The sequence below is a fragment of the Hoplias malabaricus genome, chromosome 7 (assembly GCF_029633855.1).
Source record: "Hoplias malabaricus isolate fHopMal1 chromosome 7, fHopMal1.hap1, whole genome shotgun sequence".
NCBI classification, from domain to species: domain Eukaryota; kingdom Metazoa; phylum Chordata; class Actinopteri; order Characiformes; family Erythrinidae; genus Hoplias; species Hoplias malabaricus.
Window position 1 is genome coordinate 24,407,917 of NC_089806.1, and position 72,089 is coordinate 24,480,005.

Genomic DNA, 72,089 nt, shown 5'->3' on the forward strand with positions numbered 1-72,089 from the left:
ATTACAATCCCCTCAGAACATGGCGGCTGTTTTCCGTTGAATTTTTTGAGTGTGGAATCAGAAATCCGTTCCAATTAACTCTACAACACTGATGTTTGAGGTTTGTAGCTTACTCGTGCAACATTTCCTCAGATATATTACTGATTAAAATTTCTTTAGACGATATTGGAACATAGCTGCTGAGGACGGCATTCAGCCAAGACTGCATTAGTGATAGTGAGATCAAGTACGCCTGTTCGGTTATGAGTTCTGGACCACAAACACCATCCCACCTGACCTCAACTCGAGAACACCGTTCCACTGCTCCGCCTCCCTGTCCTTTGAGCTTTATACAGAGGTACACACAAACGTAAATAAATGTTTACTGTCTGGATTAAAACACCTGTTAAGTTTGTATTCCTTATGTGTTCACTACAATATTCTACAGTTCCAGTGTTCGGGAGAAATATAGCTAAGACAATATACCAAGGGTAGATTATCGGTACTTGATTCTAAGAGTTTGAACTAAGTACAAAGCAGTGTGCCGAGATGTACAGCACTCAGCCATAACATTGAAAATAAATATACATTATTCAAAATATCCAAATCTGATTTCTACAAAAGCACTGGATAATATAGAGGAGTAAAGATGCCCCATTTTCTGTTTATTTTCTATTGAAATTACTTTTTTATCTTTTAGAATTAGGCAGTCACGTTTGAGGTGTGCTTCTAAGAAATAAAATGTATAATTATTTATACCTTTTTTTTTAAATTATACATTCACTTTTATCACTTTCTGTATTACTTTATTGTTACTACTTTATATTCTGTGTTTTGTTTATTTGATAAATTTATATATTTTTTTCACTCTAGTGCAAAGTATTGTATAAATCAAGTCTTTTTAAAAAACTGACACATGCATGAAAACAAAAAGCTTCCCCCCACAAAAGCAGTGCATAAAAAATAATGATTAAATAAAAGGCATAATCTGCAAGTCACATTATTAAATCTCATTTATTGAAATATAAATCATCTGAATGTACATAATGCATAATAAAAACAGGAGGATAACATCTGCTATTGGGAATAACTACCTATTATTACACATACGTACTGTACCATGGAGTATAATTCATACCTACTGTATTATTCAACGCTCCATCTTTCCATCTTTAAAGCATTTTTTTAGCTGACTTCAGAAACCGGACACATTTTAAGCCAAATATAAAACTCTTCAAACAAATTCCCTCAACACAACACAACAAGATAAAAGCGACATAAGAAAAGATGTAAAAAAAGTGCAATAGTTAGTTTATATATATTTTTTTCTCATGGTGCCCATAGAGTAGATCACAGTGGAGGGACAGAGACTCAGAGAGAGGCAGTGAAATCGCTGGATGATAAACAATACAATGATAATCCATTTACTAAGCACAGTGATGTATAACATCAAACTAGCTACACAGAATCTCTCTACCACGCTTCAGCACTACTGTACTGGGACAGAGGACACTAGGACAGATGTAGAAAGGTATACTCTGTTTTGCAATGACTTTCAACAGTTTTTTGTATGTTGTTCATATTTACGTCAACCCTCAAATGAATATGCTGTTGCTGTTCTGCAAATACCTTATGTATTTTCTTCTACATTTGTGCATAAGTTTGGAAACAGTTTTCATAATGAATCGACCATTAAATTACTCTGAAATGACATGTTTCAAATGAAGAAGATTTCCTATCTCCTGTAAAGTTACCATTTTGAAGATATGTTTTTCCTTACAGCATTGAATTGAATACATTGTTGCTCTCATGCAAAAATCTTCTCTCGTTTTATTTTGAAATCCCAAGTTACCCTATTCAAAAATAGCAGGTAATGTCCAAAACAATTTAGAAAGTCATCTTCCTGTGATGGTACCATTTTCTTCTGACAGCAACAATGATACATCAAATGAAACCACCATAAACTATGCAAATTGATGTAAAACTATGTTTTTGGAAGAAATTTCAAAGAAAGTCAAATCTTCACACAGTGGAAATTCTGGCCTGATTTCTACATCAGATTAGTCTCATTGAAAAAACCAAACAAACACGACAAAGACAAACAGGAGCAGATAAAGATGAAGACATTAAACACATGAATTACAAGAAATGTCTCAAATCTGCTACAGAATGGCTGCCTTTCTTGGTGCTCATGGTGAATATAAACAAGGAAGGGTATTTCTTAACCCTCTAGTTTTCTACAAAACATTCCCTCATCAAGACCTCAAGAAACACCAGGTAACTCACATGTATACTTGTTCTATTTCAACACACCTGAGCCAGGTATCCAGAGTTTTACCAGGATTAAACATGCTGTACAATTGGAACACAGCCAAAACATGTACTGGCTGTTGTTCCCTGAGGACTATTAAGAGGGCGTTTCTTTGCTTCTTCATGGGAATGTGATCATGGTCTCAAAAACTCAAACTAGAACAGAATAATAATAATAAAAAAAACCTCAAAATGAGAAACATTACTCATTGTTACATGAAAAACTGTTGTTATTTATGTAGCAGCAGATGTAGTTTACTGGGTAACAAACATCCCGTCCACACAGCAGACTGGGGTTTGATTCCCAGCTCAGGCAGGTACACCACGCTATATTATTTAGAGTCCTTGTTCTGGACTCTATGCTGCATTTGCCTGTAACATGATTAAAAAGTTAAAAGCTGCTTTGGAAAATAGCATCAATCCAATAGAATCAATGAATATAAATAATACAATTTTTCTTTACATGTATTCCATAGGTCCATTTGTCACAAATTCTCCCCCCAGAGTGAAGGGTAAATCATCATTAAATGGTGAAGCCTGAAAATACAGTTATGAGGTTTTCTTCAAACAGCAATGAAAGAATATCCGGCTTTACTTGTTCTGAGTTTGATTAAATATAATCTGTGGCTAAAAACCAGCTGATCTTTTGCATAAAGTTAATGCTGCCAGAACAATACAACACCTTCTCTAAGCAACAATATTGCTACTGTTACTGTGGTAGAAGATCAAAGCATCAGGAGAACACATTTGCATACATCTAAACCAGCCAATATCATATTTCAGTTGTTTTAGCATATTCATATACAAAGTGAATAGATAAACAAGCCTATGTCACATTATGTTACATACAGCATCAAAACATTCCAGCTTATTGTCAACATTGAACTGCAAAAGGTCAAATTTTGTCCTCGCTAGAGCGCCACAGGCTCTAATGCTGCGGTGTACAACAGTTTTCTAAAACACTGGCACAACTTTGGAACCTTCTGTGGAACCTCTGACACATTACTGAGAAGAACAAAACAACTGCATATCGTTCTTCCAGTTGTGGTCAAAACTTTGGTTTAACTTGGGCTCTGTTCACACTGCAGGTGAAACCAGATTTGTTTCTTAAATTCGATTTTTAGATCACATTGATTGTCAATGGTCAAATTACAAGTGGTCACATTGGTTACTATAGTAACAATGCAGACTTGACTGAACTAAGGGTGGGATAGCAAGAAATTCTGATCTGAATGGGGTTAATGAAATCCGATCTCAATGAGCAATGATCTGAATCAGATTCGAAACCACCTACAAATGGAGCTTGATTCAGATTGGAAAACGTCAGATATCATGTGGCTTGATTTCCCACTGAGACTTCAGAAAATCTGTCCTGCTCAGATGGGGCTTGAGCTGCCTGTCTGAATGTGGCCTTATTGATGTGTCAGAACTGGAATGGTATCAAAGTCTTTTGGTTAAGTCGCAAAGGTGCGTGCGACCTTTAAGTCAAAATATTATTGCTGTTTTCTTCATTTAGGACCATAAATCTTTTCCCTTCCCCCCAATATATTCACAAATAATACATATTTATACTCACTAAAAAGTAAAAAAATAAAATTCAAATTGCTGCACTTATCGAGTCATCAACAATATACGATCATTTACAGGAACTTTATATATGTATCCAAGGTTTGTGCTTTTCAATGGGTGAGCTGCAATGGAATCTTCTCAAATGGAAGTGAACTGTGACATGGCACCTGTTGCTCAATCTTGCACTATGTTTCTTGGTGAAAGGTTTTGTAGTGGTTCTCAGAAACCCTTATTTAAACTTTTTGGAAGGTAGTCAGCCGGTTGTGGAATTTTAATTGTCTTTCAGATGCTCAGATATTTGGTACGTTCCTGTATATTTCAGAATGCCCATCAAAATATAGTCCTGTACACGCAAAAATGATATTTTGTAAGGACACAAGGAAACGGAAACTTGCTTCTCAGTCTCAGTTGCCCAGAATCAAGGCTGAGAGTTGGCTCCACAGAAACCCCCATTGTTTTAATTGTGTGCACACTAAACAAACTTTTGCCAGCCAAGCCTCCAGCCCAGTGGAGGGCATTGTCTCAAATTCAAAACAACTGACAAGAACTTCACAGGACGCCCAGGCAGTGAAGTGGTTTTCGTTTGTTTTCTGGTGGGGTCTATAGGCAGGTGAACAGGGCGGGGTGAGGAAGAGTTCCTAGAAAGTTTGGGATGAAGAGTGAGCCCATTTGGAGAAGTTCTTGCATAGATGACTTGACTTTTTTCCTGCTCCTCTTCCTCCCTCACTCTCTATGTCTCTATGTCCTTTGCCCTCCTCTCATAGGAAACTGTCCTCCACCAGGTCCCCCGAATCCAGACACATTTCGTCCAGTAGCGTGACGTCCTCCAGAGTCTCTCCCTCTCTCTTTGGCAGAGTGGAGCTGCTGGAGCCTGTCTCTATAGCGCTCTCTTCAGACGTCTGAGAGCTACAAACACACACACAGTTAGATTTCTGACCATAACTCCCTTTTAATACCATAAAGTCAACAAATCACTTTCATACATTTAACTTTAAAATTCAGTACATTGATATATTATATTAACATATATTCTCTACCTGTGGCGGTTTCTCTTTGTGTACTCCTCATCTGATAGTGGGTCGAGGTCAGGAAGTGGGATGATGTATCCACTGTCTGAGCTCAACCTCTGCTCATCAAAGCCGCTCTCACGCTCTCTCAGCTTGCCCTGGTTCTTATAGATCACGCTTTGATAAGGGTCATCACACTCTACACACTGTACACGGGTCACTGCTGGGTGGTCACTTTTCAAGAAGTTGTTGTTCACCCGCTCATAGCTCTGCGTACACACAAATAGTTGCTGTTAGAAAACAAGCACTTTTAGACCAGTTCGGCACTTTGTGACTTTAGAAACCCAAAGAGGAGGATGGACAAATGGTTTAGATAGATTTAGACCACACGTAAACTGATTTATTCATAGACAAATTGCAATTTGCTTTTTGTTTTTAATCTAATGTAAGCCACACTAGAATAGAATATAACAAAGTAATCTAAGGGCTAAGTAATCTGGCCTGAAAGCCATATTTGCTTTTTTGAGGTGACAGACTAGTGGTTCACAATATCCACTTCTTAGGGGTAAAAATGAAATCTGTTATTATGATACTGTAATTTAAATATATGCTCTTGTCTCTCAAAATGCACTAAGGAAACAAGGAAATTTGATCACCTCTAGCGGTTACAAACAGCACTTATATTCCTTTTATATTCCCTTCAACGCTACTATAAACACGGCTGGCTCAAACGTTCTGCTCCATTTCTGCAGCCATCCTGTGGTTCCACGAGGGCTTGGAAAACCAATAAAGAACCGCATTTCCCACCACACCCCTGCCCAAGGTCCTATTAGATGGGCTATTACAGGAGCGTTAACCCCTGGGCCATGTGACTGGTTGGGAAGCTAAGTTTGAAGTGCCATATGTGATGTCTGTTTAATAATATCATTATCGCTAACAAGCGGATGCTAACTGTTAGCACTGGGTGATTAGTGCGGCTAACTTGGCTTCTGTTGGGCGTTATCCAGGGGGAGCTGTAGTGTAATAATATGTGTTAGTGGTCGGCTAATGTAGACATGAGTGACGCACATGTAGCCTGTGTGTTCAGCCTGATAGGCTGCATAATAACCTCAGGAAACAGGAAGCTAGCTTCTGAATGTTGGTAAAGGGCATTTTTGTTTACAGACCCTTTCAGCACAGAGAAACAGAGGGAAACAACAACAGTGGTAGAAGCGATAGCAGGGATACAGGAGTGCTGTGTAGAATACTGCAGTACTTTTACTTTATTTTAAAGATAGAGACTGCTGTAAAAGCTTAGGGCTTCCCTCTTACCCTCTTGTATCCAGAAGGCAGTAGAGTGGCCACACTTTCACTCAGACTGTGGAAGGAGGGTCTCTTCTCTGGCTCATTGTTCCAACACCTCACCATCAGGTCATATCTACAGAGATAAAACAACATTGCTACATCAGCCACTCAGAAAACACAAGATGTCCTGACTTACCAGTGGCAAAGAAGTTGTAATGTACCTTCATTTTAACTGGTTTATTAGTCACCCTGGTATATCCCTAAAATGTGAATATAGGAGATAATCTGTTATATGCGGTTAAGCTAGACCTACACTTTGTTGGAGGCATGCTCAGGTTTGGCCATCCTATAGCCACTCTTGATCTTGTTGTAGAAGCTGGAGTCCACAACCATGCCAGGATAAGGAGTACCTCCTGCGAGACAATTAAAGGACTATCATTATACTTTATATATGTCTATTATTATATGATCAAATATTATACACACAATATTTATCAGGTTGTTTACATTTATCTAGAACACACTCAGAAGCTCCTGGTTGACGTACCCAGAGAGAAGATCTCCCACAGTAAGATGCCGTAAGACCACACATCACTCAGAGTTGTGTACAGGTTATCAAAGATGCTCTCAGGGGCCATCCATTTCACTGGCAGGAAAGTCTGTATACACAAATTCAGGAGCGAGAAAATGTCATTCAAAGACTTCTTAATACTCAAACTACAAAAACTCAAAACACATTTGAGGGTTTTAAAAAAGTGACTATGTCTGCCTTTTACAGGAATGGTTCACTGAAAAATAAAACATTTTAATGATTTTACCCCAAACATTATACTAAATTTATAGAAGTCCTTGTTTCCCAAAAGATGTTCACATTAGCTACATTAGATTTATAGATTCACTGCAGATTTTGGACACCTAGCATGTCCAACATAGACTTGATAATATGTTTATATTATAAACTTAATTCCAAGGGTAAACACATTAAAAATAACCCTTATATATCCTGTTTTTGTTCTGAATGTGAGCTCAGATGCCTTTCAGTTTTAAACATAATTTGAAAACTAAAACTCCACAACACAGGGACAAGGGAATGAAATCTCTTAAATCTAGATGAACTAATGATGTTTTTTACTTCTATTGTAGCTATGAAGATACAGATTTATGAGGCTTTGTTCTGACAGTGATTCTGTCATTCTAATCACAGATATGAAAGAGTTGAAAGGGACAAAATCAGACACTCACGTTTCCTTTGGACACGTAGTTGTTGTCGTGCATGATGTCCCGGGCCAGTCCAAAATCACAGATCTTCACAATCTTCCCCTGAGAGAGCAGGACATTACGCGCTGCCAGATCTCTGTGGACACACTGTACAGACAGGGAGATGGGAGTGGAAAAAGACATCCATTAAGCTCAAGCTTTGTTTTATTTACCAGATTATAATCATTTTCTCAGTTCAGCATTTTTCACTTGGTATTTTCTGCTACTTAATCAGAAACCCCTGGTGTTCTTATATATATTTCCCCCCATCTACATCATCCCTTGGCTACTTCTCTTTCAGGGTGGTCTGAAAATGTCCAGTGTTGCTTAGTGACCTTAGACCCCCATCTGGAAGCAGCCATCTAAATTAATACCTGCTTCATGCCTCTGTAATAACATATTTTAATAACATGCAATATTACACAGTAATCTCCTCCCTGCTCTATTCCGAGTGATTTGGCTTTGCTTGGAGCAGTCTGAGCCTACGCAAACCAGCACTCAAGCCACTGCTACCCCTCAATTTAAACTGGATGGCCAGGAGACATGCTGACCATCCTCTTAAACATAGAGAAGACAGTAAATCTGGCTAGAGTCACACTATAAAAATGAACACATATAACACTTAAAGAATCTCAAGCAGGGCATATGTAGTAGCCTATTTAAATGAGCATTTCTGTTTTTCATTAAACAATAATGCACCCAGCTACCTTTTCCTAGCATTTAAATCTGTGGCAATTAAAAAAAACTTTTTTCAGTTTCATTTATATCTGTCTAGATAATATTTGTATGATTTTCAATGAGAGTGAAACATGTTCACTTCAAATGCCATTATTTGTTTTTATTATTATTATTATTATTATTTATGAAGTTTATTTTTAGATGCAAAGCAATTCATGGAACTGGCTTTTCACTTATTTACTCACTTACTCAATAACATTTATCAAAATTCTCCACAAGAGGCACTGTTCAGTGCTTTGCATCAGGGACCATGTGCATATTTGTTTCCACACACAGTAGCAATAAAAAAAGGCTATTTCTCCTTAGAGTAAAATCTTGATGAATGGGATTAATGTCAATTAATTTCTCAAAAGAATGTGGTTATTCAGTCCTTCATTCGTTCACCTACAAGGTCACGGTGAGTCTGCCCCAAACCATATCACACCCCAGATGAGGGCACCAGTCCATCACAAGGTATCACACACTCACCCAATCACATTTATGGACAATTTCAGTACCAGCATATGTTTTTGGATCGTATGCATTGAGCACCTGAAGGAAACCCATGCGTCACTGAGAGAACACAGGATGTGCTTAATTGCAATTAATTTTGTTGATCATTTCTGTTAATACTAATTGACTGTAGACTACAGATGTGTCAGATTAGGTTGAAAAACACTGGAACATTCCAATACTTCACCTAAAAAATGGCCACATTGCTCAGTGTGAATCAAAGGTTTAGAAAGCCAGGTCAGACTCACATTTTTGGACGCCAGAAACTCCATTCCTCTGGCTACTTGATAGGTAAAGCTAAGGAGATCCATTGTGGTCAGGCCCTCTGTCTCATCGGACAAAAGCTTCTCCACCTCACTTTCTGTTGGTCACACATACACACACACAGTCTAAATTAGCACTGCTGGCTTCCAAAATACACCTCTAAGTTTGTGTGTGTATAACATGTGCTGCTGTGTTTATGTATATAAGCTGTGGGTGTATTTTTAAAGGACTGCTTTTATATGTTTTAGGGATGGTGGGGAAGCATGCATTAAGCTGCATGGCCTACAATTACCTTCAGTAAATGCAGGGTGCAGAGAGTACAGTGTCCCACTTAGAGACCAGGGTGGACCCCTCCGCTATCACCAGCTTAAATTCAATGGGTATGTAAGTGTTTTTGGTATGTGTGTGTGTGTGTGTGAGTGAATGTGTGTAACCTTTTGCCAAACCAAACCATATACAGTCAAGCCAAACTGATTAGGGTTAGCACAGAGAGTGGAGCAGAGAGAAAACTTGAGAGAGAGAGAGAGAGAGAGAGATGAAGATGAAAAGGTGTATATCAATGTAAATCATTACATTTTTTAATGTAAAGACATATCTTTGTGTTTAGGTTTAGGGTTTGACAATTGAAGTCTCCACAAAATGAATGGAAACCTATGAATGTGTCCACAATTCACAGAAACAAGATTATTTGATTATTTGTTTGTTTGTGCATGCGCCATGGTAAGAGGGCTATGTGTGTATTTATGTGTGTGAGAGTGTGTTCCTCACCGTTGGTGTGTGTATGTGAGGGGGGGTGGTCATAGTCATCTCTCTGCAGGTGAGAGTATTTGGAGGCTTCGCTCATCTCCAGCATTGGGACATACTGCATAGTGTCTGCCTGCTTCATATCCATATAATCTCCCTTCTCTTCGAAAGACAGGATCACATAACTGCACAGAGGCATGCAGACAATAACATTAATTTCATGAACCTTTGTTTATGTGGTTCCTAAGTCATCAGCACTTACGTTAACAACATACTAAAAGCTGCTCACAACAATATTATAGAGGACACGTTGTAATTTTTAAATAAAGAAGTTTGATGTGCAACATAAACACTGATACTGGCGTCAATATTAACATACTGTTAACCAGCATTACTCAAAAAGTGGGCTATAGACCAAGAGGTGGACAAAAATCAAGAGAACCGTGGGCAGGCCATGGTGAGTCTGTGGTGACAATTTGAATGAATGAATTAATTCATTCATTCATTCATTATCTGTAACCACTTATCCAGCAGTGGGTCCAGAGGTTTACCTGGAATCATTGGACGCAAGGCATGAACACACCCTGGAGGGGGCGCCAGTCCTTCACAGGGCAACACAGACACATTCACTCACACACTCACACCTACGGACACTTTTGAGTCGCCAATCCACCTACCAACATGTGTTTTTGGACCATGGGAAGAAACTGGAGCACCCAGAGGAAACTTACGCAGACACTGGGAGAACACTTACGTTCATGTGGGTTTCCTCCGGGTGCCCCGGTTTCCTCCCACGGTCCAAAAACATGCTTCGGTAGGTGGATTGGTGACTCAAAAGTGTCCCTAGGTGTGAGTGAATGTGTGGGTGTATGTGTCGTGCTGTGAAGGACTGGCAACCCCTCCAGGGTGTGTTCCTGCCTTGTGCCCATTGATTCCGAGTAGGCTCTGGACCCACCGCGACCCTGAACTGGATAAACATGAAATGAATGAATGAATGAATGAAGAATTATATAATATCAACCTAATAACAAGAATGAAACCAACCCTGGTTTTCAATAGCAATATGAATACAAGCTCTTCAACACTGGTGCACAGACAGCTTCATATACTTATTGCCCCTTATCTCAAGCATCTCAAATATACTCCACTAGAAAATTATGAGTGACATTTGGGAGTAAAAATGGGCACCAAATCTCTTTTTAAATTGGCAAACATTCTGGTATAAATCAAGCTCAATTTTATCCTACTTCTACGTGACAAAGGGAGGAAAATTGTATGTAATAATTAATAATGATCCATTAACGCACATAGCATTATGAGTGAAGAAGTAGTGATAACAATGTGATAACAATGTGTGTGAGGTCATTGCTGTATTCCCGGTGGTATGCTTTTGCTCAGAAATGATGAAATCTATTTATAATTTACATCTACAGCAGGGGCCTTGGCTGCTGGAAATGACTGGCGGAGGTTACATCAGGATGAATTCACTGCTAAGTATGATTTCATGCTTTTTTTAGAGTTCTCTTTATTTTTTATCTCTCTCCTCTTTCCTCAAAACTGGCTCCTTCTCAATTTCTGTATCATTCTCCACTGTCACTCTACCTCCCTGGCTTCTAAAAAACAATACCATACTCCTACACTCATTTGATTACAATGAAATTCAACATCCACAGACCTCTCTCTCAGTGAAACAAGGAGAATTTGATTAAGAGAAGATGCCAGGCCACTCATGCAGATCTAATACAGGCCACAGCTCCTATACCACCTCAAATATGGTTTTCCGGTTTTGATCTCAGTACGGCTTCATTCAAATGAAGTAAGCTTCATTTACTGCAGTTATATCTATATTTGTATTTTTGTATTTGAACTGTAGTCAGAAGTACATTCTGATGTGAGAATTTTAATGACAATGTCTTGGATGTTTGGAAAATTTGAACAAAATGCTTAACTGAAAATATTTACAGTCACTGCATTCAGCAGATGCTCTTATTGAGTGCATGGACGCATACACATTTAATCATGTTGCAGAGATAGAAGTCTTGCTCATGGATTCTTAATGGTACTGTGTGGTTTGCAGTGTGGAGGTCAGTGGTGTCCCATTATGCTGCATTAAATACCAGTAAACAAACCAATAGAATGATAGCTATAGAATAAGTAATGAGGAACGCTATATTTAGGCCTGGACAGATCAGGGTACTGCTACTGTAGTTTGGGCAATAGTCTGCATCTATTTTCTGTGCACTATGCAAAAAAAATACATGTCTATTAAGTTACACCTCTTGTGTGTGAGTGTTTACTTATGTGATTCTGACCTCCGGCTGCTCTCGTCAGCTGGGTTGATGCCGAAGATGTCAAGGTCTTTCTTGGTCTTTTCAGGGTTTCGGCTCAAAAAGCCATCTCTGTTCTTATGGAGGTAGTTCACTAGGTCTCCGTAGAAGCAGTACTCAGTGATTATGTAGATAGGACCTGAAAGAGAGAGAGAGAGAGAGGGAGACAGAAAGAGGGACAGGATGAGGTGGGTGTCAGGCTACCGTCTAATCTTATCAGAGGCTCGTAAAGTGTGTATAAGCATAGAGAAGAGAGCAATAAACTCAGTCTGTTAAAATACCACAGCCACAGAGTGCAGAAGGGACACCGCCCTGAACTCACAACTAGCTCTGACTCAAACCACACATTCAGCAGCTTGGGTATTTACAGTCTGTGTACTGTGCAGTCCGGCACTGTATGTGTATAAAACAGGGGTGTAAAAATGCTTGGTGCTAGAACTTTAGGGTGTACCTGATTTGGTGCATGCTCCCAGCAGATTGACGATATTGAGGTGAGGGCCCAAGTGAGTCATGATCTTCAGCTCTGACATCAGTGCCTGCTTCTCACTGGAGCGTGCTGTCGCTGAGGGACCATTAAAAATCAACCATTCAGCCAGTTAAACAATCTACCCTCATTATACTGACACCTAGTGGCCTGGATGTGTTATAGGATCTGTAATAAACATATTTTAAACATTACATTTCATTCATGATATGTGAGATGCACTTGCTAAATAAGTGTACACTTTAAGTTCTAAAATCGACTTATTCCGAGTGAGCACAAGATTTTCAAAATGTGATGTCCATCAGCTATGGATGTATTAAATGGGGATGTCCATGTTTATATAGATATAAGAATAATATAAGTCAGGACAGGCTGGCCCAATAATGAACCCTTTTGGATGCCTCTAGCCCATATGTCCTCACTGGGTTGCTACTCTAACTGAGTAACAGTACAGTGTTTCTCTGTTATATGACGCTGTCATATATAGAGGATTCACTGACTCACGTTTGAGCATCTTAACTGCCACCTTCATGACAGGCTGAGAGCGACTGAGTCCATATGCTGTGCCCTCCACCACTTTACCAAAAGCACCTGATCCCAGAATACGACCTGTGAAATACAAACATAACACACTTGTGAATAACATGCATAACTCTCCATACACTCAAGCTGACTCTCAAATGGCTCTGTACTCCATATGCAGTGAATTACATTGGTCTTGAAAAACAAAATAGTGCTTTATATCTCATAAAGGCTTATAAATTCTATAAAAAGCATCTAACGTCTAATGTTTTCATTAGTGTTGAGCTGGGAATGTTCTGCTTTGACAAAAATTGTGCTTTTATTATATCAAAAAAGATAAATGACGTTTAAACACTATAAAATGTTCTACGGTAAGAAGGGCTTTGTTTCTCATATGACAACGATTATAAAATCACAAGCAATGAGTCTCAAAAGTCCCAAACAGTGGTCCCATAGACTAGCAAAAACATCCCCACTGAGTTTTATTAAATCCGTCATCAGTAAGCATTTGGGACTGGTCCACTGAAATCCAATGACAGATCCACTTCCTGCATTTTAATGCATGGTTTTACAGTAAATGCCTCTGTGGCGCAGTCAAAAGACTCAATGGGGTTAACGTATGTCTGCCCCAGAGAGCTGTCTGTGGTCTTTCAACTTAACCGCCATGGCTTTAACTCTTTAATCACTGAGTCATGACCACTCTTGGTCCTCCAAGGGACAACTACATGACTACAAACACAAACACACATATGTACTCTTGGCAGTGCTGGTGTCACAAGTGCTCACATGTAATGGGGTAAAATAAGGACAAGATCACAATTTGACTGGTTATATGAACACAAGGACCTGATAGTGTGTGTGTGTGTGTGTGTGCAAAACTCACCCAAGACAAGGCCATCACGTGGGAACTCCCAGCGTGAATCATAGGGCAGCTGCATGGGGTCCACATAGATGTACTCGTGTCCATCTGGACTGACTGACTCAATGACCCTCCACCTGATTTCATAGCGTGGCTTCTGCAACACACACACACACACACACACAAACACACACAGTGAAAGGCACCTGTTAAACTAACTTCTGATCAGTTATTTATATTTATGAATTGGTTTCTTCCGAATCCAGCAGAATGTATGTCTCCATAAATTATGAGAAATATTGGCAATGTGAGCAAGTGAATAAATGAGTGAATGAATGAACAAACGAGACCATGCTGTGAAATGACAGCATATATCTACAAGAAGAATGAATGAGTGAATGAATCAATGTATGAGTGGGTACCTGTTTCCAGACAATGACCAGCACAATGAGTGAGATGATGACAATGACCAAAAGCACCAGAACAGCAGCCGCCACTGTCAGCTCAGAGTGCGGACCTGAACACATCATCGTCATCATCATCATTATCATTATCATCATCACCATTACACTAAGCTTATAAACATAAATAAACAATGCAGCAATAAGGGAAACATTGTTATGTCTACAGTAGAATTCAGCTAGAGATAAGTACTGAATAGCTTTGCGAAATTTCCTCCCCTATCATTAGTTAACGCCAATTCTACCCTGCCAGCCAGCACTCCCCAAATCATACACAATAAAACCAGCCTGGGAGAGTGAAAGTAAGTAAGTGCTTCCTCCAATCTCCAACTCTCTGTCAATGTCCACCAAGTGCGGTTAAACCCTTAGAGCTGCCTCAGAATCTTCTTTAAGTGAGCCACTTCAGGACATTTTTGCTATACTGACTACTCAAGGATACAGCTTATCTGTATTTTAAGGTATCACTCAGAAGGAAATTTAACTGTCCATTTTCAGGTTCAAAAATGTGACAAAATATGTTGGAAATCAATTATAAAAAACGAATTACACTTGTAATATAACACGGTTCTGGCTGTTCACTGTAGCTCTAATAGTCATTCAGTTCAATGTTTTTGCTGCTTCCAGTACTGGGTTCTGACCCTTATACCAAACTGGGTAAAATGATTTACATTGTAAGTCAGCTATTTGAAAAATGGCCAATTGCAGCCCCATGGATAAACAAGCAGAACATATGGCATTTGGATTTCCTTTAGAGAAGTGCAGCGTCAGGCCACCTGAGGAATCCCTCAGCAGTTTACTACATGAAAAGCCTGACAGGACACACAAAGTCTGACAGAAGGAAGCTAACAGCTGGAAGGGCTATCAGGAACGTGTAGCTTTTGGTAGGCTTTAAACACACACACACAGGACCAAAACCAAATGGTATGTGATGAGTGCTGCTTCAATACATGACAAATGGGGCAACTATACATGTGGGAGCACGAGGAAGAATGTGGAAGTGTGAGAAAGGTGTTAAATGTTAATGGGCAGAAAAGTGTCATTTGTAATTAAAGGCCCTCTGAACTGCAGTCAGTGTAGTGTATGGATAACACCAGAATAACCCTTATATGAAAAAGACTGGGGTTAGATTTCCAGCACATACAAGAACCCCACGTTAATGGACAGACAAGACTCCTTAATATTGCTACTGCTAAAACATGACTGAAAACGTTGACTGAAAACTGCCAAGCGCCATTGATGTATAAGTTAATAGTGAAACAGTGATTTTCTCACCATTTGACACCAGCTTGATCTCCCTGGAGACAACAGCCATGTCGTTGCGGGCCAGGCATCGGACAGCCATCGTGTTCTCCAGATGACCAAAGATCACCTGACTCTCTAGCTGGCTGTCCTGGTTGATGTGAGAGTCCACTGTGATCCCTGTGGTGTTGGTCTGTAGAGGAGACCACTGGCTGGAGTCGTTGGCACAGCTGAGGAAATACCAAGAGGTGTGAATATGATTATGCTACTATAATTCTATGATTGCAAATGCTACTGCCAGCTTCAATATCTCTAGTCTACACCTCTGAAAATAAGTTTGGAAAAAAAATGTATTAATTACAAAATGAATGATTTAATATAAAATAAGAAGTCACATAAGAAGTAGGTATATAAGCCACACAGAGAAACCAAGAGACACGATGGCTGTCCTGGGCCCTTATGAGAGATACAGAACACAAAAGGCAACAAAATGACATGAAAGACATAGCAGGATAACACAGATGGAAGGGGAGTTGCTGGTCTTCTTACTCTTTGATTTTTTTACAGGTGTACCACTCCACCTCAGGGATGGGAGAGCCCCCAGCTACACACACCACAGCCTGCCCCGACGTTGAGCCATGGTGGAGGTCCATCAGGTCCACAATCACTGAAGGAACTGCAGCGCAAACACACACAAACAAACATCAGTACAGATACAAAGCAAAATGTTCAAGTTAACACACTTTAATTATGATCTAATCAGAAACCTAATGAATACATCTAATATTTAATATCACAAATTTGTTGTAAATGATTCTTGTATGGTTCATTTTAGTTTATAGCTGTATTCCATGTTTTGAAATTTACTGTATGTATTTACAGAGTATAGTTATGGCACAGCTGCTAAAAGACCTGCTGCAGGAGTTGTTTTGTTCAAATAAGCTAACTGCCCTGCATCAGTCCTCAAAGCAAACGTAATAGCCTGCACATAGAGTAAAAAAAATCTAGATTATATCACACAAATCAAATAAAGACGTCTAGAAATATGTGTGACAACTGTGTAATAATGAATAGATTCCAGGTGATGTTTCATAGAGATAAAATTACATTCTTTTCAGTGTAGGACAATAGCATACAAAGCAGCTTCACAAGAATCTAGACATTAGAGATGAAAACGTTGATAGGGTTACATAGTCGTACATCTAGGCAAATGCAAGCACAAAAGAAGAAGTAAACATAGGCAAAGAAAGCCCAGAGGGACAAATCCATGCAAACGTAGGTAAATGAAGCTACGATGGAAACACCTGGGAGTTGAGAAACAGGATGAGAGAGGACACAGGGACAGAGACAAAATGACAGGGTTTCACACATTCCTGAGATTCACCTTTAACCTGCAGGCTGAAAGAATTGCTGGAACTCTGGTTCCCTATCTCCACTCTCACTGTGTAGTTACCACTGTCCTCAGCCTTGGCTCTAATTAGAGTAAGAATGCTCTGGTACCTGCACACAAACACACACACACACTGTTTAGCATCTAACTCATGTGGATGTTGACCAGGTCTAAATTGCAAAATGAGTGCATACTTTACTTAGTCATTTACAAAAATATGGACACCACTGGACACTGGTCAAATGACATGCTTTACTGATTTTCAGAAGAAAACAAAAGAAAGCTAAAGCATCCTCTTAAAATGTCTGTTATTTAACTGAATATCATGTCTACATAATACTGAGTGTGTCAGGTGTCTAACCTGGTTTCACTGATTGTCCGGAGGGTGGTCGTGATCTCTGCAAAAACACTGCCCAGGGCAATGCCATCCTTCAGCCATGTGACCTTAGGGGCAGGGAGAGCATGGATGTCCACTCTGAATTCACGAACATCGTCCAGTTTAGCCGTCTCCACTGGGGCAAAGCCAGGCGTCACAGACACAAACTCCCTCTCTTAGGAAACACATGAATAACATGCATTTCATTAAACAGACCCAAAGTGAACAATTCAGGTCCATTTTATGGAAAAGTTATTTGCAACTGCATCTATTACAGGAGGTTAGTGTGGGGGCAAACAAATATATATTGATATAAAATAAGCATTTATAATTTTATGAATGTTCTTTTCCTTTCATATAGTGAGCCAGCACAGAACACTGAAGTTAAATGAGCAATAAATGAGCAAAAAAAGCATTACATGAACCTTAAGACCCAAAGTGCTCACACCCTCCTTCTCAAGTTAATGTAGTTACTTCCAAATGTCCTCAAAGCTGAAACAGGCATTCATTCATTTGCATACACAAATCTGGTATAATCTCCAAAGTAAAGCACTGCCAATAGAAACAGATGCTTTGATGTGCACAATGTGTGTGCAACCTACCATAGACTGTAATGGTGATTTCTTTAGTTTGGCTCTCGTTGTTCAGTATATCAGTGATGGAACAGGCGTAGACTCCACTGTCTTTAACAGTGGCACCAGACACAGTCCAGTTGTAGCGAATCTGCTGATTTTGATTATAATCTTCCACTGTCTTTACTCCACGGCCAGCCTGAGAGAGACAGAGCGAGAGAACAAGAGATTGAGCAACAGAGCGGGTTAACACCTAATAAACCTGCCCACTGGTTCTTACAAATGTGTGAGCTCAGTGAGTGTCTTTTCTATATGCTGGTAACCCAAGAGAAATCACCATCTGTAGAATGTTGTCACTGTTAGGACAAAACCTTGTGTTTATGATGTTTTTATTTTACAATATGGGCCAATAGAAATGCTTCAAAATCATTTAAAATTAAATACTCTCTTATTAACTTACATGTACTCATGTAAACTTGCTTTTCTCAAGATAGCAGGATTGGTAATTTACCATGTGCTATAATAACTGTAGTGTTAATTTAGTATGTCTATGTTATCTGTGTGTTTTTGGAAATTCTCACCTCTTTGCCAGGAAATTTCCAGTGATCTTCCAGCACCTCACTGCCCTTAGTTATACAGCTTACTGTTATAGTCTCTCCAACCAGGTATGCCTTCTTCTCTGCTTTTAGCTCTACGTGTAATTCTGGACCACCTGCGAGAGAGAGAGAGAAAGAGAGAGAGGTTTTACAAGGACTTACAAGGTTACTGGTATTACAGGTAGGCCAACGATATGTTAGGACTCCTATTGGTGTAGCACAGACACTGTGGCTCAAACCTGGAATCGAACCCAGGTCTCTTACATGTGAGTCATTGATTTTACCACTGTACCACACCAACCGCTAGATCATTCTATCTGAACCATTTCTGTTGGTCCAATTGTAATGGAATTCTGATGCAATATTAAAGGATGATGGGCATGTTCATTCTACTTGATGAAATGACAAAGAAGGTGGCCTTACCTGCCCAGCCGTGGACAATGTACTCCTCACTCTTGTGCTCCTGACCATTGACCAGGGCTGTGCACTCATATGTTCCAGGGGTGAAGAGCCCTACAAAACCCTTCTTACTGTCGTAATGTGCCTGAACAGCCTGCTGGGTTTCCACGTTGATAAGACTCACATTGGCACTGGGGTCAGACACACGGCACGGAATCTCCATCTCATCACCACTGATCAGCACATGGTTGCCAAAAGGTATCAGGGAGGGCACAAACACCATGTCTGGATCTGGGTGGGCCAAAAGTGTGCATATGGGAGGAAGAAGGAGAGACAGAGAGTTGGACATAAAATATAGACATTTTAAGTATATATTGTGTGTATAACTTCGAACAAGATGGTTAGAAGGTATAAGAAAATTGTCAACGTAGTTTAAGCTTCAGTAGCAAATGTATTTACTGGTACTCTATCAAATCAGCTCCACAACCTCTCTTGCAGATATATTGCATGGAGCATGGTGACTTTAAACTCCTAATTAAGCCCCAGATAAAGCTCTTTGATGCTGCTCCAGAGTATGCCATTTTTATTCATACTCTTGTATGGAGATTATACATACTGTGCGCAAATGGACAACAAGAGCATCTTAAAATAGTTAAAATCCCTCGATATGTCTTAAATGATGTGCACGTTGAAGAAAAGCTGAAAATATGGTAATTAAGCTTTTACTATCCCTTTACGATCATCATAAATCATATTGTAATGACAGCTGTACTGGCTCTAGCATTGTTCCAAGATTTCTATGCTGTGGAATGTATTCAAATGTGTTGGCAATGTAATAAGCAAATATGGTGAACTACAAACTCTCAATGCACTGTAACACAGTATTCTCCATGTTTACACACTCCCAGTACCCTCCCCCATTGTCTTTTCCATACCTGGAACATAGATGTAGATGCTGGCCTCCTCCGTCTGATTTTCTCCCATGTAGGAACAGATGTACTCCCCAGTGTGCTGTCCGCTGGCATTGTCTATAGTGATGGTGGACACATAGATACCCCCCTTATCGTTAAGCGTGGGTTCACTTTTGATGGGGGTTTCCCAGTCCAGCCTGGCCTGACCTCGGCATGTCAGTCTGAAGGAAGAGTCAAACGACACCACCATGAACTCCGTCCTGGGCCAGATAATTGGAGCCAGCTCAGTCTGTACAAACAGAGGCTCAGCAGCTAAAGTGGAGACACACACACACGACATCATCATTAGCTAGTGTAATCAAAAGCATTTGCATTTTATTTACATACTTTATATTGTATAAAAACATGTAAATATAAGTCGGTCTTAGGAGGAAAAATAAAATGTATCATAAAGCTTAAGCTCATAATCAAAGCCATATCAGGAAATCAGCAAAAGCATGGTGTGTTACTTTTGACGAGAAGCTTGAAGGAGAATTCAGCCCTCTGTGAGTCTGTTGATGCCACGATTTTGTACACACCGCTGTCCTCTTCAACAGGGTGCCACAAGACCAAAACACCCTCATACCTGGGTAAGACAGAGAGGAGTTTGAGATAAAACATCTTGTCACTCTTTTATGGCACTAGAGAAAACTATGACCATTTTATGTTTAACGTTATAACATCGGACAAATCAAGAGGGACGAGACCCAAGAACAGGGCTCTTGCCCAAAGGCTCTTACAAACACTTGTCTTCTATGCAGAAGGAAGTAATCACCCACTATGCCTCACCACCCATACATTCATTATCTGTAACCACTTATCCAATTCAGGGTTGCGGTGGGTCCAGAGCCTACCTGGAATCATTGGGCGCAAGGCGGAAATACACCCTGGAGGGGGCGCCAGTCCTTCACAGGGCCACACAGACACACACACACACATTCACTTTTGAGTCACCAATCCACCTGCAACGTGTGTTTTTGGACTCTGGGAGGAAACCCACGCGGACACAGGGAGAACACACCAACTCCTCACAGACAGTCACCCGGAGCGGGAATCGAACCCACAACCTCCAAGTCCCTGGAGCTGTGTGACTGCGACACTACCTGCTGCGCCACCGTGCCGCCCGCCTCACCACCCACACCTACAAATGTAAATGTAATTGCAATTGACTCTATACCAGTACAACTTTTACAATATATCTAGCTCTTGCCTTTTGTCTTCTATACGAGTAGTCTTGGTGGTCACATATTTGCTGTTTAAAACATGGTCATCTTTGAACCATGTGATCTTTGGAGATGTGTCAGAATTGATGTAAATAGTAAACTCTTTCTCCTCCAGGAGAGAGGTCTCTTCTACTTTTCCAATCCCGCTGTGATCCAGACTCACGTAGGAAGTCGCTGTATGCCAGGGAAAAGCAACAAAAAGAAGGAAAATCATCAGGCAATGATGTCATGTAGCATGTTACAAAATTCCTCAGTGCATAGTTGATCAAGCTATTTCTTCACTGCAGAATATAAGATGTTTTACCAACAGAAACTTAGTCTTAAATGTAGCCAACATATCTCAACAACAAATAAGATTTCTCATTCATATTTTTAAATTTTTTTTGGAAAGTGTCATGTTCCGTTGGAATTTAAAAAAGCTCTGCTGCACGTCTTAAAATGGGTCCATCTCTTTGCCATGTTCACTACACAAACCGTCCTACATCAACCAAAACAAAGCTAAAAACAACTTCAATATACTTATATTCTGAGAAATATTAGACATAATGAATTTAAGAGGATTGTTGAGGTGTTTAACACCTGAGATCTTTTATAGGCAGTAAATACAGGTATTTTATCAGTATACTGGGTTACCGTGAACACTGATGGACCCACTGGACGACTTGGTTGTTTTACTGAGCTGCTCAGTGACAGAGCACTCGTAGAAGCCAGAGTCAGATACGGAGGCCTGTGGGACACTGAGGATGTACACAACCATATCAGGAAAGGTCTGCTTCATCTGAACAGCTCCTATAGCCTGCACACACACACACACAAAGAGAGAGAGAGAGATTTAAAATGATTGTCGAGACATGTTATTTAGGTCAAGACCACAACTTGCAGTTTTCAGAGATTAACGGCTGAACACGGAGCATGCTGTGCCAAACTGTCAGTTAATAGCGGCTGTAACATCACAGAACATGGGTGTTTCCATGCTTCTGACTAGTTTAACTTATCTACAGGCAGATTACAAGCTTTTGCAAGCTTGTGAAAAAAAATTCCACCCCTAATAATCACTAGACTGAAAATCAATCTAAAAGATAAACAGAGGATTCAACATTTTACAAATTCCTACACAATTTAATTTTTGAGCTGTAAACAAAGTCTATAGAGTGATTTAATGTGAGAGAAATTTCTCTGGGGCACTATGTTGCCTTAGAAAGCCTCTGTGTCTCTACTATGAACAGATTACCGTTATGTTTGACCTGTTTTGAGAATGTGACTGTGTATGTTAGCAATCAAAGAAACAAATATAAAAACCATGTTCACTGAAAAATAAAATGATGGAAAGTCTACATTTTCTAAACAGACCATATCCTACATCACTCTCTCTGGCCTTAGAATCTGCCTTGTTCACTGTAAAATATGCTGCCCAGAAGATCTGTTTTAGTCTTCCTCTCCATCCATCTCTCTCCAGCTTTGGCCCTGGACTCAATGGGTGGTGTTTGGTAGAGCATTCATCTGTCAGTTGAGATAAATTCTTCCTTACAGGAGGCTGGAAAGAGCTGCAAATCTCGACACAGAGAGTAAAGCATCCAGAGGAGCCCTCTTCCAAGTCTATCCAAGAGGAAAACACCTCCGTTTCAGCCATTTTCGTTTCTGTTACAGACGCTCTAAACATCTTCTGATACAGAAGCCATGTCTAAATTAGCATTATAGCATTAAGGCATATTATTTCTGATTTCACTCTAATAGCCATTGTGACTGGAATATTGTAGGTTTTGGTAAACTTATTTTACAAAGCTACACCAGTGTGTGGACACACTTTACCCTCCACACACTCATAAAGCCGCTCATAAACATTCTGCAGCAAAGGGTCAGCACTAGCAGCCATTCTTTGATCTCTCCCTGACACACTGCCATGCAGTTCTTTGTCCTTGCGCATACATCACCAAAAAGCCCACTGTAAGACATAGATCACACTGGGAATGCCCCCCATGTTTTCTTTTCTTTCTTTGCACAAACATTCATTCGTTTCCCACATGCAACATCTGTCCCCTACATCTAAATGCCAGAGAGGTCAGAGAAGGTCAAAGTGCACCGTCGTTAGGCATCCTTTTTCATGTTTGAACTGCCACCATCTATTTTACACATTTGTAAAACGGACACATAACTGTCGCTTCCTGCTCAACTATTATTCAGAGAGAACATAAGTCACAGAACACACTTCAGACAAACCAAAGAGGACCATTTGGAACCTGGAAGCCAGGACATTTAAGTAGTTTAAAAAATCTCTGCATTTACATATGTAAATAACCTACACTGTTACATCTACTGGTTCCTGGCTTGGTGGGCCAAACCAAATATTTCAGAGGCTAACATCTGGAGCACCTTGGGCAGGAATTTTCTATGTCACCCAGGAGAGAGGACAGAGGGAACAGACAGTGAGGTGCTGACCTGTTTTTTGGGGTGCACCCACTGCTGGAAGTAGACAGCCTCAGACGTGGTCACCGGAGTCTTGCAGGTGAGATTAAACGCTTCTCCCTCTTTCACTTCATGCTGACTAACACTCAGTTCTACACTGAACTTCACATCTGCAAGAAGCATGCACAAAAACACACACACACACTTCTGTTACATAAACTTAAAAAAACAATTCTACATCATTCATTTGTTAAGAATTACCAAGTTCTTAACAAATGATTACCAGCCTCACCTGCCACAGAGTACACCACGCTCCGGATGGGCTCTCCATTCGCTATGATCTCACACGTGTAGAGGCCTGGGGGAAAGCTGCCTAAGAAGCCTTGGTTGGGTAAATAAAGAGCAGGGACCTCCTCGTTACTTGGATAGGTCCGGAGAACTACACTGGACGTGGGGTCTGTAACACGACAAGGAATGTGTAACGATGAGGCTTCAGCCTGATCACTATCACCCTCTGGCACGAATGGAACCTCAGGATCTGGGAGTAAGAGAGAAGGGACGTAGTTACACACAAGCACGTACACTACATTTCGGCAGTGTCAACATCTTAAAATGACAGCTGTATTTTAAAAAAACATTATAACTTCCGTTCCCAGGTTTCCTGCTTTCAGCATCAACCAAGAACTCCCAGCTGTAGCAGGCTACATGTAAAGCTTTGCTACACTGCAGATGAAGAAAAGTGGGAGGTGATGACAATCAAACGAGCGCGGAGGAATAAAATAGGCCCTGGCGAGTTACAGGATTACAGCGATGCGGTCGGCTTCCTATAAAACTCGCGTGGCCTTTAATGACACAAACAGTACCGGGGGGAACACTTGGTCATTCTTTGTCAGCACATTGTCAGGTCACAGGAGTCTGATATACTTACCGGGCACGAATATGTAGATGGAGGCGGGTTCGTAGGTGTCCGGCAAATCTTCGTACACACAGTTGTAGGATCTGGTGTTGAACGCGGACGCGTGCTCGATCAGCAGCGTGGCCGTGTAGAAGCCCGGGAGCACGTGCGTGTTCTGCGGTAACGGTTCCTCCCAAACAACCGCCTTCTTCCCCGTGCAGCTCACATTAAACACCGTGTGCAGGTCCAGCACGAACTCGGTTTCTTCAGACACGATGCTGGGTGGAGCGATATCACACAGCACCACATCTAAACACACACACACACACACACACACACACACACACACACACAGAGTTCATGATAAACGGGGCGAAGAGATAAATTACTAACTAATATAAATGTGTTTCTGAAATTTTCCCCTAGAATTCATCCTTTCTTTTCTTTCTTTCCTTCTTCGCTTTATCTTTTGCTCTTTCTTCCTCCTTTTAATTTAAACTTATATTTTAATTCGAATATTTTTTTCGTACTTTGTCTCTCTTTTTTCCTTCTTCGCTTTTCTTTCCTTATTTTTAAATTGATATTAAATGATGTATAATTATATCATTTTACTCTCTCTTACCAGACAGTAATCCTAGTAAGACAACCCCCAGGAGGAGATGTGTCTTCTTTGTCCCCATGGTTCCTCAGCTCCGCTTCGACTGAAATGAAAAGGGAAAGCTGTGTTACGCTTCTGTGATTTCTTGACATTCTTAAGTCTGAAAACGAAACCTTTTCACGGTTAAACACATTTCAGCAAAAAATCCATTGAAACACGTGTAATGAGATGTGTCTATTATACTCTCGCCTCAGAGAACCTGGGTCTACAAGAGAGTGACGTTCCTCTGGGTTTAAATCAGCTACAGCTCAGTTGAACGCGTGCTGTGCTGAAGTGCATCATGTTTATGTTACGTTGTGGGGACCAAATCCTGTTGACACATTCACATTATAGAGAATTCTTTTCAGTTTGGGGGCTATAAGCACGTCCCCACAGCGTTAATAATTAAAGGACTTTTTGAGTTTAGATTTATGCTAGTAGTATTTATAGATACGTCTCCAAATACTGAATGGAAAACTAGGTAATGACCCCACAATGCATGAAAACAAACTTGTGGGAGAGAGAGTGTATCGACGCTGGACGCTGCTGAGTCAGTGAAATAGACTCCTTTTCGCCGGAGGGCTGAAGTCAGCTAATCCTGTAGTGGTCACTAGGGGGCGACACAGTATAAGAAATAACACAGCGCCAACTCATCGCGGTCCAGTCTGCGGAAATAGACTGCAATTTATCGTCTTCTAAAAGAGACTTCAGATCTCGCCCTCCGTCTTCAAGTCCACGGTTATTCCCGTGAGTACAGGAACACATCCAGGTAAAAATATCCACACAGTGCCATGTAGTGTTTTCCTGCTCCTTGTGATCGCATTTTCCCCAATCAGTTCAATTTGGTACAACCCTTGCAACTCCGATTTCATGAAGAATTCGACATTACGTGCGAAAGCACACGGATATTTGCAAGAGTTGCGATTCTGAGCATGCGCAGAGATTGAAGCAAGGCTTTCCCATTTTTTGCCACCACTGCATTAGCAGGACACCTGGAGATAAGCCAAACATGAGATGGCAAACTTTCCAGATGTTTCCAGATGTCTGTTCGCCTCTATCTCTCCTCCATGTCTTTACTGGCTTTATCTAAACAGCTCCCGCAGACACAGCCGTTTCTGTATCGCAAAGGGTGTGTATGTGTGTTTGTCCACGTTCCCCATCCGTCTGGAGAAAAAGAGCGCGCAGAGAAATCCACCGCTGTCCTCTGACGAAAGATTTTTCTTACGTTCGATTTTACGCATCGGTTAAGACGCGCCATTCCTCGTAAGAATCAGCTTCAAAGTATCAGAGTAAGACAGTAAAAAGACTGGGGGTGGGAGGTGCAGGAGGGGGTCCACCTACACTTTTCCTTTACAGCCTCCAGACGCCACTGTGCCGTTTGCTCGAGCTCTCCTCCTGTGTGCGCGCACGGGGGGTAATCACCCCTGGCCAATTACCCCCGCAGAGAGACGGGCTATAGTTCTGCTCCAACCCTCCCCACTGTCCACCGAGCAGCGTCGCGCGCCTGGGAATCCAGAGGGTGTCCTATCCTCTCTCAAGCGCAGCCCTTACCAAGGTTAAGGACTGTGTGTATGGTGGACCACTACTGCTCAGCTCAGGAAGGTGTGACCACCTCTCTCTCTCTCTCTCTCTCTCTCTCTCTCTCTCTCTCTCTCTCTCTCTGCCACCTCTCCCTCTCGCTGTTGTCTTTTACTGTTCCTCTTTGATTTTATGCTCTCTCTCTCATTTCTTCTTTCATCTATTTTAGAAAAACCTCAGCCAGGTGTTTCCTCTTTTCAAACTTATCAAAACCTTTTAAAACCCAATGCCCCGTTGTTTCAAGCCAAGGGCTTTTCTATTCGTTTACCAACTTATTCTTCAATTCTGTTTTCACATCTCTCTCTCTCTCTCTCTCTCTCTCTCTCTCTCTCTCTCCTCCCACACACAGATGCGCGCTCGTGCGCTAAACACTGCGGATGTGTCACTGTGGGCCAGCAGCTGAGCGCGCGAACGAATGGATTTCCACGGGAGCAGACAGTGAAGAGTAGTAAATCCGCGCACGGCTATCCCTTAAATCCCCGAGCCGTCCACCGCTCCGTAGAAGAGTTCACGCACTTTACGCAGTTCCAGGGCTCATGTCCTGTACAGAACTGCATTTGCACAGACGCATTCCTTCCTCCGTTTGAGAGAAAACAACATGCACAGTACATTAATCCATAGGCGGTGTATTCCGTTTGCCAGATAGAGAGGGAGAGCAGCAGCAGGGAGGAATCCGGTGGGAAATGTGTTTGTCATTAGTCCACACTCTGGACCATCTGGTTAACCGTGTAATCCGTCGCTGCGCAAAGTTCTGCGCGCAAATCCAACTGTTGAGCAGCAAAGAAATCCTTCTTCACGCAGGCGTCAAAAAACGAGTGATGCACTGCAGAATAGTGACCAACCAACGGAGTAGAAGCATGAAGCCGCTATAAACTGAACATAATGATGGGCTTTGGTCGAGGAAATGCTCTGTAATCCCGAGGGTCCTGCTTTTCTCTCACTAATTAGACTAATTAAAACGCTCCGATCCTCTCGCAATGCAATGGATGAATAAAAGTGGGAGATATTCCATATGCCTAATGTACAGTTAATATAATTAAATAAAGCCAAACGTATAAAAGCTCATATTACTGTAACGCTCACATTAAATATAAATAAATAAATAAATAAAATGTAAATAAACAAGGGGAAAAGAAGTAAAACCGATGTATATCCTATTTCATTTTAAAAACAATAATGAAATACGAAGAAATAAACACATGCTGTTTAAAAGGTACCAAGAAAGAGAATAAAAATGTAAAATAAGGTGAATATTCTAAGCACAGAAATAGAAAAAATGCATTAAGCAAAAAATAAAAGCGTAAAAACCCAAAGAAAGCAAAAGAATTGAATAAATTATTAAAAATAAAATAAAACAAAAGAAAAGAAAAACTAACACTAAAATGACTATTACAACTAATAAACAAAGAAATTAATCTGATATGAAAGAAAAGGACAAAAGAAAACGCAAAAGCAAAACTATTAACGAACAATACAAATGTATGACAACAACAGGGAAAAAAAAACAGAAAAGAGCGTTTTTCTCCTGATCTAATTATCTGAATTCAAATGTTTCCATCCGGTCTACTGTTCCCTGAAAAGAAGCCAATTAGTTTCAGAGAAGCCATTTACTTACACAGTACCTCTCTCTAAATCCTCCCCACTTCACAAAAGAAAAGAGAAAAAGAGTTGAATAGCTCCAGTGAAGTAGTCCAGAGAGTTTCCCCGCTCCAGAGTGTGTTTGTGTGTGTGTGTGTGTGTGTTTTAATATCCTCTGTGAGCGTAGAGCTCTCTGCGTTGTTCCTCCGCTGTTCTCCTCCGTTCTCCCTCAGCTCCGCGCTCTAACTCTGCTTCACTCTTCCACTCCATCCCTCCACCCCCCCCCCACCAACCAATAATCACCAGCCTCTCACTAACGAGCTCTGAGGACCCACCCCCCCTCCCCCAGCCTACACTTTAAAATAAAAGTCTCTTCGCTGTTAAATACAGCGAACACAAACAATTGCAGGCATCATATTTATTTTACTCAATTACTTACAGTAAGACGCAGATTTACTCTAGATCAAACCAAAACAAATCTATACATTCATGAGAAACTATTTTCGTATAGCATATTTTATGTAGATTAGCTCTGCTACAAGAAGTTGAGTTTTATATAGTATTCGATGCCTCAAAGTGCTTAAAGGAAAACCCTTCACTTCAACCTAAATTTACTCCGCGTAGTTACACAGACATTAACTGACTTTATTTATGTCAAATTAAGAGGCTATGTAAATCATTATTTTAATTTACATGAACAAAACCAGCTTTTCTACACTAATCAGTTTCTCACAAACCAACGTCTACTATATTTATAGTGAACTATAAAAATGGCTCATGATTTTTACCTGAACGTTACACTAGCAATGTACCTAGCATTATTCAAATAAATGCTTATAATTCAATCGTAGTTTAAATGAGAAAAACTGATCATTTACAGTCCTTGAATCCTCCAAAATGCTTCAACGTCTGCCCATTCCTCGTTTTACGTGAACATTAGAGATTTTAAAAATAACAATAAATAAGAAACAAAGCTGATGTGTTTGTGAGCGGTGATAATGCACTGAAAGCAGCTCTGTTTGGTGTTGTGCAGGACTGCACAGATGTGAATAAGCAGAAACATCGGAGAAAACACATCTGCACCTCATGACACACACAGAGGGCGCTCTAACACCACAAACTGTCTTACACACTCCCATTCGGGCGCTCTCTCTCTCTCTCTCTCTCTCTCTCTCCCTCTCTTCCTCTGTTCTTGTTTTCCAAATTCTGCCCTACATTTCTTTAAAACCTACATTTCTAAATGAACTTACAACTCCCACCCTCTCTCCTGCATCAACATTTAATAAACTGTCATTATTCTCTCTCTTCACTGTTTGTTTTTCACTCGTTCTCCGCATCTTTTAGTCACTCTTTGTAGTATTATTTTCTTTACATTTTTCCTTTCCCTTCACCCATTTTCTCCCCTTCTTTCACCACTTTCCGCCTTTCCCTTTTTCCTAAAAACACACAATTCTCATTGTTTTCTTTGACTCTCTCTCTCTGGGTGTAATATGACTGTTATAATAACACGGGTGAAGCTGTATTGCCTCTCGTTCAGCTGGATGACCCTCGCAGTTGTACAAGTTCTAAAGTCACCTCCCCTTCTTCTCTTTTCCCCATTGTCCAGCTGACTGAACCAAACCCCGGGGCCAGACTCCAAGCACCTCATGCCCCCCCCCCCCCCCCCATTCTTTTTACACCCCTCCCCCTGAGCTGGAGGAATCCGCCCCGCAGCGCCCCCTCGCTCGCGCGCGCTCCTCCACAATTACTTCCACATGTGGCTTGCTGCGCGAGCGCGCGAGAAGAACAGAGCGCCTTGTTCTCCTTCACAAGAGCAGCTAATCTCAGCCTCAGAGCCTCGATCTGCCCCGCCATCCTCCTCACCTTCATCCCGCCGCAGCTTGGAGCAATTTACACGCGGCCAGCTTCGGTTCTGCAGACTTTACTTCACTCTGCCTTTATCTCCCAAAGAATTACTCATTACACGCTTCTGTGAGCAAAAATATTCCGAACAACACGCTCAAAAATAGAGTGCCATTACTATTAAAAAAAGAAAAAAAGGGCTTGAGTAACCAGCCCAGGTCATGCACTACTTCATAGTTGTTTGGAGCCCTGCCATAAGAACCACATTTTGCTCACTGTACACACTCTCTGTAATTCACAATAGACCTATAAACAGCCAGAGATGTAGTAGAGGGTAAACACAAATGGCAGTTAACTATTTTTTATATATATCTATTCGTAGTGTCTGTAGTCATACACACATACTATAATTAAATATAATTAAAGCTCTAAATCGACACAAGCATCTCCAGTTTTCTTGGTTTCTGTAGTTTATTCATGAGAGGGTGCTAAAGACAGTTCGCGTTACGTTTTGGCTAATAATATATTCTAATATATTAACTCAAACTTAATATATTAACTCAAACCGAACACAATTTTTAAAAATAAAACCTTCAGATAGATTAAACACTTAAAATCGTCTGTGAAGTTGTCTATAATTAAAAACTGATAATTTCATATATATATATATAAGCACTGCCTATATTGTGTAGTTTTATTTTGAAAAATTACCCTGTGGCTAGCATTAGCGCAGAAACGTCAGTCTCTCTCTAAAGTAGCAGTGGAAGTAGGAAAAACTGGAGATATATGTATAAGCGTTGTTACACATTTTTAAATGTAAATTGTGTTGTTTAATATTGTGTTCTGAATGTGTAAAAAGTAAAATCCCAGCTGAGTGAATTATTAGTAACAACAGAAATGTGAAGGTAAATAGGAAGTGAGTGGGGAATGTATCTCTAACTCAGTGGATTGGTGTTGTGGATGAGATGTAGCTACAGTATCTATAGAATGAAGACCCAGACATTGGGTGAGTGTTGCTAATTAGACAGTTTGGTCTGAAAGATACCACTGCTCTTGTGTAATTCACTGTCTAGGCCCTAATTCCCAGGTGTACTGCAATGCTCTGTTACTTAGTTGGAAGTTGAGATGGTGTTAAAATATGGTTCTTGAGAATCTAGCTGAAATGCTGTGATTTGGAAACTGAACTGATAATGTGAGACTCTAAAGTGATTGTGGTCACATTGCGGCTCTGTGAGGGACAGCAGTGTTTAATGTAATTCAGTGTGAATCTGTGGAGGCCTGTTCACCTTTAAACAGACAGGAATGTGTGCTATGAGATGAATGTGGATGCTGGAGGGGCAAACTGAACTCCAGCTGTGGGATTGTAGTGTCTCCCAGCTTCTGACAACACATTGCATAGACACACATACACACACACACACACACACACACACACACACACACATACATACATACATACACACACACTGGAGCCCAACCAGAAACACAAACAAAGTTTGTACTCATATATTTGTTGGGTATTTCAATGCAATACTTCTTAGCTCAGTGGCTCTCAGCCCAGATATTGGAGTATAACAGATTTATAAAATTCTTTGCCTTATCTTTTGCCTTAAATTTCCAGGTGTATTCATTTATTCGTTTTTGGTTTTATATGAAAAGTAACAAAAACCCTTCTCCTACTTTGACCATTGCATTGTAGTTATCCATATATATAAATAAATAAATAAATAAAAATAAGTTTAAAAAATCACGCTCATTAAGACATATATCAAGTAATTCAAAAATTCTTCTCATTCATTTAACAGCAATGAATCAGTGTAAATTTATTGTTTTGAATTATTTAATATTTTGAAGTATTTCTGATATTAACTAACACACACACACACACACACACATCGTACATCAGTGTAATTTGATCTTTAATGGCGTCTACCACATGATGGCGTACACACCCATTCAAACAGATAGGGAAGGGGAGAGAGAGAGGGAGGGGGAGAGAGAGAGAGAGAGAGAGAGAGAGAGAGAGAGAGAGAGACTTAAGGGCTCTTGAAAGTCATTAAAATAGACTCAAGATAAAGTTAATATAAAAACAAACCCATTAAACCTTATTAAAACCGCTAGAACAACCTACAGCAGCACAACTACGGTCACTGATTGTAAACTAATCATAGCAGAGTCTGCTGAGGATTTACTGACAGCACATTATTAATGAGGAAATTCACATTTGTCCACAGTTGAACCTTTCTACATATGTACAAGGTGATTTATAGTCCCCTCACGCTCTTTTTAACTATATTTTTATATAATTTTACTATATATTTCTCCACAGTAAACTGTATAAAACAAACAAACAAACAAATTATAATAAGATTAATTTATTACTTTAATTTCTCTAACTGAATAGTCAAGACACAAAACCATAAAAAAAACCTACTTTTCTTGGTGACGGTCATGGTATTCCTGTGTGTGGCTGTCTTTTATGTTTTTCTTGGTTTTTGAATCTCTGGAGGCAGGACAAATGGCTTCAAACCTTTTGGGGTTTCAGAACAGGAAATTGCTTCACCATTCACAATCTTCTTCAGACATATTTATGTAAAAATTGGTCATTTAGCTACAGAAGTTGAAAACCAACATATGGGACATGCTGCAAAATTACAGACGAACACATTTGTATGATTTAAGCAAACAAAGAGAGTAAAAACTATCAGACACTTTAGCCTCACACAATGCTTTTTCATGAACAGGAGTCATTGTAAGAAAAGATTGTGTCTGAATCAGTTGAGGGGTGAGTGTACAGCGTCTGTTATATGGGTTTTCAAATTGGATGCCCAGCTGACAGCTGTTTTTTTTAAAAATGTTTTTAGCCTTCAACCAGATTGTTCTAGAAATCTTCTTATAGAATTAAACACACCTGAAGGATTAAGTATACCTACTCTTTACAAGGTTATCATGCAGTTGATAAAACTGTATTTGCATTAGTTATAAAGTTACAGACAAAAATTAAAAAGTACTATCCCCTGTCTCAGAACACTGAATATACACAGGGAATGTAAATTAAGCAATGCCAATGGAATATATTCAGGATATATATGTGATTTTGTACAATAAAAAGGTATGTAAAGGCACAGGATCATATTTTATACTATTTTATTCTGTTATGATACTTACATTTTAAATGTTTGATGAGCTGGTTTTAAAGTGTGATTCCATTTTGGTTTTCAGTTTTCTACTTCGCCTTTGTATAGGAGCCTCTACATCCCTTAACTTGTTAGTGGTATTGGTTACTCTCAGAGTCTCTCTCTCTCTCTCTCTCTCTCTCTCTCTCTCTCTCTCTCTCTCTCTCTCTCTCTCTCTTTCTCTCTCTCTCTCTGTCCAGAGTGCTGAAATGGTCATATGCTCACAGTCTGAGTTTTATCCAGTTTTACCTGGAATGAGTGCAGGAACTGAATCACGAGAGGTGAGTACACACACACATTCAGACTCTCTCTCTCTCTCTCTCTCTCTCTCTCTCTCTCTCTCTCTTTCTCTCTCTCACTCACTATCTCACTCCAGGTATCAATCATTAAAGGACATCATCTTAAAAAAACCTAGTGGTAAATATGTCCTTCAGCCTGTCATCTGCCAAATATTAGCAGTGGGCTGATTATTCATTCGTTGATTTATTTCTCCTCCTCACCCTTCTCCTCCTCCTTCTCCTCTTTCTTCTTCTTCTTGTTGAAATACAGGGCGGAGCCATACCCAGTCTCAATCTGCAGAGGTGTCAGTACAGTTCTTTCACTTTCTCGTGATAAAGTCTGATAGCACTGGTGTCCATGTGGCCTTTCAGAAGTTCCTTTACACTTGGTTCCACAGACCTGATAACGTTCAGAGGTATATCAACACCCTTTAAATAAACAATCAATCACCCTACTCACTGGAAATACACAGGGTTTGTGGACTAGCAGCTTAAGGCAAAGGAAAGAGGACAAAAAGACAAAAAGAAAAGCTGAGATTAGATACAACTTGCTTCAATGAATCAGTCAGGTCACAGCAGAACCCGTATCAGGTTAGATAAAGAAAAGGCAAATCAATGCTCTGTGCAACTGTTAAAATATGTGGTCTCTATGCAGCTTTCACACTTTTTATTGTCAAAAATCATGACTCATGTTGAGTAGTACAAAAATTTAACATGCATTAGTCCGTTTGCTTCATATTTTAATTAATCAATCACTCCCCATTACAATGATATTATTAAGACATTATAAAAATGTTATAAGAAACTTTTAAGAGCATTTTAAGAAATTAATGGATTAATTGGAAAAGGAAATGAGGCGATAAACTATTAGAACACATTAATAATGTAAGTGTATAATAAGAGCATTATAAACACATTGTAATTGCATTATAAGAGTTGTATAAATTGAGCAAAGAGCAGTGTAAACATAATATAGGAATAAACTATTTTTGCACATATGTAAGTAGAGCATGAATACAAATGTATGAATAATTTACATATGTAATAACCCCTACTGTAACTTCTGAGCATGTAGATCTTCCAGAGTAAAGCCCTCTGCTTTAATAGCCTTACTACCAAGCAGTGTACGACTTATGAAATGCTCATTAACCCTCTGTGTCCAGGTGTTGACACAATTAAAGAGCAATATTACAATTGTATGCAAAATTGGGGGGTGGGGGGGGGGTAACATTAGTTAGAATGTCAAATATACTTTCTGTCATATCTCGCCTGTCCATCTCCAGTCTTGCTCATCACGTGGTGCTGGTCGAGTCTGCGTGCTGCTCTGTGTTCTCAGTGCTGTGTGTGTCCGATTTTCCATGAGTGTTCCTGTGCCTCTTCGCCTCCTCCTTCTTCCATTTCATCCTCCGGTTCTGGAACCAGATCTTGATGTGCCTCTCTGTGAGGTTGAGGCTGGTGGCCAGCTCATATCTCCGTGGCCTGGAGATGTATTTGTTAAAGAGGAACTCCTTCTCCAACTCCAGCAGCTGAGCTCGGCTATAGGCTGTGCGACTGCGCTTCTGGTCTTCAGAGTCCACCAGGTAACCTGAAAAATACACAAGGGTACATAACACGTGTGTGTGTGGGGGGGTCATTTGCAGTAAAAAAAAAAAGGAGCTACAGTCATTTTATTAAAAAGCCTACAGAAAATTTCAGTAAGCAGTGAATTCAAGAAGAAACAGGTCCCATTTCATATCTGATTACAGTTATTAACTATTAATTACAGCATTCAAAGAGACATTCAATTTACACAAATTTTCAGCTCTGTCTCTGAATATTAACTCTTACAGAGCTGAAATAACTCGGGCAGTCTTATCATTTCAACTTTCTTAAACATCATACCAAACATTTCTTAATATTTGAATGCAGTCGAAAGTCGATAATTAGTGGGTTTACTTGGATATTTTGGGTCAGTTTCATGTGTATGGCTTTAAACTAGTCTTCAATCTAGAAAGAAGATCCACAGTCACTGTGAGGATTCATATAACACTTTCAGGACTGGATTAAACCTGAGTTTATGAGTACAGATTAAGGATTCAAGATTTCAATCCTGAACCCTTGGTTGAAAATATTTATTAGAAGCATAAGCTGATCTAAAGAACATTGTTTTTAATGGGTTTACTTCATTAGAGACCAGCTTAGGTTACTGTATGACACAATTAGGTCCTAAAAGGAAGGACCAAATGCATCTAGAATTAGGTATGGGTCATCTGTCAAATGTTTCAGTGAATTTACAACGTGATATAAACCTATCGATCACAAAAAAGTGGTTTTGGAAAGCTGGACACCCTCGAGAACTAGTTAAAACATGTAATAGGTTTTGTGAAATTTTCAGCCGGGCAATTGATTCAGTAGTTGAGGTTGAATTTATAGTGTAATAGCTCACATAGCACAAAGGAGTGTAGCTTTAAGGCTGTCGGAATTAAACCAGCCCAGTAAGGGGTTAACACTTCAGAAGTTGTAAATGCTCGTTTCCTGGACTAAGATTAGACCTAGTCCTGGATTCTTATTAATAATTTGTTTGGAATGGTAAATTACCATTGACATTCTATTTGTGTTGTAGACGTGTGCCCAGAAATCCACTGAACATGTAGAGCGTGTTACCTGTAGCAGGTGTTTGGCAGGTGTGCGTCCGGAGTGCCCTCATCCAGGGGAACGCTGTGGCTCCAGCCCCCTTCTCCCCCTGGCTCTGCTCCACTGGCGATGTAAACACGTCCGTCCCTGGGCCCTTCCCTAGAGCCCCGAACCCGGACTCAGCCTCCTGTCCAGAGGGTGTGTACTGCACTGTCTGAGCCTGGAGTGCATACTGTGAGTGCTGCGGGTGCTGTGTGTATTGTGTGTGCTGTGTGTATTGGGTCTCCGTGTAGAGGGAGTGCGGGTCGGTGGTGCGGGAGAAGCGGCACGCGGGTGGCTCTCGCTCATAGGTGGCTGGAGGCTCGTAGTCTCCACTGTAGAACACATCCAGAGAGTCCATGGCATGCACACACACACTCACCTGAAGGCCCGCGTACGTGTGTGTGTTTGTGTGTGTGTGTGTGTGTGCGTGCGTGCCTGGGCTGGGTCACATGACCAATCACAGGCTCATTAGTCATTAGGGCAGTCGGGCTAAAGTGCAGCTTATATTTGCTCTCCTGAGTCAAGGTGTGGGTCTCCTGTATGTAACACTCTGACTGTAGCCCACACACAGCACACTGTTACAATCAGAATGATCCTCAAAGATGAAGCACAAAGTGTGAGAGTAACATTAGTTTACATGTATGCAGAAGCATATCCAATGGGGGGGGGGGGGGTCTATGCACACGTAGCACACAGGTTTCGAATCCTTACTCTGAATTTGTCTCTGAACAACAAGACTTTAAGAAACACTAGGTGAGACTTTTACAACACTGTCCTGGGTTGGGAGGGAGTGACTGAGGTTTCCAACAGGCACCTCCAGAAGTTACATAGTGCTGAGAAGCAATGAAGGGGTTCTATTCTCTCTATTACAGGTCAGGGAGGCATCACAATGATTTAGATAGTAAGGGTTGGACTTGAGTCTTGAGACAACGTTTGGGGAAGGGCTTTCAAAGTGGAAGTGGAAGTGGAAAGGAACAGAAGCTGGGACTAATTATGTATTCATACTCTGACTCTCACTTATGAAGATCTCTGACTTCTTACAAATGATGTCCTACGGTGGCACATGGTGCTCCAAACAGTGTTACTGTGACACAGCTCCAGGAATCTTGGGTTATGTGTTCAAACCCCACCTCAGGTGACAGTCTGGGAGGAGTTTGGCGTGTTCTTCTTGTGACTGTGTGGGTTTCCTCTGAGCGCTCCGGTTCCTCCCACAGTCCAAGTATATACAGTGGTAGATGTTGGGCTATCTGAAAGTGTGCATACATATGAGTGTATGTGTGACTGCAGGAGTGTGATGGACTGATGCCCTGTGCAGGGCGTGTTCCTTGCAGCCAGTGATTCTGGACTGTGGTGCTATGGTGACCCTGAACAGGTTAAAGCCATTACAGCAAACAAATGAATGAAAAAGTTCTGCATGAACAGAGAACAGAGGGGGCTTTAAAATGTAATTTTAGAATATATTAAGCAAACATTTACTATATTAGATTTAATAAATAAATAAATAAAGTTATTATTCTATACTGGATTTATTATTGATTTTCCCTGTATGTAAATATCAGCAAATCAATAATCTGTCCTTTCTCCCTCCATTATTTCATTTATTCGTGTTTTACTTGGGTTTCTCCTCATCATCATTCTTTCCCTCCTCCTGTAATTACTCCTGCTATACTACTCTTTTACATTTCCTCCTTTTTACACCCTCTTCTTACTTCTACATTTTCCTCCTCCCCCCCTCTACATTTCCTTCTTCTGTCCTCTTTTATTCCTTAATCGCTCTTTCTGTATTCTTCCAGTCCTTGTTTACGCCTACTTTACTCTTCCACTTTTCCCCCATTTCTCCTCCTCATCTCCAAGTCTCCTTCATCCTCGTTTATTTATCCTTTTCCCCATGTACCCCTCCATTTCCTCCTACACCCCCACCCCCGCCCCCCCAATCTCTCCTCCTCCGCTGTGAGCGAGAGCGCGCACCTGCGAGCCGGATAGACCTAGATTCATTAGGTGGCTTTCGGTGCACGGGGGCGCGCGCTCTCGATGCGGGGCGTGAAAGGGGTGCATTGACCACGCGGTGTGAAAAGGGACCCGCGTGGGACCGAGACTTCACCTGCTTCCCTTCTCAATTAGGAATGGATCCCGAGCTCGCGCGGAGAACGAGTTAAATTAAGCGGCGGCTAATGCGCCACTGTGCCCCCCTTCCTCCCCTCACTCACCCCCTCACCCACCAAACCACACACGCCCCCGCGTAAATCCCTCCATCCCTGCTCCTCTGCCCCCTACAATTTCGCCTGAAGGCTGAAGGGTTCAAACAGTGGCTAATGAAACAGTGACTAAACGCTTGTGCGGTTGCGGAGGGAGCTGCGCGCGGGGCTGCGCTGAAAGGCCGCAGTGTGAGCGCGCCGCGGTCGGGGGTCCGCGCGCTAAAGGCGCGCTCCTGGCAGGACAATCTAACCTGTCAAAGCCTTTGGCCAGCTCTTCATAGCCCTCCCCATTCCCCCCCTTTTTTTTCTCTCTAAATACTAACCCCCACCACCACCCCAACCGTGGGTTTTTGGAAAGGAACCGAGGGGAATTGCTACATAAGCAAACGGACGTGGGACAGAAAGTGCAATTAAAGTCCCTTTGGATGAACTTAACACGAGGGACGGGCTGCGAGTGAAAGGCGCGCACAAAGGCGCGGGGGGCTCATGGCTCAGGGGGCGCTATTATGGAGAGCATCACCTGGGCTGTGGGAGAGAAAACCTCCAGGAGATCTTTTGTGGCCTTCAAACACGAAGCTGCTGGAGAGGGAAAAAGCGGAGCAGTCCGCCGCAGTGCAATGATTGCAGAGACACAGCCCACACACTGACAAATAAGCCCCCAGAGAGAGAACAAATCTCACAGAGACCCCCGGCTCTTTCACTTACTTTCACTGTTACAGATTGCTGTTGTACTCTTTCTAAAAACACTAAGAACGGACGAAACTGTGGCCTGGGAACTTCAGCCAGACACAGTCGTGTGCAATTCTTTTCACCCACGATAATGTACATTCTCTGTTGGTTTAAAAGTAAACGCGACTCAAAGGGTTAAATGTATACAAAAACAAATATTGGCACAAACATGCAATAATAGAGTTAACCTGAGGTTGCTGGATGGTTTTGGACGGACACTATTCCATTCGCGTTCAGACGGTGCTCAATACGTTTATATTGTTGAGATTCAGAACGTCACTTAGACAAAGACTTAAATATTGGTTTTATATGACAGTGGTATTATTAAATATTTTTATTGATTATGAATATTTCCACTAATAGTCAGAAATTTGAAAAATGCGCCTCAAAAATTCGGAACCCGGAAGAAGTTCCTCTGAAGGAAGGAACTATAAGGTTTAATTAATGTTGTTCTTATAAACTACGCATTAGCTTTGTATGGTTTCGCAAGTCTTTGTTTGCATTGAAAAAAACATTGTTTTTTTCCAAGTAAGAAATTTAAAAAATAAGATGAATGAAATGTAAGAATGAAAAATAAGAATTCTTACCAAGGAAAAAAAAATAAAAAATAATAAAGTCTGTTTTTCCCCCCAATAAATTATACACAGCAAATTTACCAGTGTTAAATCAACACTGTTAGTGTTAAATTAACACTGAGTGTTGACAAGTTTACATTTTTACACTAATGGTGTTGATTTAACACTGGTGAATTTGCTGTGTATTTTCTCGTGTTGTGTTAGAGTATGCTTTTCGATATTTTTTAATCAACAACAATACGTCACCGGAAGGACTATATTTATTTTTGTGAGGTATTTGTAATAAATAGCAACGATGACTAACAGCTCTACACACTGGCATGTGCACTGAAATACAGGGTGTTTCACCTTTTTTCTGAAAGCCTTTTTAAACCCTTAACAAACCTTGTAATCCATTAAGATCCGAAGCAGGTGGTTGGTAGGAATGATAAAATGGTGCACTTTAGCGTTAGAGGTCGTTAAAATTCTGTAAAGAGGCTGAAAAGTGCAGCACCTTTATCAAGGCTTTTCCTCCCCACAAGGAACTGTTACAATGGCCTTCAAATGGGAAGACACTGGCACAATCCGATTTGCATGTGAAAGTCTACAGGCTTCCAGAGCAGAAAGACTGGAGGGGACTTATAGCGCGGTAATTGCTCGGCATAGTCTTCCATTAACTCTTTGTGAATTTAAACATCTTTAAATTGCACAGGCATTGCCACTGAAGTGTTTTGTTCGTCATTTTAGTTTGCGCTTCGGAGCATGATACACGCATGCGCAATGCGTATAATATTTACCTTCATGATACAATAGTTTCGTAGTTACACAGGTCCAACATTTTTGTATAAAATCATACTCAAGGACATCATAAAATTCACAAAGTTCATAAAATGCTATGTTTGTGTTATAAAGTCATTGCTTGTAGCTTTAAAGTGGTATGCTATATTTTAATAAGCACGAGACCGTATGTGAAATGCTAGCAACAACAGGTAGCAATGACGTGCATTCAGTTTGATCACCATGGCACTAGTTGATATTTTAATTATGACCACTTTTTAAAAATAAGCCTTTTCAAAGTTTGATGTTTACAACACGTGCTAGAAAACAAAACAAAACAAAACAAAAAGATTACCACTGTGTCCCATCACCTTTCATTTCATCAACACTTAATTAATTGGGGAACGAAGGAACCGATTCGTCCAGTATGAAGGCGGATTTTTTTAATTCCTCTGTTACACAAGTCCTCAGCTGGACAACTCTGCTGGGTCTTTGTTTGTGTTTTTTTCTCCTAGATATTTAAATGCGGTGATTTCCCTGGGTTCTGGAAGATTCTGATGATATTATGCGCCACCTGCTACAATCCACTGCACTTTAACTGTTGGAGTCTTCCCAACAACTTACTGTAATCTGTAAAGAAACCTGTTAAGAATAAAAGAAATCCCCCAGAATCCAAAGCATAATGCTGTGGTTTAAGAAAACTGCGTTAGTGTGAATATTGCATTTTATTTTACTAATAAATATGACTAATTTACTAATAATACTGTGAAATTGCGTATAGCCTAAGTTCACTCATGAACAAACTTACATTGTAAAAGTACGTTTTGTGATAAATTCGCTCTGGAGCGGCACGAAGACTTGTGTCGTGTCTTCTGTAGGGGATCAGTCAGAGTTAGCAATATGTTAGGAACTCTGATTTATTTATTTATTTGATAACACACACACACACACACACACACACACACACATATATATATATATATAATTCGGTGCTAATCCCGTTTGATGACTTTGGTATTATATATTTTTTCTATTTAAAGGGGACAAATATTGTTCTATCTGAAGTTCAGTGGGATTGAGAAACTGGAAAAAAAAGTAGGGACAAAAACAGTTTGCTTTGCTTAATATAAAATTTCTCCTTATGGATCACAATTTAAACCCCAATTTAAACCCTGGAGGAATAAGGCTGTACTGAAATATAAAGAGGTATTAAGGTACAGTTAGTATAACGCAGTAAAACAAGGCAGTGATTTGGCGACTTCACTTGTATTTAACACATATTAACGACTTTATAGCCGGTATTTTACTGTACTTTTTCTGTATTTTTTTATTTACACGCAGCTAATATTCTTCTAAGGAATAAGTGGAATGACATGTGGTCACTAACCTTTGCAACAACATTAATTTCACTCTCATTCCGAGATGTCCAGTGATGTCCAATCACATCATTACAAACGCACCGAGAAACAGAGCTCCACACATCATAGGTGTCGTGCGTAATTGCGCACGGGTTTATTTTATTTAAATAAATATACAAATATACACATTCTGCATATTATGCACATTAAAAATCAGGGTAAGGAAGATGCAAAGAAAGAATCACAGCTTCTTGTGTTATGTAACATGAGCCCCCGGCACGGGAATATTTACAAAGTTTACACCAGTGTTGTGCACAACAAACGAGTCAGACATGAATCAGCAGGGTTAGGTAGAAAAAGGAAGACATGAGTCCTACTGAGTGCGAGGTATTCCTGGATAGTATTAAAGCAGGATTTCTCCTAAACAATAACTTTAGCTCAAAGTCAAGTAAAACAAATATGAGGAGGGGTAGGGGACATTCCAAATGGACGGATCACACTCAACTGAAGCCTCCCCGGGTCAAATGACATATTTTTGCTGATTTTCAAATTGAACATATTTAACGAACTGGAGAAAACTGTGCCATGACTCCTACACAGGCCACACTTTAAATGAATGTATTTGTTTATTTACTTATTTACAAAAATCCAGCTCACACCACCCACCTCTACCAGTAACTTCACTGTGTTTTACCATGTACCCAAATGTATTTGAGGCTGTGATAATATTGTATTGGAATGACAGTAAATTAAGGTTAAAAAGAGAGAAGAAAATAGAAAAAAAAATGTATGGAGTAAAAATAGGCAGCAGAAAATCAACAATCAGCGCCATTTGACCAAAGTTTTGCACGCTCAGACTTGATAGCCTGAACCTGTCGCAGTTTAAACCAGGAAAGAGGCTAAGGACTGTCCACAGTGTAGTGTGTCCTGAATCTAGCGGGGTTCTGGACACTGAGGGTCCAGTGGGGGTCTATAAGTGCTGCTCTGTTTGACCACAGTTCGTGTCCGTTCTGTCCGTTGCTCTCTTCAACACACGCTCTACGGCGACGCCTCTTTGTCTTCGGGGACGGACGCGGGCGACATGGACTCCTCGTCCTCGGAGCGCGGGTAGTGCGCGTGCCCGTGCCCGTGCCCGCTAGCGCTCGTGCAGATGCAGGCTGTGCGCGCGCCCCGCTGCCCGCCCTTGCTCTCCTTCTTGTGCTTGACGCGGCGGTTCTGGAACCAGATCTTCACCTGCTTCTCGCTCAGACTCAGGCAAGCGGCGATCTCGATACGGCGCAGGCGCGACAGGTACATGTTGGAGGAGAACTCGCGCTCCAGCTCCAGCAGCTGGGTGCTGGTGAAGGCCGTGCGCATGCGCTTTCCGCCCTGCACCGGGCTGCAATCCGGGGAGCCTGCAACACGACAGAACAGAGTTGAGCTCAGGGGCAACACTTGAACCCAGACTTTCATCTCCACATTGAACCTTTCGTTTACAGAAGGGGTTCTAATCCCATTTCTGGTAACCAACACTAAACACAGGTATTTCAGCGCATTAACTGATATTAAAAGTTCTTGCGTGTGTTAGGGAAAAAATAAAAATATATAGTATGGACAAAGTAGATTAGCTATTGCTAAAGTCAGAGTCTATGACTTACTAAGAATACATGCAAAACACAACAGGTACCATTTTACAATATGTTTACCACTATGAGGAATTTATGAAGAGTCCCAATTGGCTCCAACTGTATGTAAATGTTCCTTGTTCAAGTGATTCTAGCTGTTTTATAGGCCATTTTGTTGGGTAGTATTTTCTATTCTTATTGATAATTCGAACTCACTACACCGAGAGGCCCACAGTGCACTGTAATGGCACAATCTATCTCTTAATTCAGTCCGTTTGGTGAATTGACATTTGTTCATTCGACAGAAGTATGCTGTGTCTGAAGCTTATACAATGCTGGCTGTATTCTGTGGGAGCAAAGCAACGAGTGTCTGAATTGAGTGTTTGTACAAAATTCTGTCTTCTGGGCTTAGCCTGTTTGCCGATTTTTAAGGAAACGTAATGCCTTCGATTTCTCTAAATCCTGTGTCAGCACGTCACCACATTTCTGATTAAACGGAAGCCATTTTTAAAATCAGGCGTGCAACGATTAATCGACTTAAAATCGATGTACACATTAGTTGGCAAAAAAATGTTGTTTTATTTTTTAAGCCCATATTTATTATTTATTAGAACATTAGAAATGTTTATATGCTTAAATATTTATATTTTATATTTATAATTATAAAAAGGTCATTGTTCACAATATTTTTTTAATATACATTGTGTCTTACTATATTTCTTCATACAAATAAGCAATTAATTAATTGTAAAACTATTTGGTACATGAATAAATTACAAAGAAAATAATTCTTAGTTGCAGCACATTTTAAAACAAAATAAATAAATAAATAAATAAAAAGATATTCAGCTTCCTTTGTCTTACTCATACATAAGGTATTGCATCACTGTCCTAATGTTTAGCATTTTCCTTCTTAACACTTTTTTTCATTGATACCACTGTAGCCTACTTGGTTCCTCCACCTGATGGCTGTCAGCTGCGGTTTCCTGGCAACGTCGTGACGTATTGCTGCCTTAGACACGTGTCTCAAATGCGATGCTGTTACAGGTTCCTTCAAATATCTAAACTCTGTCTTCTGCGGCACTGACAAATGAGACAGTACAGGCAGCAAAGTCTCGAGGTAAAGCTACTTTCTGTTCCAGGCACAGCCGAATGTTCCGAAAAGTTTGTCAGTCGTTCCCTACTTGTTCGCTAGTCAGATCCCTGTGTCGGACAACCCGGTATCACCGCTAATGCATATAATATACACATTTGTCAGCTCTGACCAACGTGTCAGTGTCATGTTTTTCCCACTATATGATGAAAATGACACGCTGCTACTAAACTAATGATGCTGGGTTAGAGTTAGGATTATTGTAGCAGTTTGCATTTCACGGTTTAGTGGCACAAAAACGTCACGCTGACAACTTAGTGAGTGAGTTAATGAGTGAACCATTCAGAACACTGCTAGTGTAAACTTTGCTGATTTCCTGAGTGGAAATTTAATTTTAATTCATAACTCATTCGCTGAGTTTAACATGCTAGAATTTTGAACGTGATATATAAAATATGACATTTTCTGGCACATGCCTACATTGTTTTTAATCTTTACTCTACGCTAAACCCGGCAATTAAAAAGTAGCTACGTATCCAACTACGTATTTTTACTAAATCACATAACTGCGTGCCAAAATGTTATGATATGGCTGTATAAATGAGGATATAAACTCTCAAGGTGTCTTCTCCATCAGTCAGCACTGTATCATTGAGCTTTACATATTCACATTTTCCTGACAAAATATTGTAACAGGATTTTATGTGGTTTTAACATGTTACTTTATTGAAAAGTTATTTCTAAAGAATGTATATATAACACTCTTACTGTAAAGTGGTACCTGATAAAGTCTTTATCAGGCAGCTAAATAGAAAACTTTATTATCTGAACCGTCCTAAGTCCTCCGTGGCTATTTTATATTTTAAACTTGCACTGTTCAACAACATATATTGCACAGACAGTCTGTGATAGGCAGATTTCTAACTAACTAAAACGCAGCTATGAAAATGAGTCTATTAACAGTGCTATTATTGACCTGATTGGGCTGTGTACATTGGCTCCGTGTGACTGACAAATATAAACTTTGCACCACCACTGTCTGTTACTGTACTTACTTTAGTCAGGAATTGTTTTGCTTTAATGTTGTTCATTCACGCGGAACCTACGCAGACTGTGAATCAAACGCACCCAAACAACTCATGTTCACCCTAAACTACAATCAGAGACACACTTGTTCTACAGCAGCTGTTAAAGAGGCAGGTGCATTACCGAGGCTTACGCAGTGGTACCTCCGCGGGTCCGTGACGCCGTAGGCCGTGGGCGCGCACACGGGCGCGTGCCCGTGAGCGGCGTGCGCGAGGGCGGGCCCCTGGTGCTGATGGTGGTGCGCGAGCCTCGGACAGCAAGGCGGCGCGTCGGCACTCGCGAAGCCCGGAGGTGCCTTGAGCAGCGCGAGGGCTCCGCCGCCGGCGGGGCGGGGAGCGTGCACGTGCGCGGCCACGCACAGAGGGCACACGCATAGCGCGCCCGTCTTGCGCGAGGGGCACGCGGGCGCACCCACGCCGATGGAGCCGGGCGCGTGCACGCCAACGGGCAGGAGGAAGTCGTGCGCTGCGCGCTCGCTCAGGCTCGAGGGCCTCGCGGGCTCCTTGATGATGAGCGAATCCACGTAGAAGGACCTGGACATGACGGATGCGGGAACGCGCGGGTGGGAAGTGGAGCGGATGGGTGGAGAAGCTGCTGCTGCTGCTGAGGAGGAGGATGAAGATGCTGATGAAGATGATAAGTGTTGGGTGGTGCTCGAGCCCTCAGGGTGCAGTTGCAGTGCTGCAGTGGCTCTGTGCTCTGCTCTAAACCCTCGGGAGCGCAGGGAAGGTGCTTATGTTTGATGCTTCAACAAAAGGCAGCAAGCGGAGGGGCCGGCCCTAACGCGCGCTCCCAGCGCTGCGCCTTTAGTTGCGCCGGTGACCCGAGGCACGTGACGACCGCGCGCGCCACCAATCAGAGCGCGTCTTCACGCTCTACTACGTAAATTCTTACCACTGACGATGATGATAGTGATGATAGTGACGGGATCATAGACAAATGATGATTATAAGATGAATGATGAGATCAGGATGGTAATGATGATGAAGTGGAGGAGGAAGAAGAAGAAGAAGATGATGATGATGATTGTTAGGTCATAACGATGATGACATGATGCCAGTGGTGATGGTGATGACTATGATACACATAGAGGGTGTGATAATGATGCTGAGGAGGAAGAAGAACATGGTAATAACGACGATGGTAGGGATGGGATGACAGGCTGATGATGACTATGATGATTATAAGGCTCATGACATTGATGTTATTGATACTGAGGTGGGGGAGCAAATGCTTATTATTAAGAAGAACATAAAAATGATGATGAAGATGATGATGATGACATAACGATAGTGGTGTGATAATAGGCAGATGATGATTATGAGATGAGTGATGAGATAATGATGGCTATGATAATGAGGAGGAGGAGGAGGAAGAGGATAATAATAACGATGAAAATAACTGAATGTCAGGCAGTCAGTGATAAACAGCCACTACTTTAGAAAAGTACAGCGGGAGTGTATGTACATATCCAATAAAAATTATGTAAATATGGAAAATGATATAATAATGCTATGTAAATGTGATTATGCATAAATACAGCAGCTGTTGTTAAGTTGTAGTTAATTACTCAAACATGTAAGCCTCATAAACAAACTGCTGTGTGCCAAGTATTGTTCCTGAGACAAATCCACCTTTATTCATAGAGGGTATTAGCAGGGTTTCATGTAAATGCGGTTTAATGCACTAACACCGTGTGACTGTGTTCCCCCCCACACCCACACACACACAATTTTGAAACTGTGGATTGTGAGGACAGGCTAGGCTTTCATTCGTCTTGTGGAGACCTATTAATTTTTACATAAGTACTACTAGCATTAAATTCACCCTTAGCCTAAACATTATTTTAAGCCTAACTCTAACCCTAAAACTTACTCTAAACCACAACTCTAACACTGACCTTAAACATTTTTAACCTTAAAAGGTAAACACACACATACATACACACACACACACGCACGCACACACAAAATGGGTGTAATCAGTGCTCAGCTCCATTTGGACAAACGGCAATTAAAGGTTTATGAAAGGCGCTGGAGTTCGGGTGCTATTCGATAGCGATTAGGATTCAATTAGGAAGCGTTTATTGTGGAGGGCTCGAGCCGGATAAACACTCAGCTATTCCAGAAATGCACTAATCCTTCATCTTGTGACAGTAATTAGCTGGTTTGATCTGTGCAAGGGTCAGCACCAGGTCCAGCTCAACTTTCATCTGCTGCCTCGCGCATTCAGCTCCAGACACCAAGCAGCGCGCATGTGCACAGACACAGGGGCTTAGTGCGAGGGGAGTCAGAGAACAAACTCTCACCTATTACAAAATCATACTCACAGTGGTGGACATTATGAGGTTGCCTATATTTGGAACATGTTATTGGAGATTGTTAGGTGCTGTGTGTCTTGGATAGTGTGTTAGATATCAGTGAAAGTGTAAAGTGTGATAAGTATTATAAAAAAAATATTATTAGCTGGTGTGGAGTATAATCTGACAATATTTGTGATGTTATGGGATACTGTTCCAAATAAAGGTTACCTACACTATCTACACTGTCCTTATTAACCCAGCACACTACATTATACATACCATGATATCATAAAAAAGTCAGGCCCGATGTCCATAACACAAAGTTACATAAAATCCAACACAAGGTCCTTGACCTGACTGCACTATATAGGCTACAGCATGTAGCTGTGAATTAAGTGATATGGGCCAGTGTTGGGTGGTGTGTATTAGAGAGTGTGTGTAGTGATATGGGCCAATGTTAGTGTATATTAGGGACAGTGTGTGTAGTGATATGGGACAGTGTTAGTGTATATTAGGGACAGTGTGTGTAGTGATATGGGCCAATGTTAGCGTATATTAGGGACAGTGTGTGTAGTGATATGGGTCAGTGTTAGTGTATATTAGGGAGAGTGTGTGTAGTGATAGGGGCCAGTGTTAGTGTATATTAGGGACAGTTTGTGTAGTGATATGGGCCAGTGTTAGTGTATATTAGGGACAGTGTGTGTAGTGATATGGGTCAGTGTTAGTGTATATTAGGGAGAGTGTGTGTAGTGATATGGGCCAGTGTTAGTGTATATTAGGGACAGTGTGTGTAGTGATATGGGCCAATGTTAGTGTATGTTAGGGACAGTGTGTGTAGTGATATGGGCCAATGTTAGTGTATGTTAGGGACAGTCTGTGTAGTGATATGGGACAGTGTTAGTGTATATTAGGGAGAGTGTGTGTAGTGATAGGGGCCAGTGTTAGTGTATATTAGGGACAGTTTGTGTAGTGATATGGGCCAGTGTTAGTGTATATTAGGGACAGTGTGTGTAGTGATATGGGTCAGTGTTAGTGTATATTAGGGAGAGTGTGTGTAGTGATATGGGCCAGTGTTAGTGTATATTAGGGACAGTGTGTGTAGTGATATGGGCCAATGTTAGTGTATGTTAGGGACAGTGTGTGTAGTGATATGGGCCAATGTTAGTGTATGTTAGGGACAGTGTGTGTAGTGATATAGGCCAGTGTTAGTGTATATTAGGGACAGTGTTAGTGCATATTAGGGATAGTGTGTGTAGTGATATGTGCCAGTGTTAGTGTATATTAGGCACAGTGTGTGTAGTGATATGGGCCAATGCTAGTGTATGTTAGGGACAGTGTGTGTAGTGATATAGGCCAGTGTTAGTGTATATTAGGGACAGTGTGTGTAGTGATATGTGCCAGTGTTAGTGTATATTAGGGACAGGGTGTGTAGTGATATGTGACAGTGTTAGTGTATATTAGGGACAGTGTGTGTAGTGATATGTGCCAGTGTTAGTGTATATTAGGGACAGGGTGTGTAGTGATATGTGCCAGTGTTAGTGTATATTAGGGACAGTGTGTGTAGTGATATAGGCCAGTGTTAGTGCATATTAGGGACAGTGTGTGTAGTGATATGTGCCAGTGTTAGTGTATATTAGGGACAGGGTGTGTAGTGATATGTGACAGTGTTAGTGTATATTAGGGAAAGTGTGTGTAGTGATATAGACCAGTGTTAGTGTATATTAGGGACAGTGTTAGAGCATATTAGGGACAGTGTGTGTAGTGATATGTGCCAGTGTTAGTGTATATTACGCACAGTGTGTGTAGTGATATGGGCCAATGTTAGTGTATATTAGGGACAGTGTGTGTAGTGATATGGGGTAGTGTTAGTGTATATTAGGGACAGTGTGTGTAGTGATATGGGCCAGTGTTAGTGTATATTAGGGAAAGTGTGTGTAGTGATATGTGCCAGTGTTAGTGTATATTAGGGACAGTGGGTGTAGTGATATGGGCCAATGTTAGTGTATATTAGGGACAGTGTGTGTAGTGGTATGGGTCAGTGTTAGTGTATATTAGGGACAGTGTGTGTAGTGATATGGGACAGTGTTAGTGTATATTAGGGACAGTGTGTGCAGTGATATGGGACAGTGTTAGTGTATATTAGGGACAGTGTGTATAGTGATATGGGCCAGTGTTAGTGTATATTAGGGACAGTGTGTGTAGTGATATGGGTCAGTGTTAGTGTATATTAGGGAGAGTGTGTGTAGTGATATGGGTCAGTGTTAGTGTATATTAGGGACAGTGTGTGTAGTGATATGGGCCAATTTTAGTGTATGTTAGGGACAGTGTGTGTAGTGATATGTGACAGTGTTAGTTTATATTAGGACAGTGTGTGTAGTGATATAGGCCAGTGTTAGTGTATATTAGGGAGAGTGTGTGTAGTGATATGGGCCAGTGTTAGTGTATATTAGGGAGAGTGTGTGTAGTTATATGGGCCAATGTTAGTGTATATTAGCGACAGTGTGTGTAGTGGTATGGGTCAGTGTTAGTGTATATTAGGGACAGTGTGTGTAGTGATATGGGCCAATGTTAGTGTATGTTAGGGACAGTGTGTGTAGTGATATGGGCCAATGTTAGTGTATATTAGGCACAGTGTGCGTAGTGATATGGGCCAGTGTTAGTGTATATTAGGGACAGTGTGTGTAGTGATATGGGCCAGTGTTAGTGTACATTAGGGACAGTGTGTGTAGTGATATGGGCCAATGTTAATGTATATTAGGGAAAGTGTGTGTAGTGATATGTGCCAGTGTTAGTGTATATTAGGGACAGTAGGTGTAGTGGTATGGGCCAATGTTAGTGTATATTAGGGACAGTGTGTGTATTGGTATGGGTCAGTGTTAGTGTATATTAGGGACAGTGTGTGTAGTGATATGGGCCAGTGTTAGTGTATATTAGGGACAGTGTGTGTAGTGATATGGGCCAGTATTAGTGTATATTAGGGAGAGTGTGTGTAGTGATATGGGCCAGTGTTAGTGTATATTAGGGACAGTGTGTGTAGTGATATGTGCCAGTGTTAGTGTATAATAGGGACAGTGTGTGTAGTGATATGTGCCAGTGTTAGTGTATATTAGGGACAGTGTGTGTAGTGATATGTGCCAGTGTTAGTGTATAATAGGGACAGTGTGTGTAGTGATATGTGCCAGTGTTAGTGTATATTAGGGACAGTGTGTGTAGTAATATGGGCCAATGTTAGTGTATATTAGGGACAGTGTGTGTAGTGATATGGGCCAGTGTTAGTGTATATTAGGGACAGTGTGTGTAGTAATATGGGCCAATCTTAGTGTATATTAAAGACAGTGTGTGTAGTGATATGGGTCAGTGTAAGTGTATATTAGCGAAAGTGTGTGTTGTGAAATGGGCCAATGTTAGTGTATATTAGGGACAGTGTGTGTAGTGATATAGACCAGTGTTAGTGTATATTAGGGACAGTGTTAGAGCATATTAGGGACAGTGTGTGTAGTGATATGTGCCAGTGTTAGTGTATATTACGCATAGTGTGTGTAGTGATATGGGCCAATGTTAGTGTATATTAGGGACAGTGTGTGTAGTGATATGGGGTAGTGTTAGTGTATATTAGGGACAGTGTGTGTAGTGATATGGGCCAGTGTTAGTGTATATTAGGGAAAGTGTGTGTAGTGATATGTGCCAGTGTTAGTGTATATTAGGGACAGTGTGTGTAGTGGTATGGGTCAGTGTTAGTGTATATTAGGGACAGTGTGTGTAGTGATATGGGACAGTGTTAGTGTATATTAGGGACAGTGTGTGCAGTGATATGGGACAGTGTTAGTGTATATTAGGGACAGTGTGTATAGTGATATGGGCCAGTGTTAGTGTATATTAGGGACAGTGTGTGTAGTGATATGGGTCAGTGTTAGTGTATATTAGGGAGAGTGTGTGTAGTGATATGGGTCAGTGTTAGTGTATATTAGGGACAGTGTGTGTAGTGATATGGGCCAATTTTAGTGTATGTTAGGGACAGTGTGTGTAGTGATATGTGACAGTGTTAGTGTATATTAGGACAGTGTGTGTAGTGATATAGGCCAGTGTTAGTGTATATTAGGGAGAGTGTGTGTAGTGATATGGGCCAGTGTTAGTGTATATTAGGGAGAGTGTGTGTAGTTATATGGGCCAATGTTAGTGTATATTAGCGACAGTGTGTGTAGTGGTATGGGTCAGTGTTAGTGTATATTAGGGACAGTGTGTGTAGTGATATGGGCCAATGTTAGTGTATGTTAGGGACAGTGTGTGTAGTGATATGGGCCAATGTTAGTGTATATTAGGCACAGTGTGCGTAGTGATATGGGCCAGTGTTAGTGTATATTAGGGACAGTGTGTGTAGTGATATGGGCCAGTGTTAGTGTACATTAGGGACAGTGTGTGTAGTGATATGGGCCAATGTTAATGTATATTAGGGACAGTGTGTGTAGTGATATGTGCCAGTGTTAGTGTATATTAGGGACAGTAGGTGTAGTGGTATGGGCCAATGTTAGTGTATATTAGGGACAGTGTGTGTAGTGGTATGGGTCAGTGTTAGTGTATATTAGGGACAGTGTGTGTAGTGATATGGGCCAGTGTTAGTGTATATTAGGGACAGTGTGTGTAGTGATATGGGCCAGTATTAGTGTATATTAGGGAGAGTGTGTGTAGTGATATGGGCCAGTGTTAGTGTATATTAGGGACAGTGTGTGTAGTGATATGTGCCAGTGTTAGTGTATAATAGGGACAGTGTGTGTAGTGATATGTGCCAGTGTTAGTGTATATTAGGGACAGTGTGTGTAGTAATATGGGCCAATGTTAGTGTATATTAGGGACAGTGTGTGTAGTGATATGTGCCAATGTTAGTGTATATTAGGGACAGTGTGTGTAGTGATATGTGCCAGTGTTAGTGTATAATAGGGACAGTGTGTGTAGTGATATGTGCCAGTGTTAGTGTATATTAGGGACAGTGTGTGTAGTAATATGGGCCAATGTTAGTGTATATTAGGGACAGTGTGTGTAGTAATATGGGCCAATGTTAGTGTATATTAGGGACAGTGTGTGTAGTGATATGTGCCAGTGTTAGTGTATAATAGGGACAGTGTGTGTAGTGATATGTGCCAGTGTTAGTGTATATTAGGGACAGTGTGTGTAGTGATATGTGCCAGTGTTAGTGTATAATAGGGACAGTGTGTGTAGTGATATGTGCCAGTGTTAGTGTATATTAGGGACAGTGTGTGTAGTAATATGGGCCAATGTTAGTGTATATTAGGGACAGTGTGTGTAGTGATATGGGCCAGTGTTAGTGTATATTAGGGACAGTGTGTGTAGTAATATGGGCCAATCTTAGTGTATATTAAAGACAGTGTGTGTAGTGATATGGGTCAGTGTAAGTGTATATTAGCGAAAGTGTGTGTTGTGAAATGGGCCAATGTTAGTGTATATTAGGGACAGTGTGTGTAGTGATATGGGTCAGTGTTAGTGTATATTAGGGACAGTGTGTGTAGTGATATGTGCCAGTGATAGTGTATATTAGGGACAGTGTGTGTAGTGATATGGGCCAATGTTAGTGTATGTTAGGGAGAGTGTGTGTAGTGATATGTGACAGTGTTAGTGTATATTAGGGAGAGTATGTGTAGTGATATGGGCCAGTGTTAGTGTATATTAGGGACAGTGTGTGTAGTAATATGGGCTAATCTTAGTGTATATTAGGGACAGTGTGTGTAGTGATATGGGCCAGTGTTAGTGTATATTAGGGAGAGTGTGTTTAGTGATATAGGTCAGTGTTAGTGTATATTAGGGATAGTGTGTGTAGTGATATGTGTCAGTGTTTGTGTATATTAGGGAGAGTGTGTTTAGTGATATAGGTCAGTGTGAGTGTATATTAGGGACAGTGTTAGTGCATATTAGGGACAGTGTGTGTAGTGATATGTGCCAGTGTTAGTGTATATTAGGGACAGGGTGTGTAGTGATATGTGACAGTGTTAGTGTATATTAGGGACAGTGTGTGTAGTGATATAGACCAGTGTTAGTGTATATTAGGGACAGTGTTAGAGCATATTAGGGACAGTGTGTGTAGTGATATGTGCCAGTGTTAGTGTATATTACGCACAGTGTGTGTAGTGATATGGGCCAATGTTAGTGTATATTAGGGACAGTGTGTGTAGTGATATGGGGCAGTGTTAGTGTATATTAGGGACAGTGTGTGTAGTGATATGGGCCAGTGTTAGTGCATATTAGGGAAAGTGTGTGTAGGGATATGTGCCAGTGTTAGTGTACATTAGGGACAGTGGGTGTAGTGATATGGGCCAATGTTAGTGTATATTAGGGACAGTGTGTGTAGTGGTATGGGTCAGTGTTAGTGTATATTAGGGACAGTGTGTGTAGTGATATGGGACAGTGTTAGTGTATATTAGGGACAGTGTGTGCAGTGATATGGGACAGTGTTAGTGTATATTAGGGACAGTGTGTATAGTGATATGGGCCAGTGTTAGTGTATATTAGGGACAGTGTGTGTTGTGATATGGGCCAGTGTTAGTGTATATTAGGGAAAGTGTGTGTAGTGATATGGGCCAGTGTTAGTGTATATTAGGGAAAGTGTGTGTAGTGATATGTGCCAGTGTTAGTTTATATTAGTGACAGTGTGTGTAGTGATATGTGCCAGTGTTAGTTTATATTAGGGACAGTGTGTTTAGTGATATGGGACAATATTAGTGTATATTAGGGACAGTGTGTGTAGTAATATGGGCCAATGTTAGTGTATATTAGGGACAGTGTGTGTAGTGATATGGGCCAGTGTTAGTGTATATTAGGGACAGTGTGTGTAGTAATATGGGCCAATCTTAGTGTATATTAGGGACAGTGTGTGTAGTGATATGGGTCAGTGTTAGTGTATATTAGGGACAGTGTGTGTAGTGATATGGGTAATTGTTAGTGTATATTAGGGACAGTTTGTGTAGTGACATGGGCCAATCTTAGTGTATATTAGGGACAGTGTGTGTAGTGATATGGGCAATTGTTAGTGTATATTAGGGACAGTGTGTGTAGTGATATGGGCCAATGTTAGTGTATATTAGGGATAGTGTGCGTAGTGATATGTGTCAGTGTTAGTGTATATTAGGGAGAGTGTGTGTAGTGATATAGGTCAGTGTTAGTGTATATTAGGGACATTGTGTAGTGATATGGTCAGTGTTAGTGTATATTAGGGACAGTGTGTGTTGTGATATGGGACAGTGTTGGGTGGTGTATATTAGGGATAGTGTGTGTAGTGGTATGGGTCAGTGTTAGTGTATATTAGGGACAGTGTGTGTAGTGATTTGGGCAATTGTTAGTGTATATTAGGGACAGTGTGTGTAGTGATATGGGCAATTGTTAGTGTATATTAGGGACAGTGTGTGTAGTGATATGGGCCAATCTTAGTGTATATTAGGGATAGTGTGCGTAGTGATATGGGTCAGTGTTAGTGTATATTAGCGACAGTGTGTGTAGTGATATGGGTCAGTGTTAGTTTATATTAGGGACAATGTGTGTAGTGATATGGGTCTGTGTTAGTGTATATTAGGGACTGTGTGTGTAGTGGTATAGGACAGTGTTAGTGTATATGAGGGACAGTGTGTGTAGTGATATAGGCCAGTGTTAGTGTATATTAGGGACAGTGTGTGTTGTGATATGGGCCAGTGTTAGTGTATATTAGGGAAAGTGTATGTAGTGATATGTGCCAGTGTTAGTGTATATTAGGGACAGTGTGTGTAGTGGTATGGGTCAGTGTTAGTGTATATTAGGGACAGTGTGTGTAGTGATATGGGACAGTGTTAGTGTATATTAGGGACAGTGTGTGCAGTGATATGGGACAGTGTTAGTGTATGTTAGGGACAGTGTGTATAGTGATATGGGCCAGTGTTAGTGTATATTAGGGACAGTGTGTGTAGTGATATGGGTCAGTGTTAGTGTATATTAGGGAGAGTGTGTGTAGTGATATGGGTCAGTGTTAGTGTATATTAGGGACAGTGTGTGTAGTGATATGGGCCAATTTTAGTGTATGTTAGGGACAGTGTGTAGTGATATGTGACAGTGTTAGTGTATATTAGGACAGTGTGTGTAGTGATATAGGCCAGTGTTAGTGTATATTAGGGAGAGTGTGTGTAGTGATATGGGCCAGTGTTAGTGTATAATAGGGAGAGTGTGTGTAGTTATATGGGCCAATGTTAGTGTATATTAGCGACAGTGTGTGTAGTGGTATGGGTCAGTGTTAGTGTATATTAGGGACAGTGTGTGTAGTGATATGGGCCAATGTTAGTGTATGTTAGGGACAGTGTGTGTAGTGATATGGGCCAATGTTAGTGTATATTAGGCACAGTGTGCGTAGTGATATGGGCCAGTGTTAGTGTATATTAGGGACAGTGTGTGTAGTGATATGGGCCAGTGTTAGTGTACATTAGGGACAGTGTGTGTAGTGATATGGGCCAATGTTAATGTATATTAGGGACAGTGTATGTAGTGATATGTGCCAGTGTTAGTGTATATTAGGGACAGTAGGTGTAGTGGTATGGGCCAGTGTTAGTGTACATTAGGGACAGTGTGTGTAGTGATATGGGCCAATATTAATGTATATTAGGGACAGTGTGTGTAGTGATATGTGCCAGTGTTAGTGTATAATAGGGACAGTGTGTGTAGTGATATGTGCCAGTGTTAGTGTATATTAGGGACAGTGTGTGTAGTGATATGTGCCAGTGTTAGTGTATAATAGGGACAGTGTGTGTAGTGATATGTGCCAGTGTTAGTGTATATTAGGGACAGTGTGTGTAGTAATATGGGCCAATGTTAGTGTATATTAGGGACAGTGTGTGTAGTGATATGGGCCAGTGTTAGTGTATATTAGGGACAGTGTGTGTAGTAATATGGGCCAATCTTAGTGTATATTAAAGACAGTGTGTGTAGTGATATGGGTCAGTGTAAGTGTATATTAGCGAAAGTGTGTGTTGTGAAATGGGCCAATGTTAGTGTATATTAGGGACAGTGTGTGTAGTGATATGGGTCAGTGTTAGTGTATATTAGGGACAGTGTGTGTAGTGATATGTGCCAGTGATAGTGTATATTAGGGACAGTGTGTGTAGTGATATGGGCCAATGTTAGTGTATGTTAGGGAGAGTGTGTGTAGTGATATGTGACAGTGTTAGTGTATATTAGGGAGAGTATGTGTAGTGATATGGGCCAGTGTTAGTGTATATTAGGGACAGTGTGTGTAGTAATATGGGCTAATCTTAGTGTATATTAGGGACAGTGTGTGTAGTGATATGGGCCAGTGTTAGTGTATATTAGGGAGAGTGTGTTTAGTGATATAGGTCAGTGTTAGTGTATATTAGGGATAGTGTGTGTAGTGATATGTGTCAGTGTTTGTGTATATTAGGGAGAGTGTGTTTAGTGATATAGGTCAGTGTGAGTGTATATTAGGGACAGTGTTAGTGCATATTAGGGACATTGTGTGTAGTGATATGTGCCAGTGTTAGTGTATATTAGGGACAGGGTGTGTAGTGATATGTGACAGTGTTAGTGTATATTAGGGACAGTGTGTGTAGTGATATAGACCAGTGTTAGTGTATATTAGGGACAGTGTTAGAGCATATTAGGGACAGTGTGTGTAGTGATATGTGCCAGTGTTAGTGTATATTACGCACAGTGTGTGTAGTGATATGGGCCAATGTTAGTGTATATTAGGGACAGTGTGTGTAGTGATATGGGGCAGTGTTAGTGTATATTAGGGACAGTGTGTGTAGTGATATGGGCCAGTGTTAGTGTATATTAGGGAAAGTGTGTGTAGTGATATGTGCCAGTGTTAGTGTACATTAGGGACAGTGGGTGTAGTGATATGGGCCAATGTTAGTGTATATTAGGGATAGTGTGCGTAGTGATATGTGTCAGTGTTAGTGTATATTAGGGAGAGTGTGTGTAGTGATATAGGTCAGTGTTAGTGTATATTAGGGACATTGTGTAGTGATATGGTCAGTGTTAGTGTATATTAGGGACAGTGTGTGTTGTGATATGGGACAGTGTTGGGTGGTGTATATTAGGGATAGTGTGTGTAGTGGTATGGGTCAGTGTTAGTGTATATTAGGGACAGTGTGTGTAGTGATTTGGGCAATTGTTAGTGTATATTAGGGACAGTGTGTGTAGTGATATGGGCAATTGTTAGTGTATATTAGGGACAGTGTGTGTAGTGATATGGGCCAATCTTAGTGTATATTAGGGATAGTGTGCGTAGTGATATGGGTCAGTGTTAGTGTATATTAGCGACAGTGTGTGTAGTGATATGGGTCAGTGTTAGTTTATATTAGGGACAATGTGTGTAGTGATATGGGTCTGTGTTAGTGTATATTAGGGACTGTGTGTGTAGTGGTATAGGACAGTGTTAGTGTATATGAGGGACAGTGTGTGTAGTGATATAGGCCAGTGTTAGTGTATATTAGGGACAGTGTGTGTTGTGATATGGGCCAGTGTTAGTGTATATTAGGGAAAGTGTATGTAGTGATATGTGCCAGTGTTAGTGTATATTAGGGACAGTGTGTGTAGTGGTATGGGTCAGTGTTAGTGTATATTAGGGACAGTGTGTGTAGTGATATGGGACAGTGTTAGTGTATATTAGGGACAGTGTGTGCAGTGATATGGGACAGTGTTAGTGTATATTAGGGACAGTGTGTATAGTGATATGGGCCAGTGTTAGTGTATATTAGGGACAGTGTGTGTAGTGATATGGGCCAATGTTAGTGTATGTTAGGGAGAGTGTGTGTAGTGATATGTGACAGTGTTAGTGTATATTAGGGAGAGTATGTGTAGTGATATGGGCCAGTGTTAGTGTATATTAGGGACAGTGTGTGTAGTAATATGGGCTAATCTTAGTGTATATTAGGGACAGTGTGTGTAGTGATATGGGCCAGTGTTAGTGTATATTAGGGAGAGTGTGTTTAGTGATATAGGTCAGTGTTAGTGTATATTAGGGATAGTGTGTGTAGTGATATGTGTCAGTGTTTGTGTATATTAGGGAGAGTGTGTTTAGTGATATAGGTCAGTGTGAGTGTATATTAGGGACAGTGTTAGTGCATATTAGGGACAGTGTGTGTAGTGATATGTGCCAGTGTTAGTGTATATTAGGGACAGGGTGTGTAGTGATATGTGACAGTGTTAGTGTATATTAGGGACAGTGTGTGTAGTGATATAGACCAGTGTTAGTGTATATTAGGGACAGTGTTAGAGCATATTAGGGACAGTGTGTGTAGTGATATGTGCCAGTGTTAGTGTATATTACGCACAGTGTGTGTAGTGATATGGGCCAATGTTAGTGTATATTAGGGACAGTGTGTGTAGTGATATGGGGCAGTGTTAGTGTATATTAGGGACAGTGTGTGTAGTGATATGGGCCAGTGTTAGTGTATATTAGGGAAAGTGTGTGTAGTGATATGTGCCAGTGTTAGTGTACATTAGGGACAGTGGGTGTAGTGATATGGGCCAATGTTAGTGTATATTAGGGATAGTGTGCGTAGTGATATGTGTCAGTGTTAGTGTATATTAGGGAGAGTGTGTGTAGTGATATAGGTCAGTGTTAGTGTATATTAGGGACATTGTGTAGTGATATGGTCAGTGTTAGTGTATATTAGGGACAGTGTGTGTTGTGATATGGGACAGTGTTGGGTGGTGTATATTAGGGATAGTGTGTGTAGTGGTATGGGTCAGTGTTAGTGTATATTAGGGACAGTGTGTGTAGTGATTTGGGCAATTGTTAGTGTATATTAGGGACAGTGTGTGTAGTGATATGGGCAATTGTTAGTGTATATTAGGGACAGTGTGTGTAGTGATATGGGCCAATCTTAGTGTATATTAGGGATAGTGTGCGTAGTGATATGGGTCAGTGTTAGTGTATATTAGCGACAGTGTGTGTAGTGATATGGGTCAGTGTTAGTTTATATTAGGGACAATGTGTGTAGTGATATGGGTCTGTGTTAGTGTATATTAGGGACTGTGTGTGTAGTGGTATAGGACAGTGTTAGTGTATATGAGGGACAGTGTGTGTAGTGATATAGGCCAGTGTTAGTGTATATTAGGGACAGTGTGTGTTGTGATATGGGCCAGTGTTAGTGTATATTAGGGAAAGTGTATGTAGTGATATGTGCCAGTGTTAGTGTATATTAGGGACAGTGTGTGTAGTGGTATGGGTCAGTGTTAGTGTATATTAGGGACAGTGTGTGTAGTGATATGGGACAGTGTTAGTGTATATTAGGGACAGTGTGTGCAGTGATATGGGACAGTGTTAGTGTATATTAGGGACAGTGTGTATAGTGATATGGGCCAGTGTTAGTGTATACTAGGGACAGTGTGTGTAGTGATATGGGTCAGTGTTAGTGTATATTAGGGAGAGTGTGTGTAGTGATATGGGTCAGTGTTAGTGTATATTAGGGACAGTGTGTGTAGTGATATGGGCCAATTTTAGTGTATGTTAGGGACAGTGTGTGTAGTGATATGTGACAGTGTTAGTGTATATTAGGACAGTGTGTGTAGTGATATAGGCCAGTGTTAGTGTATATTAGGGAGAGTGTGTGTAGTGATATGGGCCAGTGTTAGTGTATATTAGGGAGAGTGTGTGTAGTTATATGGGCCAATGTTAGTGTATATTAGCGACAGTGTGTGTAGTGGTATGGGTCAGTGTTAGTGTATATTAGGGACAGTGTGTGTAGTGATATGGGCCAATGTTAGTGTATGTTAGGGACAGTGTGTGTAGTGATATGGGCCAATGTTAGTGTATATTAGGGACAGTGTGTGTAGTGATATGTGCCAGTGTTAGTGTATATTAGGGACAGTGTGTGTAGTGATATGGGCCAGTGTTAGTGTACATTAGGGACAGTGTGTGTAGTGATATGGGCCAATGTTAATGTATATTAGGGACAGTGTATGTAGTGATATGTGCCAGTGTTAGTGTATATTAGGGACAGTAGGTGTAGTGGTATGGGCCAGTGTTAGTGTACATTAGGGACAGTGTGTGTAGTGATATGGGCCAATGTTAATGTATATTAGGGACAGTGTGTGTAGTGATATGTGCCAGTGTTAGTGTATAATAGGGACAGTGTGTGTAGTGATATGTGCCAGTGTTAGTGTATATTAGGGACAGTGTGTGTAGTGATATGTGCCAGTGTTAGTGTATAATAGGGACAGTGTGTGTAGTGATATGTGCCAGTGTTAGTGTATATTAGGGACAGTGTGTGTAGTAATATGGGCCAATGTTAGTGTATATTAGGGACAGTGTGTGTAGTGATATGGGCCAGTGTTAGTGTATATTAGGGACAGTGTGTGTAGTAATATGGGCCAATCTTAGTGTATATTAAAGACAGTGTGTGTAGTGATATGGGTCAGTGTAAGTGTATATTAGCGAAAGTGTGTGTTGTGAAATGGGCCAATGTTAGTGTATATTAGGGACAGTGTGTGTAGTGATATGGGTCAGTGTTAGTGTATATTAGGGACAGTGTGTGTAGTGATATGTGCCAGTGATAGTGTATATTAGGGACAGTGTGTGTAGTGATATGGGCCAATGTTAGTGTATGTTAGGGAGAGTGTGTGTAGTGATATGTGACAGTGTTAGTGTATATTAGGGAGAGTATGTGTAGTGATATGGGCCAGTGTTAGTGTATATTAGGGACAGTGTGTGTAGTAATATGGGCTAATCTTAGTGTATATTAGGGACAGTGTGTGTAGTGATATGGGCCAGTGTTAGTGTATATTAGGGAGAGTGTGTTTAGTGATATAGGTCAGTGTTAGTGTATATTAGGGATAGTGTGTGTAGTGATATGTGTCAGTGTTTGTGTATATTAGGGAGAGTGTGTTTAGTGATATAGGTCAGTGTGAGTGTATATTAGGGACAGTGTTAGTGCATATTAGGGACAGTGTGTGTAGTGATATGTGCCAGTGTTAGTGTATATTAGGGACAGGGTGTGTAGTGATATGTGACAGTGTTAGTGTATATTAGGGACAGTGTGTGTAGTGATATAGACCAGTGTTAGTGTATATTAGGGACAGTGTTAGAGCATATTAGGGACAGTGTGTGTAGTGATATGTGCCAGTGTTAGTGTATATTACGCACAGTGTGTGTAGTGATATGGGCCAATGTTAGTGTATATTAGGGACAGTGTGTGTAGTGATATGGGGCAGTGTTAGTGTATATTAGGGACAGTGTGTGTAGTGATATGGGCCAGTGTTAGTGTATATTAGGGAAAGTGTGTGTAGTGATATGTGCCAGTGTTAGTGTACATTAGGGACAGTGGGTGTAGTGATATGGGCCAATGTTAGTGTATATTAGGGACAGTGTGTGTAGTGGTATGGGTCAGTGTTAGTGTATATTAGGGACAGTGTGTGTAGTGATATGGGACAGTGTTAGTGTATATTAGGGACAGTGTGTGCAGTGATATGGGACAGTGTTAGTGTATATTAGGGACAGTGTGTATAGTGATATGGGCCAGTGTTAGTGTATATTAGGGACAGTGTGTGTTGTGATATGGGCCAGTGTTAGTGTATATTAGGGAAAGTGTGTGTAGTGATATGGGCCAGTGTTAGTGTATATTAGGGAAAGTGTGTGTAGTGATATGTGCCAGTGTTAGTTTATATTAGTGACAGTGTGTGTAGTGATATGTGCCAGTGTTAGTTTATATTAGGGACAGTGTGTTTAGTGATATGGGACAATATTAGTGTATATTAGGGACAGTGTGTGTAGTAATATGGGCCAATGTTAGTGTATATTAGGGACAGTGTGTGTAGTGATATGGGCCAGTGTTAGTGTATATTAGGGACAGTGTGTGTAGTAATATGGGCCAATCTTAGTGTATATTAGGGACAGTGTGTGTAGTGATATGGGTCAGTGTTAGTGTATATTAGGGACAGTGTGTGTAGTGATATGGGTAATTGTTAGTGTATATTAGGGACAGTTTGTGTAGTGACATGGGCCAATCTTAGTGTATATTAGGGACAGTGTGTGTAGTGATATGGGCAATTGTTAGTGTATATTAGGGACAGTGTGTGTAGTGATATGGGCCAATGTTAGTGTATATTAGGGATAGTGTGCGTAGTGATATGTGTCAGTGTTAGTGTATATTAGGGAGAGTGTGTGTAGTGATATAGGTCAGTGTTAGTGTATATTAGGGACATTGTGTAGTGATATGGTCAGTGTTAGTGTATATTAGGGACAGTGTGTGTTGTGATATGGGACAGTGTTGGGTGGTGTATATTAGGGATAGTGTGTGTAGTGGTATGGGTCAGTGTTAGTGTATATTAGGGACAGTGTGTGTAGTGATTTGGGCAATTGTTAGTGTATATTAGGGACAGTGTGTGTAGTGATATGGGCAATTGTTAGTGTATATTAGGGACAGTGTGTGTAGTGATATGGGCCAATCTTAGTGTATATTAGGGATAGTGTGCGTAGTGATATGGGTCAGTGTTAGTGTATATTAGCGACAGTGTGTGTAGTGATATGGGTCAGTGTTAGTTTATATTAGGGACAATGTGTGTAGTGATATGGGTCTGTGTTAGTGTATATTAGGGACTGTGTGTGTAGTGGTATAGGACAGTGTTAGTGTATATGAGGGACAGTGTGTGTAGTGATATAGGCCAGTGTTAGTGTATATTAGGGACAGTGTGTGTTGTGATATGGGCCAGTGTTAGTGTATATTAGGGAAAGTGTATGTAGTGATATGGGCCAATGTTGGTGTATATTAGGGACAGTGTGTGTAGTGATACGTGCCAGTGTTAGTGTATATTAGGGACAGTGTGTGTAGTGATATGTGCCAGTGTTAGTGTATATTAGGGAAAGTGTGTGTAGTGATATGTGCCAGTGTTAGTGTATATTAGCGACATTGTGTGTAGTGATATGTGCCAGTGTTAGTGTATAATAGGGACAGTGTGTGTAGTGATATGTGCCAGTGTTAGTGTATATTAGGGACAGTGTGTGTAGTAATATGGGCCAATGTTAGTGTATATTAGGGACAGTGTGTGTAGTAATATGTGCCAGTGTTAGTTTATATTAGGGACAGTGTGTGTAGTGATATGGGCCAATGTTAGTGTATATTAGGGACAGTGTGTGTAGTGATATGGGCCAATGTTAGTGTATATTAGGGACAGTGTGTGTAGTGATATGTGCCAGTGTTAGTTTATATTAGGGACAGTGTGTGTAGTGATATGGGTCAGTGTTAGTGTATATTAGGGAGAGTGTGTGTAGTGATATGGGACAGTGTTAGTGTATATTAGGGACAGTGTGTGTAGTAATATGGGCCAATGTTAGTGTATATTAGGGACAGTGTGTGTAGTGATATGGGTCAGTGTTAGTGTATATTAGGAACAGTGTGTGTAGTGATATTGGACAGTGTTGGGTGGTGTATATTAGGGATAGTGTTTGTAGTGGTATGGGACAGTGTTAGTGTAGTGACATGAGTCAGTGTTAGTGTATATTAGGGAGAGTGTGTGTAGTGATATGGGCCTGCTCCGGTTGTGTGCGTGTGTTCACTGCTCCTAGTGTCTGTAAAGTATTGCTCAGTAGTGTGTGTTTGTGTGTTCACTTCCAGGGATGGGTCAAAGCAATTTCCTTAACGGCATCAATAAAGGTGTTTCTGTCACATTTTCTTCTTGTTCCTGTTTTTGGTTTTGTTCTTCTTCTTCTTCTTCTTCTTCTTCTTCTTCTTCTTCTTCTTCTTCTTCTTCTTCTTCTTCTCAGTTTTCTCTGCTCCCAAATTTCCCTTTAAGTACCAATGGGACCTTGGGGAGAGTGTGTTTAATTTAATGGGACAATACGTTGTGTTTTATAGCAAAGTTTGTTAGGCATTATTGGACATTGTGGGGAGTGTGAACAATGAATTTTGTGTTTGGAATAAAATGTTAGAAATTCATGGGACAGTGGGCTATGAGACAGGGTGCTATGTTTTAGTGGCCTAAATTTGGAATAGTGTGTTAGGTGTCGTGGGACAGTGTGCTTTGTTACATTGTTTAGGCATGATATTTTATCTGGTATGTTTATTTGATATTATTAGACAGTTTGTACTGAATTATGGATAAAGTTATTGATCCAAAAACACTGTTTGAAAAGTATAACCTACCCTCACAACTTAAAGTGTCCACATTACCTAACATACCGACCTTTTGTATTAGGGTGCCTATCCACTAGAGGCTGAGGGGTGAAATGTATTTAAGTTAGGACTCTGCGTCAGCTCTGACGGACTACAAACGTACTTGTATTCAGTTAACGACAGGTGTCAAAAAAGTTCAAACCATTTTAAATTTTGCTGCAACAAACTCTGACGTGGAGGCACATCAACTAGTAATAACGAGGATGGGCGGACACAGCCCAACAATGGACGAAAATCCAAACTGGAGGAATGGCTAATTGGGCTGTGTACTCTTTCCCAGTTGTGTATGATGCCAGATCGGCAGAATATAAAGATTCACATCTTCACAGTACATCTTCTGGTTTGACAGGTTTATACATAACATATTTAAAAATGCTCTTGCACAGTGTCCCATAACACAATGTCCCTTAAAACACAACACAAATCCAAAATGAATCTTTCCTAAACCTTAAACCTAAATCATACAGTACATGATGTATTAGTCTATGAATGAGGCCATAATGAAAAAAAGCCATGGAGGTTAAAAGGCTTGGATTGTTGGATTGTAAACATAGTCAATAGAACCATATTCACTAGGCCTGTGATGGAAACTGAGGTGTGAGTAAATGTGGGTTGATGGTAAATTTTGTGCAGAGAACCTCCACAGCGGTGTGTTCATATGTGTTTAATTGCTGAAATCAGCAGAGGCCCTTGCGTCTAAACGCCATGGAATAGGAGTTTAAAACGAGGCTCCGCTGAAGAGGAAACAAAACACAAACATGTCTGTCAAGCTGTCTGTAATTGTTGTAATGGAGGGAAGACGGCGTGTAATGCGAGAGGCGAGAGAGAGTGAGAATGAGAAAGGAAGAAAGACAGAGAGGAAAGGAAGAGAAGAGTAGGAGGAGGAGGAGGAAGGTAACCCAGGCGGAAATGATGTGTGGCGCGCGCCCACATCACACCGTCCTAGCGTCAGCATCATTATTTCTTCCAGTATTTTATTATTTTTTTGGGTTCACCCCCACTGATAAAATTTCATTGTCTATGAAGTAATCCCACAAACGAGAGCCTTTATGAGGCTGTAATGAGGCCTAATTGCCGAGACTAGCCGGGCCACGTGGAAGGGTTTAAGGGGATTTAAGCCGTCGGGTTCTGCGCACACACTGTTACCTAGACCACTGCTTTCATAATTGAAGGGGAAAACCACTCCTTTTAAGGGGAGATCTGTGAGATCCCCTTCCATTCTGCTTGAAGAGGCAGGACTACAAGCTCTTTCTTCTTATTCCTAACCAGAAGCTTGAGCCACATAAGCTTTCATCTTACACTTTAAAATGCAATGGGCCAAAATGGGGTCCTTTAAGAGACGTCAGTGTCAGGATTTGTCTCTGTTGAGGTCTGCTGTGGTGTTTTGATCTTCTGTTTTGGTTGCCGTGTGCTCTATTTCCCCACCTTTAGCCACTCCCCTCATCATTTGACTGACCTCACAGGTGCATCATACCGTCTCATGTTATTTAAAGTCTGCATTTTTAATCTTGATTTGTTGTTCATTTTCACTCGTGTTATAGGTATCTCTAGCATTTATCTCTAACTGTGTATGACAGTGTAGTTCCCTATATATCTCATAAATATTAACCATGCTTCCACCTGCTCATCTCTGCATTAATATGAACGTGATACACTCTCAGAAAATTATAGACAGGTATAAAGAGGTTGTGAATCCTTGCATGGCCAAAATTTCTTCTGATGTCAAGGCTATTAAAAAAGTAATTTCCTGCAGTAACAATGCCTAAGTGTGTGGGAACATAGATTATATATTAGAACATTTCAGTGAGAACCGTTTGGCATTCAGCATCACTAACAGAAGTGAGGTCAGGTAACACATTGTTGCTGGGTGACTACTTCCGGATCAGAAACAAGACACTACAACTCAACCCAAATATTCTGAATGGTAATCCACTGCTGCACAGCCCAATGCCTAGGGTCTATATACTCCTCCAGCTGATGCCTGCCACTGGGCATGGTGACCTTAAGTTCATGTGCAGCTGCTCTACACACTCATATGATGGTATAGGTGTGAACACAGTTGCAGGAATGTGTCCACATTTGGTGCACCATAAATTAGCAGAATTCCCTGATTATAAAAGTGGGGTTTACTTTTGGATATACAGGGTATTTATAGCAATTATGGTTATGGCTTTCAAGCTGCCTTTACTCCAAGGTCCTGGAACAGTTATTTAAGGTATTTATTTGGACCTCAAGACCATTATTGCATCTTTGAGGGCGCCTGAACACTGTTTCTACACTGGCAACCCAAAATGTTCTGCTTTGGACACAGTGATAAGGAACACTATTTTATGCCCTAAAGAACCTTACAGTTGAGTGACTTCAAAAGGCCTTTCTACTAAACCATAAACTTCAAAGAGTCCTTAATGGGATCTTTATTTAATGGTGTATTCCCAAGCAAAAGCTTGGACCATAAGACCACAAGCACTCTTCATGCTCCCAAGCAGGGGCTCCCATTTGATTCCCCTGAGAGAAATGGTCCAGCTCAGATGACAAGTGTAGACTAATGTTCTGGCCTTTATCTACAGGTGCTCAAGCTCCATTTATAGAGCATTCTGAGACGGGACAGTGGATCCACAGCCAGGATCAGGGTTATGTTATAGAGCTCCACCATGGAGAAGTCCATCATGCTTTGTTCTCGTTAACTTGTATCAACGCCTCCTTACAAAAGTTGCATTGAATGTGGTTGGGGGGCAGCCCCTGCGGGCCCATACTCCTCCTCCTTGTCCTCCTCCTTGTCCTCCTCCTCCTCACCCCAGTAACCAAGCAACACACGGTGAATACCCAAAACCGAAAGGAAACACTCAGGTTCTCAATGTAGTCTTCAACAGGCAGTGAGAGAAATGAACAATGATCCCCCATCAAGCACAATGGAGCAGAATGACTTTTCATTGCCAGTTATCTCCTCCATGTGAATAGCAGCTGCAGTGGCTGCACTTCATCTCATCGTTTAGGGGTGGAGGGAAGGAGGGGGAGCTCCTCGTGTGTCAAAATCTAATTTATGTCTTAATGAGTGATTGAATTTTTATGCAAAAGTCCCAAGCCCCACACAAGATTTTTTTTTGAATGCAATCATTGAGCGAGGGCCATGGAACTCTATTCAGTGGAGAGTGAGTTGAATTAACATCTACAGAACTGAATTAACTCTTTCAGATTTGGACAAACACCTGCAGTGTTTCTTTAGTTCCAGATGGGGTACAAACAAACACCCAGAAACTTTACATCAGCACAGAAAAACATAATCTAGCACAGTTAGAATTTAGCCAATTCAGCACCGCCCGAATGAAATCAACCCTGTAAGTTAAAGGGAACGTCAACAATTGTGGGGAAACGCAGTTCTCTCTGGTTGTTTACATTGAGAAACCGTGTCACTGTGTTTGAGGGGAAAAAAATAACTGGTGCCTAAATTTTTATTCCCTGTTTGAACTAAACTCATTTGTAACTGGAATTGTTTAGTTTTGCAGCACTTTTCAGTGATGCAGCTAGTCGTCTCCAGATTTTGGAGAAATTTCCACCTTAAATGATATGAAACAGCAAAAATAAGTCAATATTACCCACCAATGGAGCAGGAATATAACAATATCCCCATTTTGGTTCGTGCTGTTCAATGTTTGGAGTTCTCTCTGTTGTCTTTGAAAACTTTAGGTGTCTCTGCCATGAGCAGGGAGAGAGAGAGAGAGAGAGAGAGAGAGAGAGAGAGAGAGAGAGAGAGAGAGAGAGAGAGAGAGACTAGCATACTGGGCCAAGACAGTTTGTTTTTTTACTCATTTAAAGACACTGGAGTTTCCTAAAGACATATACTCTAAAAAATAATGCAATATTGTAAGACATGATACAACACAGTTGCAATAACCCTAAACATTATAATAATTTATCCAATAGTATAAGAACAACATTGGCCCTAGTAATTGACCCCATTAAGACCAGCTTGCTGTGTCATCTGTGTTTCATAAATGAACATTCAGCCATTCATGTGTTAACTGAACACTACACATGATAATTCAGCAATTTCAGAGTGCAGCTCTTTTGTCGTGTGAAGAAACAGACTTTGTTGGTTCAATGCTCTAAACTGCAATTCTCAGTTTTAATGAGATAAACATGGACAGATTGGTCCATGCTGAACACATTGCTGCTGTGTTTCTCTTCGCCTGGTATATTCCTCTGTATCTTCACTGTCTGCTCTCACTCAGCACATTATTAGAGCTCCTGCATCTCCACTAGCTCTACAAAGCACTTAGCGAACACTTGGGTCAGAAATGAGGAGGCTGCAACCCTTACACCGATTGCTCTCTGCTTCACTGGCTGGAATAAGGTCCGTTAGATGTATAGGCTTTTAATCTGAGGGCCATGGAGATGCCTGGACGGCTGGGCACTCATTCTGTGTTCAGCGCAGGCTGTTTTTTATTTTTTCATGAGGTTAAAGCCTTAATTGGTCTCAAAGGCTACAGGTTTGGCTCTGATCTCTTCTGCTGTAAAGATATCTTCTAGTTAGCAGAGGCATATCACTGAGGCATGCATAGTGTGTGTGGATCTGGAAATAATGTCTATTGTACTTAGAGGTATCAAGCGATTAAAAAAATGACCCACGATTAATCACATCATTTTTTTGGTTGTGAAACACTTTTAATCACAGTTATTCCATTTGCTGATATCTGAGCCTAGAAATAAAGATTTTTACAGAGCCCCTAAAAAATCAATGTAGACAAAATATATAAATATATAGATTAATTCTTTTAGGGGTTCTGTATCTCAACATCCTTCAGGGCCTTGTTCCAAAATATGGCAGTGTTTTATCTTTGGTATTCCTGAAAAATATTCAGAAAAATTATTTAGTAATGTAAAATGAAATAAATTATAGTGAGAGAATGAATTATGAAATAAAGAAGCTGCTTTAGTTAAACAGAGGGACCAGTTTACTAAATTGAGGGAAGGCATTGCTAATATATATATATATATATATATATATACATATTCTTTGAGCAATGCCACAAAAGAACTATTTTTGGTTCCATAAAGAATCATATTTGTTTGACAGATGTGTGAGTGTGAAGATCCTTTTAAAGATTTTAAAATCCACCACTCAGTCTTAAGTTCTTTACCCATTTAAATGTATCAGCAAAAATAGTGCTTAATGGAACCAAAAGAGGCTCTTCTATGACATGGCTCAAAGAACCTTTCATAGCAGCTTTATTTTTAAGAATTTAGTCATAATATCAGACAAAATGAGATTTATTAAAAAGGATTTAATGCTGTTAGTAATTTACTTTCAACTTCTCCAAGATCTCCAAGACATGGAGCGGCTCCCCTATAGAGCAGTGATTTTAGGAGAAGGCAGACCTCACTTTGTCAAGTTCTGACTACAACAACAGGGAACAACATGCCCATGTGGTCAGGGGATTTCGGAACATAATGAGGGTTTGAGGTATGTATGCAAAAGTTTAAAAATGTAGGTTACAGTTCACTCCTTAGTCCAAGCCATTCACTTATGGCAAATAAGCTGTTTTTGTAATGTCACAAAATCCAACGCATTTCTATAAATGAATTTATTCAGGAAGCACAAGCCCTGCCCATTCTCACTGAAGGTAAAAGGAGTCTTTCAGCTTGAACTGGGGGCAGTTACACTGATGGGAGAAATTTTGGGCAAGCATTGTTAAAAATATTTTTAGAAGTAAACACAGCCTCTGTAGCTAATAAAAACATAAAGCATTTTGTTTTCAGCAAGTCCTAATACAGTTACTTGGTCATATAAAATAAAACATCTGAGTCATTGGTGTGGCCTGTGTAAATGTTTAGAAACCCTAAATATTGCCAGGATGTTTGAGAGGAGAACACCAACCGTTAGGATTTGTTATAGTAGCTAACAGAAGCCCATGTTTGATAGCAGAGTGAAATGGGGAGGGAGACGGGGAGAGGTGCTATCCCACCCAGCTGGAGAGTGAGGTCAGATGTGCTCACAGCATTGGACTGCTGAGACATCACCAGGGATCAAACCTGCAATCTCCTGGTGATATGGCCAACATTTACCTCTGCATTTTCTGCAGCCTTTTTTCAGTGGCTAAATCATATAGTTGCAAAATGTGACACCACCCTGCTTTAATATCATTTTCAGTCAGAAATGTACATTAAGTGATTCTTTTACTCACTGTGTTTTATAAAAGTAAGGTAGAAAAACTGCAGATATAAAACTGATTAAATAACCTTTTAGAGTGTTTCAACTCTTACCGTCAGATAACAGTACTTTATGGTGCTGTTCAATATTTTAATCAGAAAACACTTTTTAAAAAATAATCTCAGAATGGTTCCTCACCATTTGCTGCTCTCCAGTCTGTTTGCGTGCTTGAAACATGTCTAAAGTGTTTACAAAGCTCCAGTGTCAGTAAATGGGTAAAAAAAATGCTAGGCTTTCTCTCTTTCTCTCTCTCTCGGATACTGCTCTATTCTTGCTCCATAAGTGGATAATATTAACTTATTTTTGCGGTTTTGAGTTACTTAAGTTGGAAATGTCTCTTCTGTATTACAGAAAGTGCTACAAAACTAAACAACTCGAAGTACAAATGAGTTTATGTGGTAATTCAAACAGGGAAGAAAAACTTACAGACAAGTAAAAAGCTCAGCCACGTACAAAAAAGTAGTTTTTTCCAGACAGTTTCACATTAAAAGATGTGGAGCTTCTGAACGTAAACAAAGCAGAGAGAACAGCATTTCCCCACAATCGTGGATGTCCCCTTGCTTTATTTTTGAGAAAGAGGAGAGAATCAAACTCCATTCACACTTATGGCTCATTGGGAGAAGCAGAGTATACAACAAATTTATGACTGAATCTGCAATCCTGAAAAGATGAAAGCAGGTCTTATGAGACTAACAGAAGCTGTACATGAAAGATGCCCCGCCCTCCTTTGAATGTCCAAGCAGATAACCCTTTCGGAAACTTTACATATCCACCAATATCTAGTACTTTCCTGCTTTATAATGATGCATGGGCACAAGGCCAGTGTAGTTTCCATAATGACAGAGTGTGTGGATGAGACAAAGCAGCAAAGTTTCACAAACAGAAACTCAGAAGACTTCGAAGCGCATACGTGCTTCATTTTTCTGATGAATCCTTTGTC

At 40.7% G+C, this 72,089-nt stretch overlaps 3 protein-coding genes across 5 annotated transcripts; all 3 read right to left on the bottom strand.

Annotated features, from left to right (window-relative positions):
• Positions 1-979: 979 nt before the first annotated feature.
• pdgfra (platelet-derived growth factor receptor, alpha polypeptide) lies at positions 980-28,330 on the bottom strand. 3 transcript variants are annotated; one of them, XM_066676938.1, is made up of 29 exons: positions 28,171-28,330; positions 24,963-25,041; positions 24,374-24,649; positions 23,738-23,983; positions 23,479-23,615; positions 21,676-21,838; positions 21,030-21,216; positions 20,290-20,405; positions 19,805-20,092; positions 18,894-19,160; positions 18,456-18,586; positions 17,905-18,073; positions 17,288-17,438; positions 16,921-17,036; positions 16,086-16,212; positions 15,570-15,766; positions 14,259-14,353; positions 13,861-13,993; positions 12,960-13,064; positions 12,423-12,533; positions 11,957-12,110; positions 9,669-9,829; positions 8,885-8,997; positions 7,392-7,514; positions 6,697-6,808; positions 6,463-6,562; positions 6,177-6,282; positions 4,896-5,134; positions 980-4,764 (listed from the first exon to the last, which is right to left on the bottom strand). In XM_066676938.1, exons 2-29 carry the CDS (start codon positions 25,018-25,020, stop codon positions 4,617-4,619), a joined length of 4,329 nt encoding a protein of 1,442 aa, XP_066533035.1. In that variant the 5' UTR covers positions 25,021-25,041; positions 28,171-28,330; the 3' UTR covers positions 980-4,616. The 3 variants fall into 3 exon arrangements, with proteins under 3 accessions (XP_066533035.1, XP_066533032.1, XP_066533034.1); XM_066676935.1 differs by having other exon boundaries at positions 17,288-17,477; XM_066676937.1 differs by having other exon boundaries at positions 17,288-17,477; positions 28,178-28,329.
• A 6,391-nt stretch (positions 28,331-34,721) lies between these two features.
• Positions 34,722-36,442, bottom strand: LOC136702705 (homeobox protein Hox-A5-like). The gene is made up of 2 exons (XM_066677854.1): positions 36,073-36,442; positions 34,722-35,014 (listed from the first exon to the last, which is right to left on the bottom strand). Exons 1-2 carry the CDS (start codon positions 36,440-36,442, stop codon positions 34,722-34,724), a joined length of 663 nt encoding a protein of 220 aa, XP_066533951.1.
• Positions 36,443-42,028: 5,586 nt separating this feature from the next.
• gsx2 (GS homeobox 2) lies at positions 42,029-46,021 on the bottom strand. Its single transcript, XM_066677787.1, has 2 exons — positions 45,604-46,021; positions 42,029-43,091 (listed from the first exon to the last, which is right to left on the bottom strand). Exons 1-2 carry the CDS (start codon positions 46,019-46,021, stop codon positions 42,736-42,738), a joined length of 774 nt encoding a protein of 257 aa, XP_066533884.1. The 3' UTR covers positions 42,029-42,735.
• Positions 46,022-72,089: the final 26,068 nt, after the last annotated feature.

Excerpts from the sequence above, each read along its gene's own strand:
- pdgfra (XM_066676935.1), bottom strand. The coding sequence starts at position 25,020 with ATGGGGACAAAGAAGACACATCTCCTCCTGGGGGTTGTCTTACTAGGA. Across the intron at positions 19,161-19,804 it reads CATCTACATCTATGTTCCAG|ATCCAGACATGGTGTTTGTG; the intron begins GTATGGAAAAGA and ends TGGCCCACCCAG. Across the intron at positions 12,111-12,422 it reads GGGAGCATGCACCAAATCAG|GTCCTATCTACATAATCACT; the intron begins GTACACCCTAAA and ends TCTCTCTTTCAG.
- LOC136702705 (XM_066677854.1), bottom strand. The coding sequence starts at position 36,442 with ATGGACTCTCTGGATGTGTTCTACAGTGGAGACTACGAGCCTCCAGCC. Across the intron at positions 35,015-36,072 it reads CTGCCAAACACCTGCTACAG|GTTACCTGGTGGACTCTGAA; the intron begins GTAACACGCTCT and ends TGTATTTTTCAG.
- gsx2 (XM_066677787.1), bottom strand. The coding sequence starts at position 46,021 with ATGTCCAGGTCCTTCTACGTGGATTCGCTCATCATCAAGGAGCCCGCG. Across the intron at positions 43,092-45,603 it reads GTACCACTGCGTAAGCCTCG|GCTCCCCGGATTGCAGCCCG; the intron begins GTAATGCACCTG and ends GTCGTGTTGCAG.